Raw genomic sequence first — 71,761 nt, forward strand, 5'->3', positions numbered from 1 at the left:
CAAAGCACCATCCAAGCCCACTCCACACCAAGCCTGTGAGCCTGGGGCAACTCCACTCCAAGAATCAGGGTCCCCAGTGCACCGGGACTCAGCTCCAAGGGAGAATGCAACCAGTTCCAGGATGCAGGGGGGGGGCAAGATTTTTGGGAACAATGTTGGGGTCTCCTTACACCTACACTCTGGGCAGGGGACTTGCCAAGGGGAGTGGCCAGTGTGTTGCCTGGTGAATGTGCTCAAGCTCCCGTGGAGTATGGGTTTGCTCATCAGTGGGGGGCACAGGGTCACAGAGGCACTGCATGGAGAGGCAGGACTGGGACTGAATCTACAAACTCTCAGATGCTGGCACTGCTGCCTCAGTCACCACAGTCCACGGCCCTGGGCTGCTGGGCTCACGGTGCACTCAGAGCCATCACTGGAGCCCATGGCTTTGGGGAGTGCTGTCCTAGATGGCCTAGTTCTGATAATGATAGCAACAGGGACAGTAATCATAACTGCTATCATATAATGTGTCACAGGATGTGCCGGGCACTGTGCTGCGTGTGTCATGCCAGAGCTCAAGTCACCTCTTCACCATTTTCTGAATGAAACATCGTTGTCCCTTTTTCTAGGAGGGATCGAGGGTGAAGCTGCAAATACCTGCCCAGCATGGACCTTAGCGCAGGGCCCAAGACCATCCCCTGTGCAGGCTCCACCACCACTGTGCCAGCAAGACCTCGGCAGAACAGTGGGCGTGTGCCAGGTTCCTGCAGCTCCCACCCCCAGCCCCATGTGATGTGCCCCTGGCCTTCACCACTCAGGTCAAGGGGAGGCACTGGGGCGTACTCAAAGACCTAAACCCAACCCATGGCTCATGTTGGACCGGGAACCCTCTCTGACCTGGGTGTTCTGTAAACATTGTCATGAGATTGATTGAAAGTAAGGATTGGCTGGACTCATGGGACAGTGAGGGGCAGGTGACATGAGGCCCCTGAGAGTCTGTCCTGAGTGGCAGCCAGATTAATGTTGCTGAAACTGTGCTCTTCCATAGCTCAACCCATCGCCTTCAACACCGCCCTGCAAGCTCCCCTGAACAGCGTGACCTCCCGTCCATCCAGCAGCCTCTTTGTGGGTGAGTTGCAGGATGAGCTCCGGTGCCCCGAGGACACTCACATGAAGAAACAGGAGAGCGCTTCCGTGTCCGGACTTTAGGGAAGGTGCCTCCGGGCCAGGGGCTTGTAGCGCTGCCAGAGTTGGAAGTTCTCATACAGGCTCTTGGGGTTGCAGGAGTTGTCCGGTTGGGCCTTGGCCTGGGAGGGAGCCTGGCTGCCCTCTCCATGAGCCCCTTGTGGCCATGGACAAGAATTCCCTGGGACCAGCATGGGGGCTGGCTGGGGAGCTGGTGGTGCTGGAGGAGGAAGACCCTGGGACCAGCCTCCCTCGCAGGCCTGGGTGCCCCCAAAGACCTGGGCAGCCATAGCGGGCACCACAGGGGCAGCTGCCAGGGGTTGGGGAGGTGGACATGCGGCGCCCTTGCAGAGGGTGCCTGGAGCCTGCTAGATGAAGAGGGCCTGAGTTAGGACCAAGGTCTGTGCCTGAGGAGCCTTCACAGGCCCCACTTCTGTCCCCATCTGGACAAGGACGTTGGAAGCCCCAGCCCAATTCGGGCCTTGGCCATCCTGTCCTGCCACCAGAGGCGTCCCGTGGAAGGCAGACAGCACCAGAGGGCCACCTGGAGGAACCACTGCAGTCATGAGGGGTGGTCCGTGTGCTGGACCAGGAGCAGGTGTAGCGAAGGACAGAGCCGTGAACACTGGCATGGAGGCACCAGGGTTCTCGGTCACACCCGGTTCCAGCACTGGGCATGCTGTGGAGACAAGGGAAAGAGGTGAATGAGCTGGGGTCTGCAGGTCCGCGGTAGTCACTGGGAATCAGAGGGGTGTCCCAACAGCTGAGGGCATGTGACGGGGAAACTCTGCAGCTTGCAAATGTCTCTGTGTGTGCATCAGATGCTCTGTTACTCCACGGAGGGTTGCTTCCCTAGAGAGCCTGGCCCTGGCTCCTCTAGAATCCCTGACCCCTGTCTGCCAAGAAGCAAGAGCCAAGGCTTTGCTGCATCTGAGGGTCTCCCTCGGTTGTCCCTGGCAGACCCTGCCAGCCTTACAGGCATCTCCCAAGCCATGGGTCAGGGATGAATCTCTCGCCAGCTTGGAGGCCCTCAGCATGTTCAGCAGCAGGTGAGGGGCCTCCCCCAGGGCAGTGCTCTGCACTCCGAAGGCCTACAGGAAGTTCTGAATATTATGGCCCCATCTCCTCTTCGGTCTTCCTTTTCCTGAAGCTCTTGTAAAGCCCTTTCTTCCCTAACTCAACACAACAAAAGAAAGCCACTGGATAGACCAGGCATGGTGGTTCACACCTGTAATCCCAGCACTTTGGGAGGCTGAGGTGGGCCGATCACCTGATGTCAGGAGTTCAAGACCAGCTTGGTCAACATGGTGAAACCATGTCTCTACTAAAATACAAAACCTAGCTGAGTGTGGTGGTGCACGCCTGTAATCCCAGCTACTCAGGAACCTGAGGCAGGAGTATTGCTTGAACCAGAAGGCAAAGACAGCAGTGAGCCAAGATTGCACCACTGCATTCTAGCCTGGGTGACAGAAGAAGAATCTGTCTCAAAAAAGAACCAATAAAAGAAAACCACTGGATGGAAATCTCTCCTAAGCCAGCACCCTGTGAACCCTGAAGATAACCCACACATGTCATGCGCAGCCTGCAAGTGATTGTCCCGGTACCATGCACAGCAAGTGCTACACAAGGGTCAGATTTGGGTCACCCTTTCCTCAGTGCTCGGTGGTCCTGGCTGCCACTCAAGAAGCTCTGTTCCCAGGGAGCAGATCTGAGAAGCAGTGGTGGAGTTCCCTGAGATGCTGTCATTGCTCAGCCAGCAACAGCAGCACATGATTAGAGCACAGCCAGCAAGCGGTGAGCAGTGGGGCTGTCAGGGGAGGTGTCTGGGGATTTCCACAGCTGCTGGTCATGTTACAGTAGTTCGTGGGACAACGAGCCCACCTCTGGTCCTTTTCCTTTGACCTCCCAATAACTGAATATAGTGACCAACCAAGAACCAGAGGTTCTTGGGCCACAGGCCAGGTGTGGCAAAGTTGTCTGGAGCTCATCCCTGTTCACTAGGACCTCATGCAGTCTCCAGTCAAGGGGGATAGGGATACAGCACATGCACCTCATCAGTCAGGACACACGTCCTAATTTAATAATAATAATAATAATAATAATAATAATAACAATAAGAGGACCGTCTTCCTATTTGTGTGTTACCCTCCTTCCTCTACTGAATAGGAAACCAGTCTTTCCAGACCCTTCCACTGAGAACCAGCAAGAGTCCACACCTATCCCCTGTTCATGGGGTAGTAGACATGGAATAGAAGCAAATCCTTCATCTCCACAGTAATATAAAGTGCAGAGGACAGGCCATGAGCTAGCAGATAAGAGGGAGTGGGTCTGAAGACCTGAGCTTAGACCTGAGCTTCCACAAAAGGAAGAACAATTCAGAACAACCTGGGAAGCCCAGGCCGTGTTGCCTGAACTGCCTCAACTGCCCCCACCCCTGTTAAATCAAAGCCAACAGTCACCTGAACTGATGAAGAAGCCACCTCTGGGGAGGGAGCTAAGAGGCTGTGGCAGTTACAGTAGCTCCCAGCCTCACCCACCCAGAGGCTGTCACTGCATGCTCTGTCACAGCCAACATACCCAACAGTTTTCTGGCTGAGACCACATCTCCCCACTCCTCCCTAAGATCCAGAAAACTCCAGTCCAAATCCCTCTGAACACTATGGAAGGGCACCTTCCAGGACCCTGAAGACACAACACAGGGCTCAGGCTTGCCTGCCATCCTCCCTGGGCCACCAGCACAACACGATCCCACCACTCCCTACAAACACATGGTGATGTGACCTGTCCCCCTCTAGAAAGAATCAATACATCCACTCCATCCTTTCCCCTACGTGGTGTATTCCCCCAGGCATCTTGGTCCACCTCTAAGGAGCCATCCTCAGACTCCTAAGGAGCCAACCCCAGACTCAGGGTGCCATGGCCCTCCCCAGGTGTGATGTCTCTGGGGACATCCAGTGCTCCCTCCCTCCTCGACATCAGCCCTATCAACTGTCCCCTAGGGCAGTGTCAAATTTGAATTCCCAAGGATTTGAAACACAGCAGAGAATTAGATAATGCCCCTGTCCCTACAGACTCACCTCCATTTGAAGTCATCCCCTTAGGCTGGGTGCTGATCACCACTGTCTGGCAGTTTCCGTGATGAGAAAAGTCAAGAACAGGACCCAGAGAGTGACCTGCCTCAACAGATTCTCCTGAGTTCAGGTAGATCAGGGAAAATTAGAAAATAAATAGGTTTAGAACATAGGACCCCAGACATTCTGCAGAGGGGGAGGGGCAGTGCAGCAGGTACTGGTAGGGGTGGGGGACATTCTGTGAAGGGCTCCAGCCAATAGGCAAGAACTGAGGTTCATTTCCAGCTGGAGGGCAGCAACACAGACGGCATGTGCCTCTTTAGGCAACTTTTAAGTTGTCCTTCTGACCCACAGCACAAAGCTTCAACCTGATGTCCCCTTTACTTCCATTCTTTATCAACAGACCTACTTTTGTGCTCCTCAACCCATGCTCTTTCCCATTTGGGCTATTTCCCGCTCTTGATGAGTTTCAACAGGGGCTGCACTTCCTAAACAAAATTTAGAATCCTTCCTAAGAACCCCTGTGTTTGTCAGATGATTGGCGTCTGGACCCTCTGCCTGGTTCAGACAATCCAGGCTATTAGGTGGCTGTGTGCTCATCATTGTTATGGAAGCCGTCCTTGTGCCACCAGGTCGTGTATGTTGCTGGAATCTGTCCACACCAGCAGGCCAGCCTTACTTCCCAACTCCTTTTCTGGAAAGCCTCAGGCTGGGAAAGAGTGGCTGTGCGGCCAGAAAGCCTTTCATTTTGTTTCCCAGCGTGCTGTGCTGGTATTAAATGTTTATTTTTTATCTTTTAAATGATTTTAATTTAACCAAGCAATACTTTTGCATGGTTCCAAATTCAAATTGTGCACAGTGGAATAGGCAGTGACCAGTCTTCCTTCCACCTCTTTCCCTGTCCACAACATTTTCTTTCCTGGAGCAACAGGTGTTTGCTCCAGGAAAAGGTGAGAATGGTGTTTTGAGAGATGAGAATCTTGGCCAGTGATTTTAGAAGAAAATGCAAACAAAAGAAAAATGAGGTTTTCAATGGAAGGTACATCTCTTCTTCAATATGAAGACGTTAATTGAATCGGTTGGATCCCCATGCAGCTGTCAGCGAAGTCCTTTGGCAGCTGACAGAACAACATCTGGAGACTCAGGAGCTGGGTTTTGTTTGAAGAAACTTCCCTACAGGACTCATAAGCAGAGGGAAACGAGTGTGGGAGAAAGGAGGGGACTCTCAGGGAGGAGTACAAAAGGAGAACAGAATGTCCTTGGTGAGGAGGAAAATGGAACACTGCTTCTGTTTCTTCCCTCTACCTCCTTCCTTTCTTCCTGTGGATGGACAACTCCAGCCCACTGAGGGCAGAGCTGAGTTTACTCTTGTTCTCCCGATGCATATTGTTTTCTCTTCACTTCTGTTGAACATCACCTTTTTATATTTTTATTATTATATATTTGGTTTCCCATAGCATCTCAAGCATGCTTCTGTCACTGAGAAATGAAGGCTGCCTATTTGCAAAAAAAAGAAAAAAAAAAAAGAAAAAAGAAAAAAAAGGAGGAGGTTGGGGAAGGGAAGATGCTTTCAGACAGATGAGTGCACACTGTGTTCATTTTCTGAAACACTCCCTGTTGGCACTTACGAAGCATTTGCCCCTTCTGGACTCCAGAAGGCAGAGTTGCAGGAAAACATAACCCGGGCCACACTGCAGGGAGGGCAGCGGATTGCAAGTCTCAAGCCCAGGGTTCCCCCCTCCTTGCTCCAGTTGTGTGAGAAACTCATTTCCTAACTCCTGTCCAATATTCCTCATGGGTTCTCCATTTGGTCCCAACTCTAAACCTGAATGGTCCTTGAGCATTTCTATGAAATGCCTCCAAAGTGGCCACTGGGAGAGGAGCAACCTCCACACAGTGCCTGCCTGTCTGGGTGCCCCCAGGCCTTTTGTCCTCTGAGACAGAGCTGCCTTCTTACATGCAGCCCTCTTCCACCATGCAGCTCACCTAGATCTTAGTTGAGATCAACGGAGAGCAATTCAAGCAAAACCATGGTAAACTTACCAAAATAAAACAATAACAAAATAAACACTTTGGAGACCTTTCTGAGGACTTGCTCTTTTATCATAGGGTAAACTTGAATAATTTTCAATCAATTGCTTCATCTCAGAGGGATGTTGATGGAAAACCTCCTACTCAGGTACTGAAGAAGGGCAGAATTGTTGGTTGCTTCCTCCCCTTGTCAAGTCAGTCAGCGGACAGTTTCTCAAGATTCTCATGCACAGCTTTGATACTGGATTTGAACGAGCCTTTTTCTGAGCCACTGATAGAAAAAGTATACTGTGGAACAGTATCTTGTCTGAATTCTGCAATCCCCTCTGTATGTGTTTGACGTCCTAGATCCCAGGAGGAGAGACAATCAAATTAGCCAAAGGTAATTTGTGAAGACTGGCCGGGGGAGGTGGTGGCTTCCTGAGCATGACCACAGGAAGTCCTGGGCCACACTGACTGCTGAGAAAGAACATCTCAGAGCATGGATCTCATTTCACTAGACAGATCTATTCCACCTGATAACAGAAGGTAGGTAGAGGAATGGCAGGTCCATGCTGTGTCCTACAGAGCTCTCAGTTTCTGCACTTGAGGCTCTGGCAACGTAGATGTGAAGACTCTTCACTTTTATCAAGAGGAGCCAAGAACAATAGGAATCTGCAAATGAGCAGAAAGGATCTGATGATTCAAGTTTCTTCTGAAGCTATTAGAAATTTAAGTCAGTGAGTTACTTCACTACCAGTTTTTTATTGCCAACTCTAATTCTGCACTATGTTGCAGAGTGGGGTTGCGGGGGTGGGGGGTGGGGGGCGGGGGGCGTGGAATTATTCTCTTACTATCTGCTACTTTGTCTACTGAAATTGATCAAAGCTGTAACAAAAACATTTCTAGAAATCATTTGAATGCGGTAGGAAAACTGTGGGCATGGAGTCAGAACAAAGTATCTTTTGGAGTGCTTTTTCAGGTCTAAAATTCTTTGCCAGAAATGTTCTTTAATGGAACCTCTGGACTGGGTAGGAAAACAGGGCATAGTATTTTTTTAAAAGGCATGAGTAGGAATGAAATAAATGCAGTCCAAAGGGGGAATGCAAGACAACGCAATCTGAGGAAACTCTGATTTAGGGTAAACCCTCCAAAGGTAAACCTTTCAGCGAGGCTATTAGCTAAGCGCATGGACTGCAGATTCGTATTACTGAAAATTAGGAGCGGTGGTTTGGGACGTGCTGGTTTCTCAGAGGGATGGTCACAGAGGTTCCAACGAGGAGGTGTCGCCTGGCCACAGGAAGCGCCCAGGTTCCGCGTCTCTCCATTTGCGCAGCTCCTGCGGGGCCCTCCCACTGCGGACTCCAGGTCCGCCCCACGCACAGGTGCACCAGCCTCGAGGCGGGCGGGGTTCCAGCATGCCCTCAATGGTGCCTAGTGTCCCTTGCAGGTGGTTGGGGCAGGGAGAAGCGCAGCACGCGCAGAAATGGCCGTTACCCAACGGCCTTTCTCTTATGGCGTCCTCCGTGGTGTTACCTAAAAATAAAGCTATGTAGGCCGGGCACGGTGGCTCAAGCCTGTAATCCCAGCACTTTGGGAGGCCGAGGGGAGTGGATCACGAGGTCAAGAGATTGAGACCATCCTGGTCAATTTGGTGAAACCCCGTCTCTACTAAAAATACAAAAAATTAGCTGGGCATGGTGGCGGGCGCCTGTAATCCCAGCTACTCAGGAGACTGAGGCAGGAGAATTGCCTGAACCCAGGAGGCGGAGGTTGTGGTGAGCCGGGATGGCGCCATTGCACTCCAGCCTGGGTAACAAGAGCGAAACTCTGTCTCAAAAATAAATAAATAAATAAAAATAAAAAATAAAGCTATGTATGATTAGAAGGTAATTACCTCCTGGTCATGCTCCTGCTGGTCATCAGTGTCCGCTAAGCGACCTCGCCCTTGTGGCCACAGCCGGCCTATGGCTGCGCTTAAGGCGGGAGTGTGCCCAGCGGGGACCCTGCAGCACTCCCAGACCTCGCTTCTTTCTCTTGCTGGCCTGGCCCTGAAATGAGGGAGAAGGTGTTTTTTTTTCTTTTTTTTTGAGACGGAGTTTCACTCTTGTTACCCAGGCTGGAGTGCAACGGCGCGATCTCCGCCCACCGCAACCTGAGGGAGGAGGTTTAACAATGCAGTGGGAACCTCAAAGTATGTCTCCTCAGTGCCTCTCATATTTTGAACAATACAAGAGCTTGAGGAAAACCTCAGCAGTTGAAACTATGTTGCAGTTCCTCAAAGAAGGAGCTCCTGTCCTGCTAAAATCAGTGATGTTCTCTCGGATATCCTCATTGAAGCTTGCTGACTTAATCAGAATGATCACCCAGCATGCATGTTCCAATACGCTCATTTGTCAATGATAATGAGCGGCTGCAAAGTAGAAGAACAGGCCTTTAGCCGTAGTCTGTTCACTTGGTAGCACAAGTTGGTGTGGATGTAAGAGTGTGGCCAAAGTCAGGAAAAGCTTCTATGAGAATCACTTACGTGGAATTTATAATAAAAAGTAGGGTATATTATTTGTAAATTGTAGGCTACACATGTATTATATCTAAAATTTACTGCAGACGTGTGTGTGTCTTCTTGGGCAGTTGGGTCAGTGTGTGTACTTGAGAATGTAAGAAAGATTTGTTTTGGACTTTGGGGTATGAGATACGTGGGGTGGTTGTGTGTCTGTGAACAGTGTGTTTATATGACTTCTTAGTTTGCAATTTGATATGTATTTAACTGGTGAGAGTCTAATATATATTCACGTGTGTGGGTTGGTGGTGTCTGTGTGGATACTGCAGATTAAAGAAGGTCATAACTGGGCTGGGTGTGGTGGCTCATGCCTGTAATCCCAGCACTCTGGGAGGCTGAGGTGGGCAGATCACCTGAGGTAAGGAGTTCAAGACCAGATTGGCCAACATGATAAAACCCTGTCTCTACTAAAAATACAAAAATTAGCTAGGCGTGGGGGTGTACGCCTGTAGTCCAAGCTACCTGGGAGGCTGAGGCAGGAGAATCACTTGAGCCGGAGAGGCAGAGGTTGCAGTGAACCTAGATTGAGCCACTGCACTCCAGCCTGAGGAACAGAGCAAGACTCTGTCTCAAAAAAATAAAACAAATAAATAATTATTGAACGTAGGAATCAAAGAATGGGGTTTCAGGTTGGGTGCCCTTAGTTCAGTCCCTGAGAGTTTATAAGCAATAATGTTTTGTTTTTTAAAGGAAGTGAAAAAAGGGAGCATAGTTGTATTGACGAAGTTGAACTATGACTCGAGCCCCCAAACAGTCTCACCTGAGCCCTTATGTTGCTATGGGGCTAAAGTGTCTCATTAGAACTGTCCTTAGCCACTTTACACCTGCCTCTATTAGCTACTGGATATGAAGCTTCACCATAACGAGGCAAGAACTCAGCACGGGCGCTCTCCATAGCTGAGGCAACCCTGGGAAGGCCTGAGAGCCAGGTCTATCTTCCAGCAGCACTCCCAGCAAATGGGAAAACCAGTCCTTCATCAAGGAGGGATCTAGGTGGCTGATGCCCACATCCACCACAGTCTGCTCCTTTTCAGCTTGAATCCATTTCTTCATTTGTATTCTGAGGGTGGAAGACAAATGCGTGTGTCTTGTGTTCAGGATTGTAGGAGGTGCAGGTATGTTTAGGGTAGTGTGTCTTTATGTATACAAAGTTGAGTTTGTGTGTATGAATTTAGGGAGTGTGAGAGGCTGTGTATGTATTGGGGGGAAGCCACCACATATGTTTATGGTAGAGTTGGAGTTTTGTGTATAATGTGAGGATTCTTTTGGATTATATGGGTTCAAGACTGTGGGTAGTTTATGTGGATAGAGTATGTGTAGGGAGTGTGTACATGTATTTGAAGGAGGGTAAGGTTATGTGAAGTATGTGTTGAATTCTGGTGGGATGAGGCATGTGTGAACAGCTGACCTGAGAAGGCTAGAGTGTCTAACGTATGTATTTGGGGATTGGGAGCTGGTGTCTGTGCATGTATTTGGGTCATGGAAGGTTGTAGATGTGTATTTCTAACTGTAGATGATTGAGGATGCATATTTAAGGAGTTTTGAGAGGATGTGTGTGTGTTCAGTGTGTGTTTTGGTGGGTGGGGCATGCATCCATCAGAATATCCCTGATTATCTGATGTAACACATAATTCTGCATCTCAGTGACTTCCAACAACGTAGGCTTCTCACATAAGTTACATGTCCTCCATTGGTTGGCTTTGATCAATTACTGCTCCTCTGCCTTGGATCCAGATGGATGGAGCAACCTCATCTGGGGCAGGACTAGAAGGACTTTTCCTGCTCAGAGTCATACATGGCATTTCTGCTCACATTTCATTTTCCATAACAAGTCATGTGGCCATACTCAAGTTAAACAAACTGGGGATGTGTAATCTCTCAGACAGAGACACCACAGAGAAGGACCATGAATACTCTTCATAGTGATACATCTGCCCCATTGTGTATACATTCAGAACGTGTTCCATTGCTGGGTTTATATTTCATTAAGGGGTACGGGGAGTTGATGAGAGAGTGTGTTTAGGTGTGTGAAGGCTGCTGTATGACAAGGGATGCATTGGTAGGTGTGGGATGTTTTTATACTAACATGTTTTGGGGATTTGTGTCTGTTTTGGGTATTTGTATTCTGTGTCCTGTATATGTTTTATATATTTAACATATATATTTATGTAGGTAGGTTGAATAAGTATTCAGTGGTGTTGGAAATGTGTTTTTAGGGGAATATGGGTGAGTTTTTAGTATATTACAGAAGCATAGTGAGTTTTGGGTTTATCCTGAGGGTGCTAGATAATTATGTGTTCATATTTGAATGGTGTGTGTGTGTGTGTGTTTGTGTATTTTTGTGGTGGGGGTGGTTCTGTGTATTTTGATGGTACTGTGAGATATTGTGAATATGTGTGCATACATTTGAAAAGACAGGTAACGTTAATGTTTTACTGTTTTGTGTGTATTCAGAGTAGAGGAGTTTTATGTATGCTCATGGTGTCTAGATGAGAATTTAGGTGTACATTTTTGGTATGAGGAATTTGGAGGCAGAGGGATGGCTGGGTGTATTTGGTGTTACGAGCTATATGTATGTAATGTGAGAATATGGACAGAATATAGTTTTCATGATGGAGGCTTGTGTATGTTTGTATTTGGATCTGTGAGTACATTGTGGATGTATTATTCAGGCATCTGGATGTTTGAGTTTGTGTAATCTGGACAGTGTGAATTTATTCAGGAAATGTGATAGTTGTGTGTCCATTCTAGAGCGGTGAGTGTGTGGTCTGTGCTTCTACCAGGGGAGTAGAGGATAATTTCCTTTTATTTCCTATTTTTATAGCATTTTATGTAACTCATAAAACTGTCTGCCTAAAAATTCATACAGAGTTGCTAGAGAGCATACGATTTCCAAAAATGTCCTGGGTTTTTTGTTTCATTAAGTTTTTCTAAGGATGCACTCAAGTCAGTGGTAAAATGCAGACATTATGCAATACTTCATTGTCTTTAACAAATTATTCTCATTATTTTATCTCCACAGTTTCAACCCTGATACCCACTTTGTGCAGGGTTTGCTAGAACTAGGATGTCAGAAAACCATTAAGGCAGGATCGATCTACAAGAGGTAAATATTTCCAAAGAGCAGTGATAGCCCCTTGACCCTCACGCTCACTTTATATATCCATTCAGTCCCTCTACACAACCTGGCAGGGTGCCACGTCATGACTTCCACTTGGGAGTCTCAAGATCTCCTCTCGATTGGGCAAGAAGCAAACATCTGGGGGGAATTTTGCAAACTGAGGCCATCTCTACAGGAACCCATGTGGCCGTGCTGTAGTGTACTCACGCTGGTGACTCTTACCAATTAAACAGCCAGTCCACTCACTAAGTAGATCCCACTGGTTGGTTGATGATTGCTGCTGATGTGGTCCCCTCTCCCCCACAAAACTTGCACATGGTCGCAAAGGACTTCACACTATTTCTTCCCCTCTACTGCCATCCAAGGGGCATCTTGATTCTTCCAGAATCAGATGTAAAAGACAAGGTTGGTAAAATCAGTATCCATCCCACCTGAAGCTATAATTAGCCATTGTGCACAAACATGGCACTTTTATTTATTTTTTATTATTTTATTTTATTTTTTTGAGACAGAATATTGCTTTTGTTGCCCAGGCTGGAGTGCAGTGGCGTGATGTCGGCTTGCTGCAACCTCTGCCTCCCGGGTTTAAGCAATTCTGTGTCGGTCTCCTGAGTAGCTGGGATTACAGGTGCCTGCCACCATGCCCAGCTAATTTTTGTATTTTTTAGTAGAGACAGGGTTTCATCATGTTGGCCAGGCTGGTCCTGAACTCCTGACCTCAAGTAGTCTACCTGCCTCAGCCTCCTCTGCGCCTGGCCTGAACATGGCACTTTAAAAAAGTTTTTGTTTCAGCAGGGAGCATTGGCTCACGCCTGTAATCCCAGCACTTTGGGAGGCCAAGGCAGGTGGATCACCTGGGTCAGGGGTTCAAGACCAGCATTACCAATATGTCTCTACTAAAAGTACAAAAATTAGCCAGGTGTGGTGGTGGACACCTGTAGTCCCAGCTACTTGAGAGGCTGAGGCAGGAGAATCACTTGAACCCAGGAGGTGGAGGTTGCAGTGAGATGAGATTCCACACTGCACTCCAGCCTGGGTGACAGAGCAAGACTGTCTCAAAAAAAAAAAAAAAAAAGATTCTTTTTCCTTTTTTTTTTTTCCCACCACTAAGAGTCGTACGAGTTCGATTTGGCGAGGGCCAAGATTTTTTTTTTTTCTGAGTAAAATGGACCTCAAAGAGCCCAATGATTTCTTTTTAATTTTTTCCAAAGGATATAAATGGAAGCTAGGGCTCCCACAATTGGTGCTCTGTGAATATTAAACTATTCCTGATGATGTTACCTTCCCAGGGCAAGGCCAGTATTTCCCAGACTGGGCTCATATGTCTGTTCTTTGGAGCTGTGGGTAAAGAGCCTATCTCTTCAGGGGATGTAAGCAGGTAGAGATGTTCACTGGGGATCGGGAAATTGAATGAGCAGAGCCACATGAGTGAGTGGTCAGTGACAGCTGATCTTTGGCTGTTTCCCAGAACATTTCCACTTGTTGTGAAAGCAATCATTGGTGCTTGGAGAATGACTGTTGCCATGGATACGTGGTTATTCTAATCAGTCCCACAAACTACCTCTTTATAGGAACAGCTTTTCTCTTGCCCCAGCCATGTGGCTCTGCTGGCCCTGCCCACCTGGACACACCTGATTATCCCAGCATAAGCAGCTGACAAGGCTGAACCAAGGCGTCTGTGTCTGGGCGTCTTCCGACTTTGCACCAGGACAATGTTTGGCAGTGTCTCTCTTCAGTGCTGAGGTGGTCAGATGGAAAGCCCAGAAGCTGTTGGCAGTCACCTTCTATGGAAAAAGCCTGGCGCAGCAAGAAGGATGCACACACAGAGAACTTGCTTGGCTTCATGGGGCCAGATCCTAGTCCTCTTGAGACCCAGACACATTTTTTTGTCTTACATTTCTTTCTTTTAAAATTATACTTGGGCTGGGCACGGTGGCTCAAGCCTGTAATCCCAGCACTTTGGGAGGCCGAGGTGGGTGGATCAAGAGGTCAAGAGATCGAGACCATCCTGATCAACATGGTGAAATCCCGTCTTTACTAAAAATACAAAAAATTAGCTGGACATGGTGGTGCGTACCTGTAATCCCAGCTGTTCAGGAGGCCGAGGCAGGAGAATTGCCTGAACCCAGGAGGCAGAGGTTGCAGTGAGCTGAGATCACACCATTGCACTCCAGCCTGGGTAACAAGAACTAAACGCCGTCTCAAAAAAAAAAAAAAAAAAAAAAAAAAAAAAAAAAAATTATACTTTAAGTTCTGGGATACATGTGCAGAACTTGCAGGTTTGTTACATGGGTATACACGTGCCATGGTGGTTTGCTGCACCCATCAAGCCATCATCTACATTAGGTATTTCTCCTAATGCTATCCTTCCCCTAGCCTCCAACCCCCTGACAGGCCATGGTGTGTGATGTTCCCCTCCCTGTGTCCATGTGTTCTCATTGTTCAACTCCCACTTATGAATGAGAAATGCAGTGTTTTGTTTTCTGTTCCTGTGTTAGTTTGCTTACTGGTTTCCAACTTCATCCATGTCCCTGCAAAGGACATGAACTCATCCTTTTTTATGGCTGCATAGTATTCCATGGTGTATATGTGCCACATTTTCTTTATCCAGTCTATCATTGATAGGCATGTGGGTTGGTTTCAAGTCTTTGCTATTGTGAATCGTGCTGCAATAAACATACATGTGCATGTGTCAAATTGCTGGATCAAATGATATTTCTGGTTCTAGATCCATGAGGAATTACCACACTGTCTTCCACAATGGTTGAACTAATCTACCCTCCCACCAACAGTGTAAAAGCATTCCTATTTCTCCACACCCTCTCCAGCAGCTGTTGTTTCCTGATTTTTTAACGATCGCCATTCTAACTGGCATGAGATAGTATCTCACTGTGGTTTTGATTTGCATTTTGCTAATAACCAGTGATGATGAGCTTTTATTCATATGTTTGTTGGCTGCATAAATGTCTTCTTTAGAAAAGTGTCTGTTCATATTCTTTGCCCACTTTTTGATGGGGTTCTTTGTTTTTTTTCTTGTAAATTTGTATAAGTTCTTTGTAGACTCTGGATATTAGCCCTTTGTCAGATAAATAGATTGCAGAATTTTTCTCCCATTCTCTAGGTTGCCTGTTCACTTTGATGATAGTTTCTTTTGCTGCGCCGAAGCTCTTTAGTTTAATTAGATTCCATTTGTCTATTTTGGCTTTTGTTGCCATTGCTTTTGCCCATGTCTGTGTCCTGAATGGTGTTGCCTAGGTTTTCTCCTAGGATTTTTATGGTTTTAGGTCTTCCATTTAAGTCTTAAATCCATCTTGAGTTAATTTTTGTATAAGGTGTAAGGAAGGGGTCCAGTTTCAGTTTTCTGCATATAGCTAGCCAGTTTTCCCAACATAATTTATTAAATAGGTAATCCTTTCCCCATTGCTTTTCTTTTTGTCAGATTTGTCAAAGATCAGGTGGTTGTAGATGTGTGGTGTTATTTCTGAGGCCTCTGTTTTGTTGCATTAGTCTCTATGTCTGTTTTAGTACCTGTACTATGCTGTTTTGGTTACTGTAGCCTTGTAGTATAGTTAGTATAGTTTGAAGTCAGGTAGCATGATGCCTCCAGCTTTGTTCTTTTTGCTTAGGATTGTCTTGGCTATATGGGCTCTTTTATGGTTCCATATGAAATTTAAAGTAGTTTTTTCTAATTCTGTGAAGAAAGTCAGTGGTAGCTTGATGGAGATTGCACTGAATCTATGAATTACCTTGGGCAGTATGGCCATTTTTATGTTATTGATTCTTCCTATCCATGAGTACGGATTTTTTCCCCCATTTGTTTGTGTCCTTTCTTATTTCGTTGAGCAGTGGTGTGTAGTTCTCCTTGAGGAGGTCCTTCATATTTGGCAATACACTTGTAAGTTGTATTCCTGGGTATTTTATTCTCTTTGTAACAATTGTGAATGGGAGTTCGCTCATGATTTGGCTCTCTTTTGTCTTTTATTGGTGCATAGGAATGCTTGTGATTTTTGCACACTGATTTTGTATCCTGAGACTTTACTGAAGTTGCTTATCAGCTTAAGGAGATTTTGGGCTAAGATGATGGGGTTTTCTAAATATACAATCATGTCATCTGTAAATAGGGACAATTTGACTTCCTCTCTTCCTATTTGAATACTTTTATTTCTTTTTCTTTCCTGATTGCCCTGGCCAGAACTTCCAATACTGTGTTGAACAGGAGGGGTGAGAGACAGCATCCTTGTCTTGTGCTGGTTTTCAAAGGGAATGCATCCAGCTTTCGCCCATTCAGTATGATTACTGGCTGTGGGTTTGTCATAAATAGCTCTTATCATGTTTAGATACATTCCACCAATACCTAGTTTATTGAGAGTTTTTAGCATGAAGGGGTGTTTGAATTTTATATATTGAGATAACCATGTGGTTTTGTCTTTGGTTTTGTTTATGCGATTGATTATGTTTATTGATTTGTGTATGTTGAACCAGCCTTGCAACCCAGGGATGAAGGTGACTTGATCATGGTGGATAGGCTTTTTGCTGTGCTGTTGAATTTGATTTACCAGTATTTTATTGAGGATTTTTGCGACGATGTTCATCAGGGATACTGGCCTGAAATTTTATTTTTTTTGTTGTGTCTTTGCCAGGTTTGGTATCAGGATGATGCTGACCTCTTAAAATGAGTTAGGGAGGAGTCTCTCTTTTTCTATTCTTTGGAATAGTTTCACAAGGAATGGTGCCAGCTCCTCTTTGTATCTCTGGTAGGATTCAGCTGTGAATCCATCTGATCCTGAGCTTTTTTTGGTTGATAGGCTATTAATTACTGCCTCAATTTTAGAACTTGTTATTGATCTATTTAGGGATTCAATTTCTTCCTGGTTTTGTCTTGGGAGAGTGTATGTGTCCAGGCATTTATCCATTGCTTCTAGATTTTCTAGTTTATTTGTGTAGAAATATTTATAGTATTCTCTGATGTAGTTTGTATTTTTGTGGGATCAGTAGTGATATCCCCTTGATCATTTTTTATTGTGTATATTTGATTCTCTTATCTTTTTTTCCTTATTAGTCTGGTTAGCAGTCTATCTAATTTGTTGATCTTTTCAGAAAACCAGCACCTGGATTAACTGATTATTTGAAGGGTTTTTCATCTCCTTCAGTTCTGCTCTGTAGTTATTTCTTGTCTTCCTCTAGCTTTTGAATTTGTTTGCTCTTGCTTCTCTAGTTCTTTTAATAGTGATGTTAGGGGGTCGATTTTAGATCTTTCCTGCTTTCTCCTGCGGGCATTTAGTGGTATAAATATCCCTCTAAATATTGCTTTAGCTGTGTCCCAGAGTTTCTGGTGTGCTATATCTTTGTTCTAATTGGTTTCAAAGAACTTATTATTTCTGCCTTAATTTCATTATTTATTCAGTAATCATTCAGGGGCAGGTTGTTCAGTTTTCATGTAGTTGTGCAGTTTCAAGTGAGTTTCTTAATCCCGAGTTCTAATTTGATTGCACTATGGTTTGAAAGACTGTTTGTTATAATTTCTGTTCTTTTGCATTTTCTGAGGAGTATTTTACTTCTAGTTATGTGGTCAGTTTTACACTAAGTGTGATATGGTGCTGAGAAGAATGTATATTCTGTTGATTTGGTGTGGAGAGTTCTGTAGATGTCTATTAGGATCGTTTGGTCCAGAGCTGAGTCTCCAATATCCTTGTTAATTTTCTATTTCTTTGATCTGTGTAATGTTGACAGTGGGGTGTTAAAGCCTCCCAGTATTGTTTTTCACTAGTCATACCACTTTTATTTATATTGTATCTATGTTACATTGTTTATTCAATAACAGAACAAATATGAATACATTCATAGTATTCTCTTTTAATTGGGTAATTCCACGTTGTCAAATATTGACTGTGTTTATATTGGGTGTCCTACCCAATTAAAAAAAAAAAAGGTAGAATGACCTGGCAGACAGTTCTTGTTGTACCATGTTATTGATATAACAGTAATATTGTATATGTCTCTCTCATTTTTTTAAAAAAGCAACCAAATTTTGAAAAGATGGATGATTAAACTACTGCTTACTGGCTCAGGGAAATGTTTTAAAAAATAGAAATTAATCCATTCTTTCCCCAAGAAAAATGTTGAGGTGAACCTCTTAAAACATTTAAGTCATCAAGGAGGAAATGTTTATTTCTTAAAAAGGGGTCAGTGCCGAAAGAAAATCACATGGCAGACCCCACTGCACAACCGCTCTGCACCAAAACAGAAATGGGGACCATAGCAACATAATCATGCTGGAGAGAGGAAAAACCCACACTGAGGAGTCAGGTTTCTTTTAAAACTCCCTGTTACAAATAGAATCAATGACTATATCTCAAGACACAATATTTTCATTAAATAGGTCTAACTCACAAATCGATGCTACAAAATACAGTATTTTTCCATCATTTTAGTTGTAATTTACACTATGTACAGAAAGATAACATTACCTATTTTAAACTAAATACAGATGAACAAATAGCTTGTTAAAAACCAGAATCAGGGCTTATAAATAATGCAGAAAATGCAAACGCCAAAAACACGATGCCTCCAATGATTGTCATAGTTCTGACAGAGATTTTCTGTGCTATCATTCTTCCTCCAATTACTGCCAGTCCCGTGCACAGGGAGTGCCCCATGGTTCACCCACGGCTACACCATAGGGGTCCTCTCTTGCTGCCAATACAATTGTAGTTGAGAGCGATCACCCCATTCTGCTAAGAATGTTAATGTAAGAGCTTGAACAAAAATGGGTGAAATAAAATGCAACCACTTTTTCTGAGGTACTATTGTGCTTGTTCCTGTTTCGACATCTCCTGGTCCATTTAAAAGTTTGGTTTGTTGAAATTCTTCATGTTTTTTCTTTAATTCAGCCTGAACTTCTTCCAGTTTCTCTTGACTTTCCTCAGGGCTCATCCTCAAGCCTTCCCGCAGCATTCTAATGCCAAAAATGGCAAATAACACAGTTGAAACATAGTATGTATAGACCCTGGGGATGACTGTGGTGGCATAGCCAAACAAAACTGACAAGAACGTCATTAGTCCCAAGGCAAGCATTGCACCAGCCAGAACGGTTAGGCGGTTATAGCGCATTGCCATGATGGTTGCTGTAAAAAATGTCTTATCACCCAATTCAGATACAATGACAACTGATATGGCAGCGACAAATGCATGCATAAAGCCCAAATCAGTTTGGGCAGCAGGATCTTCCTTATTGGTATGAACTGGAGCTGCTGGTGTAAATGCTTTCTCAACCCGGGCCGGCTCGGGGCCCTGCACGGCCACCGGCTGCTACTGCAGCTGCTGGGCAGGCGCCAGCGGTTCTTTGTTCCGGTGGCTAAGGTCTTCATCCGGACCCGCCCGGACCCCAGCCGGGGCCCACAGTAGCTGAACCAGCAAGAGCAGAAGCGGCCTGGGCGCCGATGCGCGGCTGTTGCCCGGGGCCGCGGCCGCCATCCCCCCAGCCAGGCCGGCCGCGCACCGGCGCCGCAGGAGGAAGTGCTGGCGAAGCGAAGCCTCGACCCGGAACAGCGTCCGCCGGGCGGCCTGATGCCTCGCAGCCGCCGCTGCTCAGGGAGCAGTCAGCACCATCCGGGAGGTGCCAGCGGCTGGTGAAGCCTCCCAGTATTATTGTGTGGGAGTCTAAGTCTCTTTGTAGGTCTCTAAGAACTTGTTTTATGAATCTGGGTGCTCTTGTATTGGGTGCATATATATTTAGGATCGTTAGCTCTTGTTGTTGCATTTATCTTTGACCATTACGTAATGCCCTTCTCTTTGTCTTTTGTTCTTTGTTGGTTTAAAGTCTGTTTTATCAAGAGACTAGGATTGCAATTCCTCTTTTTTTTTCCTTGCCGTTTGCTTGGTAAATATTCCTACATCCCTTTATTTTGAGCCTACCTGTGTCTTTGCACATGAGATGGATCTCCTGAATACAGCACACCAGTGGGTCTTGACTCTTTATTCAACTTGCCAGTCTGTCTTTTAATTCAGGCATTTAGCCCATTTACATTTAAGGTTAATATTGCTATGTGTGAATTTGATTCTGTCATTTTGATGCTAGTTGGTTATTTTGTCCATTATTTGATGCAGTTTATTCATAATGTCGATGGTCTTTACAATTTGGTATGTTTTTGCAGTGGCTGGCACTGGTTTCTCTTTTCCATATTCAATGCTTCCTTCAGGAGTTCTTGTAAGGCAGGCCTGGTGGTGACAAAATCACTCAGCATTTGCTTGTAAAGGATTTTATTTCTCCTTCACTTATGAAACTTAGTTTGGCTGGATATGACATTATGTGTTGAATATTCTTTACTTTAAGAATGTTGAATATTGACCTCCACCTTCTTCTGGATTGTAGGGTTTCTGCAGAGAAATCCACTATTAGTCTGAAGGGCTTCTCTTTGTGGGTAACCTGAGCTTTCTTTTTGGCTTCCCTTAACATTTTTTTCTTCATTTTAACCTTGGTGAATCTGATGATTATGTTTCTTGGAGTTGCTCTTCTCAAAGAGTATCTTTGTAGTGTTCTCTGTATTTCCAGAATTTGAATGTTGTCCTGTCTTGCTAGGTTGGGGAAGTAATCCTGAATCACTCCCTGAAGAGTGTTTTCCAACTCGGTTCTATTCTCCCCATGACTTTCAGGTACACCAATCAAAAGTAGCTTTTGTCTTTTCACATAGCCCCATATTTCTTGGAGGCTTTGTTTGTTTCTTTTCATTTTTTTTTTCTCTAATCTTGTCTTCATGCTTTGTTTCATTAAGTTGATCTTCAATTTCTGATATCCCTTCTTCCTTGTGATAGATTCAGCTATTGATACTTGTGTATGCTTCATGAAGTTCTCATGCTGTGTTTTTCAGCTCCATCAGGTCATTTATGTTCTTCTCTAAACTGGTTATTCTAGTTAGCAAATTCCTCTAACCTTTTTTCAGTGTTCTTAGCTTCCTTGCATTGGGTTACAGCATGCTCCTTTACCTCAGAGCAGTTTGTTATTACCCACCTTCTGAAGCCTACTTCTGTCAATTCGTCAAACTCATTCTCCATCCGGTTTTGTTCCCTTGCTGGTGAGGAGTTGTGATCCTTTGGAGAAGAGTCATTCTGGTTTTTGGATTTTCAGTCTTTTTGTGCTGGTTTTTCCTCATTTTCCTCAATTTGTCTACCTCTGCTTTTCCATGTTGGTGACCTTCAGATGGGGTTTCTGGGTGAATGTCCTTTTTGTGGATGTTGATGCTATTCCTTTCTGTTTGTTAGTTTTCCTTCTAATAGGCCCTTCTGCTGCAGATCTGCTGGAGTTTGCTGGAGGTCCACTCCAGAACTTTTGCCTGGATATCACCAACAGAGGCCTCAGAACATCAAAGATTGCTGCCTGTTCCTTTCTCTAGAAGCTTTGTCTCAGAGGGGCACCTGTCAGATGTCAGCTGGAGCTCTCCTATATGAGGTATCTGTTGACCCCTGCTGGGAGGTGTCTGCCAGTCAGGAGGCATGGGGGTCAGGGACCCACTTGAGGAGGCAGTCTGACCCTTAGCAGAGCTTGAGCACTGTGCTGGGAGATCTACTGCTCTCTTCAGAGCTAGGAGGCAGGAATGTTTAAGTCTACTGAAGCTGCACCCACAGCTGCCCCTTCCCCAAAGTGCTCTGTTTCAGGGAGATGGATTTTTATCTATAAGCCCCTGACTGGTGCTGCTGCCTTTCTTTCAGAGATGTCTTACCCAGAGAGGAGGAATCTAGAGAGGCAGTCTGGCTACAGCAGCTTTGCTGAGGTGTGGTTGGCTCTGCCCAGTTTGAACTTCTTGTTGGCTTTGTGTACACTGTGAGGGGAAAACTACCTACTCAAGCCTCAGTAATGGCATCCCTCCCCCCACCAAGCTTGAGCATCCCAAGTCAACTTCAGAGTGCTAGTCTGGCAGTGAGAATTTCAAGCCAATGGATCTTGGCTTGCTGTGCTCTGTGGGATTGAGATTCTCTGAGCTAGACCACTTGGCTCCCTGGCTTCAGCCCCCTTTCCAGGGGAGTAAACGGTTCTGTCTCACTGGCATTCCAGACACCACTGGGGTATGAAAAAACTCCTTAAGCTAGCTCAGTGTCTGTCCAAATGGCTGCCCAGTTTTGTGCTTGAAACCCAGGGCCCTGGTGGTGTAGATACCTGAGGGAATATCCTGGTCTGCAGGTTGTGAAGACTGTGGGAAAAGCATAGTGTCTGGGCCAAAATGCACCGCTGCTCATGGCACAGTCCCTCAAGGCTTCCTTTGGATAGGGGAGGGAGTTCCCTGACCCCATGTGCTTCCCAGGTAAGGTGACGCCCACTCTTCTTTGGCTTGGCATCCATGGGCTGCACCCACTGTCTAACCAGTCCCAGTGGGGTGAGCCAAGTACCTCAGTTGGAAATGCAGATATCACCCACCTTCTGCATTGATCTCACTGGGAGCTGCAGACCAGAGCTGTTCCTATTTGGCCATCTTGCTAGCCATTCCTTTTGTCTTACAGTTATAAGACAACCCTTTACGTTTCTAGTGAGTCCCTCTTTTTGGCCTAGTTCCTCTTTTTGTTTGGGTTGAGTTCTGGCTGTTGTCAGCCCTGAGGTTTGAACTGCTGGTATCTTCTCATGAGAAATTGAGAGAACCATAGGAGGTCAACTCCTTGAGGTTAGGGGTGGGGTTCTAATTACTCTGTCATTCCCATAACACTGCTGTCTGTTCCATGGAAGTGAGGTGGTGTTTTTTTTGGGTAACACAGTCCATGGTCTTCAGAATAGCTCAGGCCACGGAGGAACTTTCTGGTTCCATGTAGTTGAACCAAGGCTTGGAGATGATCTCATTTGTGTCACCTGGCAAAAAGGGAGGTGAAAGCAAAGCCAAAGTACAAAAGATATGGGAGGAGACTGCCAGTTGCCCCCTAGTTTGCAATTTATCTTCTTCTAGAACCCCTGACTTTAAGCTGGGAACATGGTTGCCCATTATAAAGACTTCACTATTGCTAAAGTGGTTATGTTACTAAGTTCTGGTCCATAGGATATGAGCAGAATTGTATGGAAGCTCCTAAGAGCATTCTTTAAAAGGCAGGAAGCTTGCACTCTTCACCGTCCCCTTCCCCTTGCTTTTGTCCTCTATCTTACTTGCTAGAATGTAGTTGTGAGAGCCCACGCTCTAGCTGCTATGGTGGACCGTGAGGTTGAGTCCAGGCCGTGAAGGTGTCGGAGTGATGCTGTCTACCTCTGGAATGTTACTTGATAGAGAAATACATTTTAATTTCAGTTTAACCATTGGTTTTTCAGGTTTCTATTGCAGCCATACCTAATCCTGACTGACAGCAGACACTGAGCACAGAACACTCTCCTGCTTCCAGAAGCTATGGGCATTCCAAGGAAGCTGTAGAATGAATTTACAGATAATATTCTTCCCCAGATGTGTCTTTGGCTTTAAAGATTATTAACTCTGGACAACAGGTTGACTATGGTCATGGATTAAAGAAAACATTCTCTATTCTTCTCACTCATTTCCTGCTTTTAAAAGGCAACTGGATGAACTCTTCAGATATTTGAATAGCTTTGATGATTTTGTTGACTCATTGCCCTTAACATACACGACCACATGCTGCTGGGCTTCAGTTTTAATAATCATGACTCATTTTAAAAAGGGAAAGCTCTTGAGAAAAGAGGCTTCCCAAACTGCCTGGGCTTCCTTATAAGTGAGTCAACACAGAAAGGGCTCAGTCCATCAAAACAACCTACAACTGCAATAAAATGCAGTGAAAACACTGTAAATTTCTACAAATGAAAGATAGTATTATTGTTGTTATTATTATAATAATGACAGGGCATTCCTGTTATTTTTAATGTCTACTATGGGATTACTGATAAAATCACTCAACCTGAGAATGGGTGGTTTGATTTTTAAAAGAAGGGTGTTTTCTCCCAAAGTTAGTTTGGCTCAGTTCATCAGATAGTCCAGCTGTGTGCAACAACTTTACAGTTTGCCAAACACGTTCCCTTCATCTTTATTATTTTGTTTCATCCTCACAGCAATCTTTAATCACAAGAGAACGAGGTTCAGAAAGCTTAAGGAACCTGCTCCAGGTCCTGTGGCTGAGATGGCTGGGATTCCACCCAGACTTTGAGTCTGGGTATGTTGGGGAGGGAAGGTGAGGGATGGAGGAGACCTTGCAAATTTCCCTGAGGTTGGGTACTTGTACAGCCCACCTCGGATGATGGGTTCAGTCCCTCGGGTGCTGGGAAACGAGAAGGAGCCCATTTCAGTCTGAAGCTATGCTTGTACCTTGCTTGCCTGGACACACCCTCCCCACCAGGGTCGCAGTCCTGACCCACCTCTGACATCCTGGCACATCTGCAGATCTTGCAGGAACAGCCCCTTCAAGCAGCTGAAGTGCAGCCGCCTCTTAGCAGATGGTGGTTAATAATAGGCTTTGTTCTCTAGGTTCTTCTATTTTCAGCTACCGAATACAATTTATAAAGAAAAAAAATACACACCACCATCCCCCCACCCCTTATCAGATCTCTTATAATTATAGAATAAGGTGACTGCGAACTCCCAGGGAGCTGGTTTCCATGGCAATGACAAGCTATTATATTCTAAAGGCCAAGCTAGAACTCCACCCCCTCGTCCTTGCCACTGCTGTGCGTCTTGTTATTGCAGTGTTCCAAAATAAACTTGCTGCCTAATCGTAAATCCCATATAATTAGAGATGAGCTAATCGTTACCCTGCTACCTTTGTGTGGCCCACTCATCATGCTAGCAGTTTCTAGAACAGCGATGCTGACGGACTGTTTGATGTCAGAATAGACCTTTCTTCTCCAGGAACTGGGTGCAGCATCAATCCATGTATGGCTCAGGACCCTCCAACCGGAAAGGACCTGAGTTATGAGACCTGCCCAGGGTGCTTCATCAAATGAAAGGGTCAGCTTAGGTAGCAACTGACTGTCAGATCTGTGGCTTTCTCCAGCTCTCCATTAAGGACGGGCAGAGAAGTCTCCCTGGAGTCACATAGAGCTCTCTCTCTCACACTTTGTGGTTACCTGTTGGGACCAGCATCAGGGCAGCACATGTGACACTCTTCCTCCCATTCCGTATTATTTATTGAGATGGACTTTCACTCTGTCGCCCAGGTTGGAGTGCAGTGGCGTGATCTTGGCTCACTGTGACTCTGCCCCTGGGCCCAAAGTGATTCTCCTGCCCCAGCCTCCTGAGTATCTGGGATTACAGGCACCCACCACCATGCCCAGTTTTTGTATTTTTAGTAGAGATGGGATTTCACCATGTTGGCCAGGCTGGTCTTGAACTCCTGATCTCGTGATTCACCTGCCTCAGTCTCCTAAAGTGCTGAGTTTACAGGCATATGCCACTGCACCCAGCCTCTTCCTCCCATTTCTTGCTCAGCTCCTCCAATCCTCCTCTGTAGACTGGAGGTGGGTTTTAGCACATGTTATGTCTGGCTTGTGTAGTTTTCATCTATGAGGAATCATTGTCTAGTTTTCAGCAGGTGGAGACCCCAGCAGGGTTGCATTCAGTGCAGAGGTCCTTAGGAAATTCCATCCTCCTGGAAACAGATGATCTACCAAAAAAAGGAACTGGGTAATGATAATTTCAGGTAAGTGATGGAGGGAAACTCAAACAGGGTTGATGTTTGGAATGTGTTTGGCATTTGAAGGGCTTGCTCCCTCTAATACCTGAGCACAGAACTAGGAGATGAAAAGACTGATTAAAGCTTACCTGTTCAGGGGTCCCGTTTGCTTCATTTCCCTGAAATGCCCCTCATGTGCAACCAGGTTTGCAATGGCATTTAAATGGTGCCCTGGCTCTGGTTAATTTCATCTGTGCTGGGTCCCTTCCATTGGCTCCTCCAGGTCCACGCTGGGCCATTCTCCTCCTGGGTCTATACCTCATACCTTTAGAAGCATCAGCAGGTCTTCTGCTATCTACTTGGTTTTAGCTGGTGCAAGGCACTAGCGGGAGACTGGAGAATGGTGGCAGGTGGCAATTGGTCAGCTTATGCCTTTCCTTGGCTTCCTTCCTGCAGGCTCTCTGTGGAGTGGCTGCTGCCCTCTACAAAGGCCACAGGGGCTCTCAGGGGCCCTCTCCAGAGACCTGCCCTCTCTGAGTCCTGGTAGTCACTCTTCCCATTGTCTCTTTAGGCTTAAGAGGGACAACAGCTTCTGACTATTGCTAGCCATCTCATGTGGGTGTGGTTTCGTTACAGACTGCTGTCTGCTGTCACTCCTGCAGACAGCACCTTTATTAAACCCTGCGCTCACCCCAGGTTGAGTGCACTCTCCTCTTCTTTCCCAGGCCCTGACTGAGTCAGTACCTCTCCCACCGACACCAGCTTCCTCTGTGCCTTTTCTTTCTCTGTGCACCCTCCTTGCTTTCCTTTCTTTCCTCTGCCTCATTTAACCCTCCTTATTCAAGACCCAGCTTCAGTCTCATGTCCTTTCACCCACCTTTCTCCTTCTCCACACTCCTGCTTTCCTAAGAATCAGCCCCCTATAGCTTAGCAGTCACTTCCCTGTTATCCTATAGGTTCCTGTCTGTTGATTTAATTTCCCCAGCTAGACTTTAACCTTCTGTGAGGATGAGGACCACAGCAAGGTGCTTATCTGTCTGTGACTCAAGAAGCGCTCGGGGCATCTTACCTGCTGGAGAAGGTCTCCCTGGTCAGCTGTGTGTCTAGTGCTGTCTGGGCCCAGACTCAGACCGCACGGGTTGCCAGGCTGTGAATATCAGGACAGGGGAACACACTGAATTGTTTTATCTAGGTGTCCTGATGGATGGGATCTTGGCAAAATAACACTACATGGGGATCATATATGTGTATTTCCCATTTCCTTAGTCATGGTAGGTAATTCCAAAGACCTCATTCACTCTCCTTCTCAGAGTAGTAGTTGTAACAAAAACATAAAAGCTGTTTAGGAAAATACATGGCAAATCCTGTCCACACAGAAAGGAGCAATTCATAGAGAGGAAAATGGGGGGCCTGGAAATCCCCATGATGAAAGTTTGTTTAGGAGCTGGATACTAAGTCCAACAGGGGCATGAAAGTGAGTAAATGCTTCCAAGGATCCTAGTCACCAGCAGCGGGATCACAGGAAGGGCTGATAGCCTAGATTTTTAGAATCCCAGGATTCTATAACTTTATAATTCTATAATTTATAATTTATAAATCAAATAAACAGATTTGTTGCTTCTTTCAACTGAGAAAAAAAAGCATGGCTGATTTTTTAAAGTGCTGCTAGAGAATAATATATCAAAAAAGCAAGACTCAGAGTGTTTCCCAGGAGATTAAAATCAGGGGAAGAAAAAAAAAGGCAAAACCCCCCAAATCCAACCAGATCAACAAGGAGTATAGCTTCCCAGCCTGCAAATACAGACCAATTTTAAAAAATTCATTGGCACAATTGTCTGTTAATTGTACCTTTGCCAGTTGATTACAGTATTTCTTAAACAACATCCCACTACTAAGCAGCTTTGCAACATTCGGCCCTCTTCTGATACCTGCTCTGTGCTCAGGACACCAAACTCGAAGTGGGATTAATTCTGGCCTCTGGCAGCTGGGGTAATTTAAGGCTTCACTGGAGTGGGACAGGTCACCGCAGGTTGAGCTATAAAAGCTGTCTCCAGTGTAACTTTGCTCAGGGTAGCACACTGCAAAGTGCTCAGATGGTTTGTCCATCAAGATTAACAATGATCTTTTGGTGATATTTTCATTTATTACAGGAAGGCAATTTGTTTGGTGGGGTCTCAGTGGAGAAGATGTTCTGATAACATTTCTGGATTTACTTCCATGGGTGGCAGAGAGGAAGGCAGAACTGATTTGGGATTTTCTCGATAGAGTGCAGCAACTCCCCCACTTCAGAGTACACTAGCACTCAGTTCTGGCCTCCAGTGTCTCCCCTGTCCCAACAGAGGTCCTTGGGTGGGAAGCCATGTCCAGTAGCCATGGAAGGAGCCATCAGAAGTGGAACGTGGGCCAGCAAAGGAAGACGCACAGTGGGCTGGTGGTCTTAGTCAAAATGGTGCTTATGTCTCAAAACTGTAGTGTGTCCACTGGAAGGGGTTGGAGCAGTGGAAGAGGTAAAAATGGTGAATACTGTGTGTCAGCCTCAGACAATGAGAGCTGATAGGACATCGTCTCTGGGGTTCCCTGGAAGGACTTCAAATTGGGGTATGTTATGAGTTGGCTGAGGCCTATGTTAGCAGATGGGGCAGGAGCCAGAGAAACATGAGTGGCAAACAGAGTTAGTGATCTTAGAATGTGTGACAACCTGGCTCGCAGGGCAGGGCACGATGTGGTAATAATGAGTTTCAGTTTGCTTGTTGATTTTGAAGTAACTTGGACATCCAAGTGACATATTCTTTGTGTTCCTCATCAGGAAGGGGATGGTTGAATATTTGGAGTTTGGAAATGATGTAATTCTTTTAAAAGGGGAGCGATTTAAACACTAATCAGTCCTTTACACATTAGTATAAATAAAAAGTCTGCAAATAAATTTTGATAGAAGGGGAGAAATAAGGAGCCACTATCAATGCTGATGGGAAAGTGGTTATCACTGAGGAAGGAATATTCAGCCACAGTGAGAGCCTGAGGGGTCTCCAGTCTGCCCATCATACAGCCTGGGCCTGTCCTGGGTGCGTCCTCTCCATCAGATCTATCCTTCATTTCATTCCCAAGCTTCTGAGGAAACAAATCTACCCGAATCTGTCTCCCTTAGACTTATATCTCACTAGAGTTCTTATTCCTTTTATTTAAATATGTTATTTCTTACATTGTATTTTTATTTTCTTTTGTAAGGTATGCTTTACATATCATAAACTTTACCCATTTTAAGTGTATAACTCAAGGATTTCTGGTAACTTTATTGAATTGTACAGGCATTACCACAATCCAGTTTTTTTTTTTGAGACGGAGTTTCACTCTTGTTACCCAGGCTGGAGTGCAATGACGTGATCTCGGCTCACCGCAACCTCCACCTCCTGGGTTCAGGCAATTCTCCTGCCTCAGCCTCCAGAGTAGCTGGGATTACAGGCACGCGCCACCGTGCCCAGCTAATTTTTTGTATTTTTAGTAGAGACGGGGTTTCACCATGTTGACCAGGATGGTCTCGATCTCTTGACCTCGTGATCCACCCGCCTCGGCCTCCCAAAGTGTTTTTTAACTTTTTTTAACCTTTGTTTTTGAGATGGAGTTTCACTCTTGTTGCCCAGGCTGGAGTGCAATGGCACAATCTCGGCTCACTGCAACTTCTGCCTCCTGGGTTCAAGCCATTCTCCTGCCTCAGCCTCCCATGTAGCTGGGGTTACAGGCAGGCACCACCACACCCAGCTAAACCACAGTCTAGTTTTAGAACATTTTTATTACCCCAGTAAGATAACCTCATACCCTTTTAATGTTCCTCATCATTCCTGGCAGTACCTCTGTCGTGGAAAATAAGATTGTAAGACATGTTCCACTTTCTTCAGAGAGTTGAGTATTAGAGAAGATGGTTCTTGACTTCTGGCACTGAGAGAGTATGAGTCCTAATCCCAGCTCAACTTAGTAGTAGTGAGTTTATTCAATCACTCGGGACTTCAGTTGTTCACCTGAAAAATGTGATTAGTAATAGCTACCCTGTGGGGATGTTCAGATGATTAGAGATAAGATATGTGACGAGCCTGCCACATAGTAGATGTTCAGTAAAATCATGAAATTATTTCATTACAAATACGCAGATGCTTGTAAACAATAGGAACTGATTGGATGCAGAGACTGAATGTTGAGGTCTATTATTTTACTATTTTGTAATTTAATCAGCAGAATAGGGTAGGAAGGAGGAGAAAATACAATGTATTTGTAATAGATATTGGCTGCTTTATAAAATAAAATGCATTAAAAAATTCCTTTTGATTTACACTGCTCAATTTTCCCCTCTTAAAGCTACACAGAGATTTTCTTTCTAAAGAGCTTTTCCAAATGGCTTGACTCCCCTGACCTCCCCCCACCCCACCTCAACGCTGTCTTCTACAGTTTTTTTCATGATTTCTTCTGAAAAGGTTTTGAGAAAATATGACCCTGACTTCAGCTTTTCAGAGCCCAGTAGTGATTTTCTCTTCTGGTCTGAAATTTAAGACCCATAAAATGCAGTTGCCATTTCCTGTGATGTTCCACTTCTGTGTTCCGATTTCACATTTATCACCATATGAGTCAAGATCACAATAAGTTGCTCCATTGCCCTGTTATTGATGAAGCACCATCCATTCAGCTGCTGGCCTGGTGCCGGTTGCTAAGTACCTGAAAAACGAAACGTGGCCACTAGGGAGTGCCACTGTCCCAGTACCGACCCGGGTACCCATTTGTGAAGGGAGAGAGCACCAGGAAGGGCTGCCCCAGCAGCCCCCATCTTCCTCCCAAGGAAGGAAGCAGGTGAGGAGCACCATAGGTCCAAGCTTTTCCTTCTTAGCCAGTCCCCACTCTGGGACAGCTTCCCAAGTGGGCAGGGAATGAATGGGAGCTCTCTGCTACTTTGAATTTTGGGATCCCTCCATGGCTTCTTCTGGGGTAGGGTTTTTTAAATGGCTTTACCAGAATCACTAAATGATGCTTGCTAAAGATACAGATTCTTGAATTTCCTTCTCTGGACAAAGTGAACAAGAATCTCTGAGGATGAGGTTCAGAAGTCTCTATTCCCAACACTTGTTCCAGATGACCTCAGTGTACATTAAAGTTAGGACCTTGAAAAGGCAGGCCATTTCTGAAAATGTTCCTTTTATCATCTGTTCCCTTCTAAACCAAATCCAAAATCAACCAGAGGTCTTCAGAGCCACTGGAATATGCCCTCCCTACAGTCTCTGAGTGTGAGTGTGAACCTCTTTCTGGGGAGAGTAGTGGCTCCATCTTTGCCAGCCAGCATTCTGGGACCCTCAAGGAACACTTTAAATTTCAGAAGTGGAACTTCAGAAAAGCAGTGTTGAAAGAATCATTTTTATTAATTAGAAGATGTAAATAATCTCTTAAAAAAATTTTTTTTGAGATGGAGTCTTGCTCTGTTGCCCAGGCTGGAGTGCGATGGCACGATCTCGGCTCACTGCAAACTCCACCTCCCGGGATCAAGTGATTCTCCTGTTTCAGCCTCCCAAGTAGCTGGGATTACAGGTGCCTGCCACCACACCTGGCTAATTTTTGTATCTCTAGACGGGGTTTCACCATGCTGGCCAGGCTGGTCTCAAACTCCTGACCTCAGGCGATCCACCTGCCTCCACCTCCCAAAGTGCTGGGATTACAGGTGTGAGCCCCCATGCCCGGCTGAGAAGATGTAAATAATCTCTTTTGAAGAAATGGACTTTGTGTTGGTTTCCTAGTGCTGCTGTAACAAATGCTGGCAAACTGGGTGGCCTAGAACAGACATTCATTGTCTTGCAGTTATGGAGGCCAGAAGTCAGAAATCAAGGTGACAGTGGGACCATGCTCTCCTGAAGTCACTGGGAAAGAGTCTGTTTCACACTTTCCTCTTAGCTTCTGGGGTTGCCCACAGTCTTGGCCTTTCTTGGTTTATGACCACATTTCTCTAATCTCTGCCTCTGTTGACACATGGCATTCTTCTCCTGGGTGTCATTTTCATCTTCTCTTTTTGTAACACAGCCATCATGACCCTAATAACTCATCTTAGCATCTGCAAATACCTTATTTCCAAATAAGGTGGGTGGTGCATCTTCTCGGGGGACAGCATTGAAGCTGTAACAGCTCTATTGTTTCCTACAGGTGATCTATCATCCTCTAAGTCTCCAAACCCATGGAGTAGCAAGGAAAAACTAAATTTAGTCCAGTCCGGTAAACTCAGTCCAATCCAGTAATTTAGATAGTCTATTCATTCTCTACAGGCATGACTCAGATCCATGCCCAGTCTTTCTTATTTCCTCCCCCATTTCTTTATATCTCCACAAAATGAGAGCTAGATGTTTAGGGGGCTGGGCTTCTATGACCTCATGGTTGTAGAGGAAGGGGCTGACTCACTGGATCCTGGCTGGTCTCTACTGTAGGATGACAGCCCAGTCTGCTCTGGAAATTATTTCCACTGAAAAGAGACTGGTCCCATTTAACATTTTGTGAATATATACAAGTATCTTCCTCTGGAGTCCCTGGATCTTGGCCATTAGTTTCTGAAATTTAGAAATCTTTTTTTCATCCCAAAGACTGGCTTTCAGGTTATTATTTTATAAAAGGAACCAGGAAAATCAGCTTTGAGAGACAACATTGATCAATGACCTCTTGATTTCTGGCAGCAGTCAACCTTTTCTCCTGGAGGAAATGACTCTCATGGCGTAGTTTTCTGTTTGCATGAGAACAAGATATAAGGGCGAATACAAACCATGTGGTGTATTAGTTAGCTTCTGCTATGTAACAAACTGCCTCAGAGCTCAGTGGCTTAATCAGAGAGTGGTGAACTATGACCTGCAGCATGCTTTTGTACCACCCACAGGCTGAGAATGGTTTTACATGTTTAAATCATAAAAAAACAAAATAAGACATACAACAGAGACCATATCAAATATTTAGTAAGTCTAAAATATTTACTATTTGGTCCTTGATATCAAAAGTTTGCTTACCCTGGCTTAAAACAAAAAGCATTTCTTTTTTTTTTTTTTTGAGATGGAGTTTCGCTCATTACCCAGGCTGGAGTGCAATGGTGCGATCTCGGCTCACCACACCTCTGCCTCCTGGGTTCAGGCAATTCTCCTGCCTCAGCCTCCTGAGTAGCTGAGATTACAGGCATGTGCCACCATGCCCAGCTAATTTTTTGTATTTTTAGTAGAGACAGGGTTTCACCATGTTGACCAGGATGGTTTCGATCTCTTGACCTCATGATCCACCCGCCTCGGCCTCCCAAAGTGCAAAAAGCATTTCTTATTGCATGCAAGTCTCTGGGTTTTTAGCTCCTGGATGATCTCCTTCATGCATCTGAGGCCAGCTGTGGATCAGGCAGGGAGCTTGGATGATGTTGGCTGGCTTTTCTCACATGTTTAAAGGTTGGCTGGCTGTAGGTTGATCTAGGATGGCCTTGGCTGAGGTAAATGAGCTCTTGTCTCTGAGCTCTCTCACTAGCTCCCAGGCTAGCCTAGCCTTGTTAACAGAGTGGAGGTAGCATTCCAAAAGAGAGCAGAAATGAGCAAGATCTCTGAGGTCAGACTTGGATTTCACACATGTTCACTTTTGCCACATTGTATTTGCCAGTGATCCTCACCCAGATCTCAGGGTGGGGAAATAGACTCTATCTCTTGATAGGAGGAGCTGCAAAGTCACATGATAAAGAATGTGGGTGTGTGGAGTGGTGAAGAATTGAGGTCATTTTTAGTATCAGTCTGCTTCAGATGGGTAATTTTCTAAACATTACCCCAGTAGCAAAAAGGAAAATTTTATTTATCTGTTAATATTTCCTCTTGTTATCTTAAAACCCACCTGTATAGAAGCAATTTTGATGTGATTTAGAGCACATTAGGAACTTTTGTGCCTTCTTAATAGAACTTTTAGGTTCTAAAACCTTAGGGTTAACATTTTAAAAATTTTACACTAAGGTTGTTTCCTTTTTTTCCTTCAGTAACATTTTCTCTTCTCATTTCCAGATTTCCCCACTGGAAGACATGTTAGCTTTATTTTGTCAGATTTAAAATTAACAATAGTTATCATATTTTCCTGTCCCTTCACTTTATAATTTCTGAAATCTGAGGTGGTTTAGGGAGCCCTTGAGAGGTGATCCCCAATACCCACCTATCTCATCTCCTGTGAAGTTGTTGACACTTCTCAGGAAATTTGTTTTTTTTTTTTTTTTAACTTCCACATTGCTGCCCATGAGAACAATCTCAAATTTCGTCCCAGCCAACTTCAAGATGAGTTTGCCACCAAACTTCCCTTAACCCAGTCTCCAAATCCTGTGACTTATTTTCCCTTTGTTGGGAGCCCCATGACTTTTGCTTGATGCTGTTTTAAGAGAGGGAAATGAAAGCAAACCCCAAAGATCCAAGTCATTGACTCTTGGAGCCCAAAGGAATGTCCAGCATTTCTCTGATACACTGCACTCTATTGTCTTTAAGAAGTGACCGGCCAACCTCTTCCTGGCTGTCTCCCATGTGAAGGAGCTCACTACATATGAAAGAAGACAGTTTTAACCAGTGTAGACTCTGTGTATAGCTCCAAGATACCTTAAGAAATATCTAGGCCATGGTAGCCACAGATTTTTACAGCATGACTTAGGTGCTAGCATCTAGTTGTCAAAATAAGAAAACCAAGCAAACACAGGGCCTGCTGAGGGAATGGTGCCTGGCTCCTACTCTGTTGGAAAAACGCTGTGCCCGTGGGCAGTCTTTTTAAATTCCAGTTGTAAAAATCAAGCCCTTTTCAAAGCTCCAAAATGAGGCCTGGAAAATAAATTCCTTGGTGGTTTTCCTAAAGGGCTGGTGGCTAGTGGAAGGCAAGTGGGTATGCTGAGGATAGGCACCTGTGTTTGTTTAGTCTCCTGTATCCTGTTGCAGGAGGGAGAGGCTGGGGCTGGGGGAAGGAGAAAGCTTGGTTCACTGAGAAGCCTGTGCACATGGAGTGGGCTACCCCAAATTGTGTGGGGCCTGGTGGATGTGAAAACAGTTTTTCAAGGTGGTTATATGTGACAAATTGCAAATTACCAATCCAACTTGCCAATGTACAATCTCCCTTTCTTCTTAATGAACAGAATCCCATTTTGTTGGAGGAAGATCTGGGCCTAGCTAAGCATGATCGCTGTTTCAGACTTCTTCGCAGCTGTTGGTGGCCTTGTAATACAACTCAGACTGATGAGATGGGAGAGGACATCTGCTGGGAATTTGGGGGAAACCTTTTGTTTTCCTGTTACAGGTTCTGCCCCCTTTTCCTTTCCTCTGACTTCTTCTTTCTGCCTGTCATGTGGATGTGAGACTAGGGGATGTAGCCTCTCTATGGCAACTGCAAGGCAACAAGCATGGATGGAAGTCCACACCATTGGGATTTACCTGCTCGGAAGCTACACCAGCTCGGGACTGCATTCCCGAGTGTATAAGAAAATAAGCCCCCAGTGTATAAGAAACATTGGTTAGGTTTTTTTGTTACTTTTGGCCCAGTTCTTACTGATTGTCCTAGTCCGTTTGTGCTGCTAGAACAGACTACCTGAGACTGGGTAATTTATATTAAATATAAATCTGTTTTCTCACAGTTTTAGAGGCTGGGAAGTTCAACATCAAGGTGCTGGCATCTGGCAAGGGTTTTCTGGCTGCCTTGTCTTATCGCAGAGGAGAGCAAAGAGAGAGCCACTCTAAAAAGCCTTTTAATTAAGGCATTAAACCCACCCTGAGGGTGGAACCCTCATGGCCTAATCACTTCTTAAAGAGCCCACTTCCCAGTACTTTTATACTGGCAGTTAAATTTCAACATGAGTTTTGGAGGAGACAAACATTCAAACCATAACACATAGTGTATGTAGAGCATCCATTATGCAACATGGCTGATGCTGCTTTTTTTTTTTTTTTTTGAGTTAGAGTCTCACTGTGTTGCCCAGGCTGGAGTGTAGTGGTGCAGTCATCAATAACTGCAGCCTCAGTCTCCAAGGCTGATCCTCCCCACTAAGCCTCCTATGTAGCTGGGACTACAGGCAAGTGCCATAATATCCAGCTATTTTTTTTGTTGTTGTAGAGACAGTGCCTCTGTGTGTTGCCCAGGCTGATCTCAAATTCCTGGGCCCAAGTGATTCTCCCACCTTGGCCTCCCAAAGTGCTGGGATTACAGACATGAGCCACTACATCTGACCCAACCTGGCTTCTTTAATGCTCTTGGCTCTTTGCTTGATACCCAAGCCTAAAGTGTTGACATCAGGTCTGAGTGACTTGAGAGGTAGACTTTTTTTTTTTTTTTTCCTGTGCAAGTGGTAGTTAAAACAAATGAGGGATGTTGTGTCTGTGAAATCTCAGACCTGGGAAACTTCATCTGGACTGAGTGAGCTATGAGTTGGCATGTGGGTCTGGGGCCTGCTGATCAGCATGGTGTGAAAGATTGGTGGGAAATTGGGGTGCTCTGTGCTACTCTGTGTCAGGTGACCCCCACCCCTTGTCTCTCATCCACACCAGCAGTTCATGTCCCATGTGGGTGAGAAGGTAGAAGCAGCTGCATCCTTGGGTAGCTGCTGGGTTTCTCATGAGCTGGGAATGCTGCACCTGCTGTATCTCCGGTTCTGTGGCCTTCCATAAGGCTAAGGCAACATGGGAGTAGATGAAAACTTATTTGTGTCTTGTGAGCCTGCTTGCCTACCCAGACCCATAGCAACTTCTGTGCCAGACCCAAAAGATTTTATCCACACTACTTAGCGACATTTTATTCTCCCATCTACAATAATTATTTCCTAACCCTTGTGTATGATATCTTTGTATTGCCTCAAATACGTATATATTTTATATACACATATGTTATGGATTCAGCTATAAATAATTTCAATAAATACAACTAAATTTTTTATCAATGGCAATGGTTGCCTCTTAGAACCTCAAATTTCAGTCTCCAGGAGGAGTTGATGGTCACTCTCTCTGCAGTGGGCTGAGAGGTAGCTCTGAGGAATGAAAAGAGCATGGGCTTTGAAATCAGAGAAACCTGACGTGAAATCCAGATGCTACCACTAGGCTGAGAGGTCTTGGGGGATTTGTTTTCCTTCCTGAGCCTCAGTTACCTATTTTTACATTGAGAATAAGTCTCTGTGCAGAATACATGAGATAAGATAGATACAATGTCAAACCTCATCCCGATCCAGGCCCAGCTACAACCTCCCTACATTGTTAGTTTCCATCCTTCTTTCGAGTCTGTAACAACAGCAATAACAACATCTGTGTCATGCTTTTCCTTTTACAGTGCAGTGGGGTTGAATGCATGAAGTCAGAGCACTAGGTTTGAAACCTTCTTCTGGAACTCAGGAGCTGAGTGACTGAAATCAGACCACTAGGTTCAAAGCCTTCTTCTGGAACTCAGGAGCTGAGTGACTTTGGGCAATGGCTTGACCTTCTTCATGGCTCATTGGCTTCGTCTGTAAATTGCCATGGTAACGGAGATGCTTCAGAGGATTGTTGTGAAGGTTACAGAAGGTGAAGGTAGAGTGTTTTGCACAGCACCTGGCACATAATTAGGGCTCAGGTTTTGTTCCCTGGTGAGTAGCATCCATGGTTGACAGAGCTGGGGCTCAGAGCTAGGCCTGCTGACATGGAGCTGTTTCTGTGCTTGGCACTAGGACTATGAAGCATGAGTGAGATGCAGCTTCCACTAATGAGTTCAAGAAGCTCAGGGTCTGCAATGGGTGTTCAGGAATTGAGAATACTGAGGTAGAAATGCAGTTCATTAACCAGCCACCCTTCTCCCCAAGCCGCTTGGATATTACTCTCCCTAAGATCAGGGATGGTGCCCCTGAACATGAGTAGGTGGATGCCCATGGCCAGGCAGTAAAAGCCAGAGGCAAATCCCGCAGATTCGACTTTCTGTTTCCTATCTCTGTCGCATCCATTGTGTTCTTGTGAGGTTCTTTCTCTCACAGAATTATGTAACTTGTCACCACAGTCACGTCTGTGTGTTTTGTTGATGCCATTTAAATTCTGTTACTATTTAATATCAAGAACATCGAAAAAGAACATTTTGAGGGACTTGAAAAATCCAATTGGTCTCTTGGTAATTTGATTTGTAGGAAATAGGAGAAGATAGTATTCTGAATAGAGTGCTTTTAAATGAATCATCATTGCTTTCTTGTACAGGCAATGGATGGGCTGAGATTGGGAGCCCTGTTAATCTTTTATTAGGTGGGAGATGCAGTCTGTACTGGTTAGGAAAGGCTCAGCTGTGTGGCAGAAAATCCAAAATAACAGTGGCTTAGACAAGATGGATGCTGTTTGTTTTTCAGGGGAAAGAAATGTAGAGGAGACAGTTTGTAGCTGCCAGGTGGCTTTGCAGAATCCCCAGGAGCCAGACTTCTTCCATCTCCTTATTCTGCCATCCTTAAAACATAGTTTCCTCCTTATGGGCCACCCAGATGTCACTGTACACCTGCATCACAACCACAAGAAGGAGGGGGTGATAAGGAGAGCATTCTTCTTTCAAGGCATTTCCCAGGAGTCCCACATCACAAGTTTGCTTTCATACTATTGGCCGGCACTTACTCACATGGCCACATTAGCTGCAAGGAAGGCTGGGAAATTTGTTCTTTATTCCAGGTACCTCGGTACTCAGTTCAAACAGGGTTCTATTAGCAGGGAAGGAGGCGATAATGGATATTGGGGCATTATTGTGTGTTGCAGGCTTTGCAACACATTTTTTGGAGACCCAAGCACATCCCCTTCTCTGCCAGGGAAAGTTGATTAGTTTGGAGGTTACGTCAGGAGCATCCCCACTGTAGATGGGACTGCACAATAAGACACATGAGACTAGTGAAAAAACCCAGAGGATTGTGAAATACGCTTAAAGACAGAGTTGAAGAACCCTTGGAAATCATCTGTAGGTCAACTCTCATTCTACGTAAGAAGCTACTGCGGACTGACTACCTTGCTGTCAAGATAGTCAAATCCACACTTAGGGTTGATGATTCAATAGAATGATTCACAGAACTCAGAAAAAAGTTATACTCCCAGTTACAGTTTACTGGAGTGAAAGGATGCAGATTAAAATCAGCCCAAGAAAAGTGCTCACGGGGCAGAGTGCAGAAAAAAACAAGTCTGGGCTTTTAGTTGTCCTATCTTTGTGCAGTCAGTTGACAGTGTCGAATTTGCCCAGCTACAATGTGTGACAACACTCACCAACCAGGGAACTTCACCAAAACCTTGGTGTCCAGGGCTTTCTTGGAGGTCGGGGGCAGTCACATAACCATAAAGTGCCTAGTGTCTCTCTCATTTGTCCCCCAGAGGTCAAACTGATATAGTGTGGCCCAAGAGTCCATCCATAAATCACATTGTTAGCATAAACTATCTGGTGCAGCCCAAGGCCCCAGGTATACAGAGACACTCTTATTAAGCAGGATATTACAAGGGCTCAGAGATGATCTCCCAGGAGCTGGTCAAGGGCCAGTCCTGAAGACCTTCAGAATGTGTGGGGTTTGGGCAATGCAGGTCTGCTGAGGCAACCCTTTACTGCACACTTGTCCAAAGCCACAATTCTGTGGCAGAGCAGGTCCAGAATGGCCATCACCCCATCTCCCTGGAAGCCATTGAGAACAACTGGAATGAATTACCTCACCATGGCAGAGTAAGCTCATCTCCTGACCCTCATCCAGTACAGCAACGGGGGTAAAAGCATGACTTGGGACACACTCCTCCATTCAAATGGGCTCTAACACCTAGGGCTGGCTGCCCGACTTAAAAAAGGCTTCATAACCTTTCAACGTCTCGGGTCACTCCTCTGTTACTATGAAGAAGATAGTATTATCACTACTCACAGCATTGCTGTGAGGGCTAAAGAAGTTATAAACATAAGGCTGTTAGAACAGTGCATGGTATATTATATGTGCTCAGTAAGTGAAAATATCATTAATGTTATCCTTCACATGATGTTGCTGTTCCTCAAAGCCTCTTCTTATGGGGAAAGTCAGCTCCCAGCAGCAAGCTGCTGAGGAAATTCTAGGATCCTCTGCATCACTGAACACTGAAGTCTGATCTATACTTGGCATTGCCCATATGCAAAATTCCCTCAATCATTCGCTCTAAGCTGCTTTTCTGTAAGGTAAAGCTGCTCTGTGTAAATTTCTTTTCATCTGCTTTTAAAGTGGGTGCTCTCTTGTCTTTTCTCATCTGCCTTTCCTCTGGAGTGATTCTCTGTGATGCTTCAGAGTTCTGTTGTTCCTCCAGAGAAAGAATTCCCAATTAGTTCTGTTGCTTGTTTGGTCAAATTCAGCCCTAAAAGGAGTGAAGGATTCTAGGATTCCTTTCCCTTATTTGTCACTATCAAGCTGTGCAGTTTTGGAAAAGTCACTTAACTTCTCGGGGCTTCAGTCTTCATCTCTAAATTGAGAGGAAAAGAAGAGAAAGCTGCTGAGATTCTTCCCATCTCTATGCTCACATGCTGAGTGTGGATATTTAATCTGTGTCTCAGGCCATTAAGTTGTTGCAATTACACATCCATAGTGTGTGTGTGTGTGTGTTCCCATGTGTGGGCTTGGGGGAGCTGGAAGATGGGGAAGCAGCAACATAAAACCTGAGGGAAAATGCATTAACTGAATGTGTTTTTCCCCCCAGGTTTTATGTTGCTGAGCAATCCTGAATCATAAGGCTGTCAAAGAGGAGGCTGTTTGTGTTTGAGGTAAAAAACCTTTAGCTTCCGCTCTGCCACCTCTCACCATGCTATAAATGCCAAAGCACTTGGAAGGGCTGAAGGAGAGAAGATCTAACATTTTGGAAGCTTTGGAGTTGCCTTGGGACAAAGATCTTAAAGTTGATCTCTACCCATCTACTCTTCTGAGAATGCAAGATTGAGCAAGGGCCAGGACTCTGGACTTCTAAAGAATGTGCTGGGTGGTGTTTATGAAGAGGCAGACTCCTGAAAGGGGGAGACGTTACCCCGGTTGGTCCCTTTCCTTCTCCTTCCCTTCTCTAGAGGCTGTTCTCTTTGGAACTTTGCCCGCTACCTTCACCCTGATGGCTTCCTGCTGTCTCTAGTCCTAACGTTCTAGAGGCAGTGTCACCCAGCACTACTGAGCGGGCAAGAAGAGCCAGCAAAAGAATTTGCTGTCTTAGTCATCCTGCTCAGCCTGTCAAGCAGGTATCTTCTCTCAATCTTCTTTTTAAAGCTATTTAAAAAAGGAAACAGACGCTCCCTGTGAAGCCTGAATAGCAGCATTTCTATCATCTGTCGTCATGACATGGGCTGACAGGAGAGCAGCCCCGGCAATGGGGCTGACAGTTTGATGGGCTTAATTTCAGTGCAAGGAGACTCTGCAAAGCGGCAGCTGCCAGGAGTACACCACTGGTGGCTGAGGAGGGAGAAGGGAAACAGGCAGGTAGAAGGGACCTAACGATGCAGCTGATCATGACAACAGCCCAACGTGGCTGTCATGGTGAGTGCTTTGCCTGGCATTATTGTCGCTGAGCTCAGGTTCTCAATGGACTTACTCAGCATCCGCCCAGCTCATTCTTCGTCCTCTGGAGGAGGCCAGTCTTTGGTCTCTGTCTGAAAAACAGAGGCAGAGATCAAATAAATTGCAGTGAGATGAGAAAGTTGATTAGGTGGGTAAAGGATCCTACAATCGCTGTTCTTGGTCCTGGGTGCAAATCACTCTGTGAATCAGAGTGAGATGGACATTCTTTTGCATCATTTTCCCCTCCACTCTTAATCCTGTTAGAGGTTCTCATGTGAGGTTCCAATGCACACAACAGAGAATTATTGCCGAGAGAAATAAAATACAAAAACAAGGCACGAGTCCTTCCTCCAGGTTCTGTGTTTCTGTGCCCCTGCACCTCTCCCCAGAGTGGTATGTTAGATCTAACTTGCAAGAGATGGGATCAACCAACACCCCACTGCTCTTCTCTGCTTCCACAGGCAGGCTTCCTATTTTGTTCCCTTTGGAGCCTTGTGGATTGGGAGGCCTATGAACAGGCATCGTTTTTCATTCCACCAACATTAGGTGGTGCTGCATGCTAGACATGTGCTGTGTGTGTGTGTGTATTCCCATGTGTGGGCTTGAGGTAGCTGGAAGATGGAGAAGTGGCAGGGATTCAGCTAATGCATTTTCCCAGGTTTTATGTTGCTGAGCAATCCTGAATCATAAGCCCTTCAGGACTGGAACATGTGATAAGGAAGACTAATATGCGAAGAGGTGATCTTTGGAAAGGCAGATTAAAGACCACCTTTTGATGCCATTTTGCACATCCACGATTGGTCTTAAAAAGACCAACCATATTAAGTGGTCTTGAGGATGTAAAGCAACCAGATCTCTTATATACTGCTGGTGGAAGGGAAAATTGATATAAGTACTTAGAAAATAATTTTGCATTACTTAATAAAGAGGAATACACATATATGCCATGGCAGGGCAATTCTGTCATTAGATTTACACCTAGGAGTCCTTCTTTCACAAGGACTCACAAAAACAATGTTTAAACAGTAAAACACTGGAAATAATATAAATGTTCATTAGGAATAGAATGAACGTTTTAGAATACTATACAGCAGCAAGAATGAATGCACTATGATTACTACTACCCACGTTGGCATGCATGAATATCACTAACAAACTGTAGAACAAGAGAAGCAAGCCACAGAAGAATATGTTGAACATGACTTTGTTTATATAAAGATCAGAACTGACAAAGTTAAGCTACTTATATTGTAAACTTTCTGTGAGTGCATGTGTGTGTGTGCATGTAAGATGGAGTCTCGCTCTGTCGCCTAGGCTGGAGTCCCCAAGTAGATGGGATTACAGACACACACCACCATTCCTGGCTAATTTTTGTATTTTTAGTAGAGGCAGGATTTTACCATGCTGGCCAGGCAGGTCTTAAATTCCTGGCCTCAAGTGATCCTCCCGTCTCAGCCTCCCAAAGTGCTGGGATTACAGGCATGAGCCACTGTGCCCATCCAGTAAACATATTTTTAAAAACAGTGAGAAAATGTCAACCACAAAACACAGGTAGTGCTTACTTCTAGGGTCAGGAGAGCTTCAGGAGGAGCACACTCAGAAAGGATCTATGGCTTAGCCTTGCACCTGCTGTTTCCAGCTTATGGAAGTTTCATGATATTCTGATTTTTTCCCCTTAATTAAAAATTATTGATATATAATTGAAATAAAGTAAGCTGCATATACTTAGAGTACAATTTGGGAAGTTTTATCATAGGCACATAAGATACTGTACAGGTCATCCACAAAAATTTCTTCCTGCCTTTTGTAATCTCTTCTCTCATCCCCTCCTTGTCACCTGCGCCCTTCCCGAAGGTGCCCAGTACATTGATCTAACTTCCGTCTCTATCTATAAGTTTGCATTTTCAGGAATTGTATCTAAATGGCAACATACAATATTTCTTTTTATCTGTTTCTTTTCATTCAGCATAATTATTGTGAGAATTATTCATGTTACAGCATGTATCAATAGTTCGTTTTATGTTTGAGTAGTATTCTAGTGTACATTATAACACAATTTGTTTACCCATTCACTTGCCGATGGACATATGGGTTGTTTCTGGTTTGTGGCTATTACAATAAAGCTGCTGTGAATATCACATACAAGGCTTTGCACTGACATATGCTTCCATTTCTCCTGGGTAAATACATAGAAATGGAATGGCTGGATCCTATGTTGACATTTTTAAGCTACTGCTTAACTTTTCCAAAATGATTGTACCATTTTTGTATTCCTACAAATGGTGTATGAGAATTCTGGTTCTTTCTACATCCTCCTCAATACTTGATATGGTCAGATGTGTTATTTTTTAGCTATTATAGTAGGTGTGTAGTGGTATTTCATTATAGTTTTGATTTGCATTTCCTAAATGACGATTGATCTTGAGCATCTTTTCTGCCTGTCTCCTTTTTTTTTTCTTTTGAGACAAGGTCTCACTCTGTTACTCTGTCACCCAGGCGAGAGTGCAATGGCGTGATCTCAGCTCACTGCAACCTCTGCCTCCCGGGTTCAAGTGGCTCTTGTGCCTCAGCCTCCTGAGGAGCTGAGATTACAGGAGTGCGCCACTCTACTGGTAATTTTTATAATTTTAGTAGAGAGGGGGTTTCATCATGTTGGCCAGGCTGGTCCTGAATCCCTGACCTCAGGTGATCCACCTGCCTCGGCCTCCCAAATTGTCTGTCTTCTTTAATTAAGCATATATTCAAATCTTCACTCAATTTTTAATATATTTGTTGTTTTATTATTACTGAGTTTTGAGAGTTCTTAAATACTCTGAATTTTTATGTACTGCGACTCGCAAATATTTTCTCTTCACAGTGTTTTATGAAGAACAGCAATTTTAAATTATGATGATGACCAATTTATCAATTTGTTTTTTATAGAGCACGTTTTTAGACCCTTATCTAAGAAAAATTAACCGGAAAATGCATTACAGGTCTATGTAAAATTTAAATATGATGGTTTTAATATATATATATTTTAGATTAGGAGCCGATTTATTCATCTGGTGTATTGAAAAAGAGTCCAAGTTTAGAGCATTAAATAAGAGGCGACCGTTCAGGAGGGAACAATGGCTTAAAAATGAAAATGGGCCGGGCTTGGTGGCTCACGCCTGTAATCCCAGCACTTTGGGAGGCCGAGGTGGGTGGATCACGAGGTTAAGAGATCGAGACCATCCTGGTCAACAAGGTGAAACCTCCTCTCTACTAAAAATACAAAAAAAATTAGCTGGGCTTGGTGATTACAGGGTGCGTGCCTGTAATCCCAGCTACTCGGGAGGCTGAGGCAAGAGAATTGCCTGAACCCAGAAGGCGGAGGTTGCGGTGAGCCGAGATCGTGCCATTGCACTCCAGCCTGGGTAACAAGAGGGAAAACTCCGTCTCAAAAAAAAAAAAAAAAAAAAAAAAAGAAAAGAAAAGAAAAGAAAAGAAAATGAAGACAGAGCCGAAGCAGCGAGCATCTTCCCGTGAGCGATGAGAAGCGAATGATTTGAAAAATGTGAAGGGGAGGTTGGTGATTCTACGGAATAGAGCTCCCCCGCACCACGGGGGCGGCGGCTGCCCGCTGCTGTGTCCAGCTTCGGGGCACAGGAGAAGCCAACCCAAAGCCGGCCGCACTGTGAGCTTCCAGTGCCCTTCTGCTGAGAATACCCAGAGCAGAGGGCGGCAGGTTCGCAGGGGAACTGCTTCCCATAACAAGCAAGCCAGGTTACCTGGGTTTCCCCCGAACTTAACTTCCTGCAGGCTTACACCCGCCCATGACTTCAGGATTAAATGCCGCGGCCCTGAGAAGACGCTAGGGGTGAAAACGCAGGGACTTCCTGCTTCACCTTCTGAGGCCCAGGGCTCTTGGGGTATCAGCAGAACACGGGCTGGAGCTGACTGGGGTCATCCCTCCTACACCCCGACCTCCTCAGCCCCAGCTTGTTGTCACAGAGGCAGAGAACCCACGGCCCGTGGAATCCAAGCAACACACGAAGCTTCGTGGCGTAACAGGCCGGTTACTCCGTGGAAGTATCCCCCACCACCCCACCCCCCGGTTAAACAGTAGTTGTCAGTCTTGGAAAATGTCTGTCTTTCCCTGAATAAGTGAAAGCCACTTAGAATAGTCCAGCCACAGAGCAACTCTGAGGTGGCAATATTTCAAAATCCATTTCCCGGAGGGGAGTGAGTTTAAAGGAGAAACTTCAACAGCCTGCTCCAGGAATAAAATCAGAAACACCGCTGTCTGTGTGGAAAACCTGGCTGCATGGGAGGACCGGACTCTTAGGGCTGAGACACAGAAGATACAACCTCAGGACCGATCGGCCAGACAGTTTTTTTTTTTTTTAGACAGAGTTTCACTCTTGTCACCCAGGCTGGAGTGCAGTGGTGCAATCTTGGCTCAGTGCAACCTCCGCCTCCCAGGTTCAAGCGATTCTTCCACCTCAGCCTCCCGAGTAGCTGGGATGTCAGGCACCCACCACCATGCCCAGCTAATTTTTGTATTTTTTAGTAGAGATGGCGTTTCACGGTGTCGGCCAGGCTGGTCTCGAACTCCTGACCTCAGCGTGAGCCACCATGCCAGACGTGTTTTCAAGGACCAACTCCGCAAGGTGAGTTTTGGCAGAGAAGGAACAGACTGTCTGCCAGCAACCGGTGCAACATACAAGGTGTTCCACACCTCCTATTATTTATTTATTTGCTGTTTGTTTGCTTCCTGATAAGTGACTGCATTCTTGTGATCATCTGTGATGGCTTTAACCGAACGTTAAAAAAAGATCTCTTTTCAAGAAGGGCATTTTGGCTAAAAGATCTCCTCCCAGTTTCTCAGAAGGGAGAGGCCCGGCTTCCATGAGGATGTAAACATGAATGCGCTGATGCGGAGGAGCTGGCAGAAGTCTCTTTGGAAAGGCTCCTTCCACACCTCCCAGGATGTTCCCGCATATCTTAGAAACCCTCGCAGGGAGGAGCTGAAAGGGAAATGGTGTGCGATGCCTTGAGTGTCTGTGAAGGAACCCCTCCTCCTGACTCTGCGGCAAGCCAGGAGTAGCGCTGCAATTCCCAAGCAGAAGTCGGGAGGGACCCGGGAACAGGTGAGGAAAGCAAACAGTTGCAAAGCCACCTCTCCCATGTTTTTTTCTTTTTGAGACAGAGTCTTGCTCTTGTCGCCTAGGCTGGAGTGTAGTGGAGCGATCCCGGCTCACCGCAACCTCCGCCTCCCGGGTTCAAGTGATTCTCTGGTCTCCAACTGCTGACCTCGGGTGATCCGCCCGCTTTGGCCTCCCAAAGTGCTGGGATTACAGGCGTGAGCCACTGCGCCCGGCCCTCTCTTTCTGGCATCTCTTTCCTTTTTCTGCCTTCCCAACTAGGCGTCAAAGACGGTGGATGGTCTCTGAGGTTCAAAACCGAGCCAACCGGTTGGGTATGTACAGCAAAGCATCCAGCGGGCTCCCGAGGGGGTGACCTGTAAGACGAGAGGGTTCGTGGCTACAGAAAGCTGCTGTCCCTGATGCCAAAGAAGCTGCCACTGACGCGGTCCCCCACCTGCTCCTGGTCCAGGCCCCACTCCCCCTCATCCTGGTCCTCAGGCTCCGCCTCCGCCCTGCCATGGGAGTTCTCATACAGAAACACCTGCTTGTCCACTGTGCGACAGCCAGCCGGTTCCTCTTGGCGCTAACCACGTTGGCGGCGGAGCCAAAGAGACGCTCAGATGGCCACGCGCGTGGCCGCCAAGCACCAGTACTTCTGCAGCACCTTGGGGAGCAGGGGGAACAGGGCCAGGCGATCGGACCACCACTTGAGAGGGTCCTCGTTGAGGCCCAGCACCTTCTGCTACTTGAAGTTGCTGAGCTCCTCCAGCACCTGCGCGTGCCACTCCTCCTGGTCCTCCACACCGCCCATCTGGCAGAAGATCTCCGCCAGCATGCTGTTGATGACCCTGGTGGGCGGCGGCGTGGATGCACGCATGAGCTTCTTCACCGGTGGCTCCTCGGGGGCTGCGGCTGGGAGGATCTTGTTCTCCGCTGGGCGGTAGCCACCCTGGCCGCGGTCCTTGATCTTGTCCAGCAGGCCCTTGGCCTCCTCCAGCACTCGGTTCTCCACCTGCTGCCGCTCGAAGGCAGAGAGGAAGGGCAGCCGCTTGTAGCGCGGGTCCAGGAAGGTGGCCATGTTGAGGAACATGTCGATCTCGGGGGCCTCCTGGTAGGTCTTGGAGAGCTCCTTGGCGATGACCTCCTTGGCCATGCTGAACTCCTTGGCGTCCGTATCCTTGACGCTGAGTGTGGTGTTCAGGAGCATGTGCAGCAGCGGCTTGACCATGCTGATGGTCGGGTACCGGGAGGCTGACAGCATCTCTGCCACCTGCTTGAAGGGCTGCAGGAGCTGCACCAGCGCGTCAGTGGTGGCCCACTCGCCTGCCTCCAGCATGAGGTGATGGCTGTTGCTGTCCTCCACCAGCATGCCCGCGATGGCGAACTGCTGCTCCTTGAGGTGCTGCAGCTTGGCCAGCGTGCTGCCCCACCAGGACACGCGGTTGCCGACCAGCATGCAGTGCGGCGTGTTCTGCTGCTTCTGCTTCTCCTACAGTATGTACATGGCCATGGCCGACTGCTGGAAGTACTCCACCAGCCTGCGGCAGCACACCGGCAGCGCGCCCGGCTTCGGGAGCCAGAAGGCTTGCTGGATGGTGGCGTGGAAGGCCTGGCCCAGGCAGGGCATGTGCACCACAAAGTCCAGCAGTGAGCAGGCCTTCATGATGTCCTTGCCGTAATCGGTAGTGGGCCGAACACCTTGGCGCCGATGGCCCAGTCGATGAAGACCTCGTAGAGCACGCAAGTGATGCTCTCCACCGTGTTCTTCTCGGGCATGTCGAAGGCCTTGAGGCAGCGCGAGCCCAAGAAGAGGCAGCCGGGGGCGCCCGCGCCCAGGAAGTGGGTGCCCAGCATCACGTAGGTGAGGTTCTGGTTCTCGCTCCTCCACATGTCTGTGGGGATGCCACACCAGGTGGCCTCGGCTAGCTCCTTGAGGACCGCCTCGCGGACGGCGCCGTTCTTCTCAGGGATGGCCTTGGTGGAGATGTACTTGCGGCTGCGGAGCTAGTAGCAGGGGTCAGCCGTCTTGAGCAGCACCTTGAAGGTGGGCTCGTCCACGATGGAGGCTGGGTACAGCCCCTCGCAGACAAGGCCCAGCACGGAGGCCGTCAGCTCCTGCAGCTTCTTGCTGTCGTGGCCGTGGGTGGCCTTGGCGGCCAGCGCGTTGGGCCCTGGTGGCTGGGACGCCTTGGGCTTGAGCTTGGAGAAGGCGATGGTGAAGGCCTTGCGCATCTGCTTGTGTTGCTCCTGACGAACTTGCAGAATTCCTCGGGGTGGTTCTTCTCCAGGTGGTAGGACAGGTTGGAGGTGTTCCCGGAGTAGGAGAGCTGGGCCATGCAGATACGGCAGTAGATCTTCTTCCACTGCAGGGTGCATCTCTCCGCGTTGGTGTAGAAGCTGAAGTACTTCCACACCTTGCTCTTGGCGCGCGGGCGCGCCACCAGCTTCAGGTCTGCCTGCGAGCTCTCCAGCCCTTTATTATTCTCCATCGCTTCTCCGCCCGCTGGAGCCTGCCGCCCGGACTGCCACGCATTCGTGGGGACCTGGCTCCGGGAAGCCCCCGCAGCAGCGTCTCAGCAGCTGCTCCAGGATCACTGTGGCGCAGGCCGCAGACAGTGGCGACATGGCTACCCCACTGGCCCTGCCGCCGCCCAATTTATTTATATTTTGTTCTGTTTGATTTTGCTCATATGCATCCAATTTTGGATTTTCTAGGACCATTTGTTGAAGAGATTAATTTTTTTTTCACTTTTGCAACTTTGCTGCAAATCAATTGTCCATAAAGGTGTGAGTTTACTTCTGGACTCTATTCTATTCCATTGATTTCTTTGTCTATCATTAAGTAAATACCACATTATGTTGTTATCTGTGGCTGTAATAAGTCTTGAAATCAGGCAGTGTTATCCCTCCAACTTGGTTGTTCTTTTTCAAGCTTGTTTTAGCTATTCTAGATCCTTTGCATTCCCATATGAATTTTAGGTTTAATTTCTTAAGGGTTGAGTACAAAATGCCAAAGTTTCTTTTACAGTAGTCTTCTAATGATACTGGTTAGGGAGTGAGGAATTCGAGCGAAGAACAGTGATGGGGACAGAAAGATTTCCAGCGCAAGTAGGTATGAGGTACAATGGCATCAGCATCTGGGACAGCCTGATGCTGTCAACTTTTGATTAATTGGAGGAAGGCCAAACCTACTTCCAACCTGGGCCAGCACAGTCAGTGGCATTCACCCATGAAATGCTGGGAAGTTCTCCATGCATCCAGTAACCCAGGCACTGAATGGCACCTTGTCCTGAATACTGTCCTGAATATTTTCTCTGCTGGGTGGTGACAAAATACTGACAGTCAGATAGAGCCAGAAATCGGATCCCAATCTCCACCTCCAGATTCTTGAGGGCCTGCTTCCTGGCCATATCTCATGTGAGAATATTATGAAAAGCAAAGTGGAAAGGAATCTGTCCCCAAAGCATGAGAGACTCCTCAGGCCCACCTTCTCTCTTCCTCTATCAGTCTCCTTAGAGAGCTGGATGAAATTTAAAGCTCCTTGTGTTCCCTCAAGTGCACAGGTGTAGTCACACATTGGCACTGAGTGTCAGAGAGCTCAAGGAGGCATATGTGGATGATAGGTGTCCTCTTTTGGCTGTCTCACATCCAAATCCCCCTCCTTTTTGTGTGGCTTCATGTCCTGTTGGAGCAATTTGCTATTGTGCATCATCTTGGTGGGTGGACAGTTCCTGGTGATAGCCACCCCTGCTGCTCGCCACCAGGAAAGCTGATGGAGGCCAGATCCTTTGTCCATCTATTTTGTTGGACATGTAGGCACATGTCCTAAGCTTGGCTGGGTGGACACTGGCTCCTGGGACATTAAACCTGAAGTGAATGAAGTCAAGATGAAAGGAATAGTGGAGGTGAGAATCACGGCAGTGGCAGAGCCTGGACCAGGCCTATCCATTCATGCATGGTGACATTATGGTGTCCCTTGTGCAGTGCTTGCTACATAGAAGATGCTTAGGGAATGCTTGGTGAATCAGTGCATGGACTATAATACTATCAACAGATCTCCTTTCTGCTAAATAAAACATTATCTAGAATCACAGACTTGCCTTCCTTTCTTATCTAATTCAAACACTTTATTTGGCTGATAAGTAAACAGAGTCCCAGGAAGTCTGAGGAACTTGACCAAAGTTGCCACCCTGAGTCTCGCCACTCCCCTGGTACAGGTCTAAATATGCAGACCTCCAGTTCATTTTCTTTCAGCTGCTCCAATCTCATGCTTCTATGAATATATTTAGATATTAGCCTGTTTAAGTAGACACACATAGATGTATTTATAGCAGAACCATTGAAAATGGTGACAGTAGAGCGCTGCCTTGCCAGTAGCCAAAATTGAGGGAAGAGTGATTCAAGGTATTAATTAATAGGTCTGCGGTTGGTTAGTAGTCTAGATGGGTTGTATGTACAGTATTTGTGGGATGCAAAACCCACATTGAAAGGGGGCTGGCTTTTCCTATATAAGGGCTCCACAGGGTTGACTGTAGGACTTGAGTATGTGTGGCTTTTGGTATACGAGGGGGTCCTGGAACCAATTTCCCACATGCACCTAAAGATGACTGTATTTAGAATTTTTTTCAGATCTCAAAACATTCTTGTTTTTTCTTCATTTTTCTGATGAGAGTTTGCTTTAAGTTGCCTTTCCCAAGTCACTTAGCTGGCATCTTGAAAGCCAGCCAATACCTCAGCTCTCTGGATGGGACTGCTGGGTTTGTAGGTCCAGGATGGACTGCATCTAGAAACTAGAACTGAAACACAAGTGTGTCAGTTTTCTAAAAATGTGGACACTGAATGCAGATTTGCTTCAGCGAATGGAAAGTGTTAGAAAAAGTCTTTTTTTTTTTTTTTTTTTTTTGAGACAGAGTCTTACTCTGTTGCCAGGCTGGAATTTAGTGGCCCAATCTTGGCTCATGGCAACCTTTGCCTCCCAGGCTCAAGTAATTCTCCTGCTTCAGCCTCCCAAGTAGCTAGGATTACAGGCTCACACTACGATGCCCAGCTAATTTTTGTATCTTTAATAGAGACGGGGTTTCACCATGTTGACTAGGCTGGTCTCAATCTCTTGACCTCACGATCCACCCACCTAGGCCTTTAGTGCTGGGATTACAGGCCACTGTACCCAGCCCAGAAAAAAGTATTTATAGATAGTTATTAAACAAACAGTCCAATGGCCAATGTCCATGTTTGCTACAGTTAAATAGAGACCCTTCAGAAAAGCCGAAGCCTATATTTACCCGAGGGCATCGTCGTCAGTGTTAAATAAACAAACCCCATTTTGTTACATCTCCATGAGGTTTGTTGCAGTTTCTCTGTGTTTTGTCATTGATTAGGATGAGAGAAGCTCAATTGTTAAAGATCAGGACCTTGGAATTGGTACCTATGAATCTTCAGTGCATAGGTCCTTCCAAGAGCAGACCTTGAGACAAGGAATTGGGTTTAAGTGGTTTGTTTGAGAGATGAAATGGGGGAGAGGGTGACAGGTAGAAAGAAGAGGTGTGATTGTGGGCAGTAACCTGGGGAGAGCAGCCGGGGTTAAACCCCGTCAGGGACCTTTGAGAGATGGTGGAGAGCATACCTTGATCCACTCCTTGGTGGGGGAGGAAGATGCAGCATTGCTCACCAACCCTTGTTTATCGTTGCTTGAGGGTTGCTCCTGAAGTGTCAACTCACTGGCATTTTTGTCTGCAGGTGACTGCTGAGGTGGGCCAAGCCAATGGCAGATGCTACGCTAAGGAAATGCTATTCCAGCTCTCTGGAGAAAATAGGATCCTTTGTATAGCACTTTACAGTTCTCCCTCTTTAAAGATCACCATGACAACCACCACAAAATAGAACACCTAAAGTTAGGAATAATGTAAAATTTCAGGAAATGTGGACTGCAGAAGATTTGCGTTTTCATTTGATAAGAACATTTTACAGGAAAAATTCAATACTAAGGTTCATTCTCTAGCTCTTCACTGTCCATATATTTGTTGTTAGTATCGCTCTCTTCCGTCTTCCTCTCTCTCTCACTATCTTGCATAATTATAGCATAATATCAAAACCAGAACATTCAGATTGATACAGTCTAGTGGCCTTATTTGGATTTTACTGATTTTACACATGCTTATTTGTGTGTATATGTATATTTAGTTCTAATAATTTTGAACCTGTGTGGACTTCTGTGACCACCACTTCAGTGAAGATACAGAACATTTTCATAAGGATCCCTTCCGCTACACTTTTATAGCCACAGACATTCTCTTCCTTCATGCCCACTCCCAGCAACCATTAATCTATTGTCTATTATAATTTTGCCATTTCAAGAATGTTATGTAAATGCAATCTTACAGCTGCCACCTTTTGGGTTTTTTCTCTACTCAGCATAACCCTTTGAGATCTATTGAAGTTATTGTGTGTAATCAATAGTTTGTTACTTTTTGCTGTTGAGTAGTATTTCATGGTTTGAATGTAACACAGTTTGTTTAACCATTCACTCACTGAAGGACATTTTAGTTGGTTCTTTTTTTTTTCCTTTATTTTATTTTTGAGACAAGGTCTTGCTGCGTCACCTGGGCTGGAGTGCAGTGGTGCAATTAGGGCTCACTGCAGCCTCGATCGCTGGGTCAGGCAATCTTTTTGCCTCAGCCTTCCAAGTAGCTGGGATCACATTTATGTGTCACCACACCCATCTAATTTTCATATTTTTCATAGCGATGGGGTTTCACTTTGTTGTCAAGTCTGGTCTTGAACTCCTGGGCTTAAGAAATCTTTCCACTTTGACCTTCCAAAGTGCTTGGATTAGACGTATAAGCCACTGTGTCCATCTGGTTTCTGTTTGGGGTTATTATGAATAAAGCTGTGATGAACACCTGTGTACAGCTTTTTGTGTGGATACAAGTTTCCATTTCTCTGGCATAAATGTCCAAGAGTGTAATTGTTAGGTCATATGTTAAGTGTATATTTAGTTTTCTAAGAAATTGTTATACTCTTTTTTGGAGTGGCTGTGCCATTGTATTTTCCCACTAGTAAAGTAATGTAAGAGTGATCCTTTTTCTCTGTACCCTTATCAGCATTTTTAGATAGCAATGACCTCTTTTGTTTTGGATGAGGGAGTCAGGAAAATTGTCTTTGCTTTGGATTGAGAATAGTTCTTTTGTTTGTAAACTTTACAGAAAGCTAGCCCCATTCTGGGCCACCTAAAGGATAACTTTTATAATCCTTGCTCTTCTGTTTCCTGACTGTCTCTCTTTTTAACTTGAAATAACAATATATATGATAAGTTTTGATAGATCAAAAAATTTCCCATGATGAACTTCTCTCAGGTTAAAAAATAAAGGGCCAGTCCCCAATCTGTAGAGATAAATAAATGACTCACATGTAGTCTGAATCAATGCGGGAAAATAGAATAGGGGAGAAAATGAAGGATGGAAGAAATCCGAGTACAACGATCAAAGAAGCCCACTATTCATAAGATGTGATGAACACTGGAACAATTTGTGAAATTGATGAAATACCCTCAGAATACACGATAGCAAAAGGAAATGCATTTGTAATGATACTGAGCTATGACCTGCTTCAAGAGACCTGTTAGAGTAACATAATTTGGGTTGAAAAGGACATAAGCTACCATCAGTTTAGATGTCCTTCACAGCTTTAGAAATGAGGTAACTGATGCCCAGATTAATTAAACTGCTTGTCCAAAGCCACTCTAGGGTCTGACTGCAGACAGGGGCCAGAGCCCCATGCATTGCACAATCTGGACATTAAACAAAAGGATTTCCAGCTTTACCTGTGCCAGGCATTCTCATGTCACACCATGCCTTGCTCTCCTAGATGTGTCACCTGTTCTAAGTTGGAAGCTTCTACGTTGCTCCACTTTGCTGTCTACGCCTATGAATCTTTAGAGTGGGCACCGGAACATGAGTGAGGCATCTTTGTGCAGTCCCACCAGTTCCTTGCTTCCAAATGTCCTCTTGTGTTCAGATACATACGAAGACTCAGAGGTAAAAAGAAGAGCTAGCAGTTTAAAAAACAGATTAACCAGAGAAGCTTTAAAAATAGCAAGACTTAAAGGGATTCAATGTTAATTGAATATTGAGTAAGGAAGAGGTAGGGAGTTAATTGAATGAATGAGCTTGGGGTTTCAAATAATTTTTTCATGATGTGAAGGAAATTATTACAGAGTTGGACACAGATCAGGGGAGAGAGCGGCTGCATAATCTTTCGAAGCAGTTAATGAAAGCCATTTAGTTTGGTGGGAAAAACATAAGTCTGTCGGTTTGTTTGTTTTTCTAGTAGCCTTGTAAAATTCTGTTTAAAAACCCCCAGCATTTGAAAAAATTGTTACAGAAGTTGCATGTTATTAAAAAATTTAGAAACTATTGATAAGCAATAAGAATAAAATAAATACCATCCATGATCTTATTATAGATACTGCTGACATTTGAGCTTACATCTTTTTTGTTCTTTTCTGAGAATAGTCATGCATCACTTAATAACAGGAATCCATTCTGAGAAGAGCATTGTTAGGCCATGTCATCACTGTGTGAACATTGTAGAGTGGACTTGCACCAACCTAGATGGAAGAGCCTGCTACCCATCTAGGCCGTCTGGGACAGCCTAGTGCCCCTAGGCTGCAAACTTGTGCAGCACGTTACATACTGAATACTGTAGGCAAGTGGAACACAATGGTGAGTATTTGTGTGTTTAGACATATCTAAACATAGAAAAGGTATAGTAAAAATGTGGTACAAGATACAAAAAATGGTCCACCTGTATAGTTCACTGACACTGAATGGAGCTTGCAGGATTGGAAGTTGCTCTGGGTGAGTCAGTGAGTGGGTGGGGAGTGAATGTGAAGGCCGAGGGCATGACTGTATGCTACTGTAGACTTCATAAACACTGGACACTGAGACTACACTAAATTTATTAAAATACATTTTTAATAATAAGTGAACCTTAGCTTACTGCAACTTTTTAGCTTTATAAATGTTTTAATTTTTTAGAAAACTTTTGGCTATTTTGGAATAACACTTAGCTTAAAACACAAACACATTGTACAGCTGTACAGTAATTTTTTTCTTTATATCCTTATTCTAGAAAGCTTTTTTCCTATTTAAAAAACATTTTATTTTCAGAACTTTTTTGTTAAAAACTAAAACACAAACATATTAGTAGCCTAGGTGAAGATCATGAATGTCACCGTCTTCCACTTGGATGTCTTATCCTAGTGGAAGTTCTCCAAGGGCAGTAACATGTATGGAACCATTGTCTCCCATGATTTCAGTGCCTTCTTCTGGAATACCTCCTGGAGACCTGCCTGAGGCAGTTTTATAGTGAACATTTTCTTTTTATAAGTACCAGTAGGCTCTGAAACAATAAAAAATCTAGTATAGTAAATACATAAACCAGTAACATAGTTGTTTATTATCATCATCAAGTATTATGTAGGGTACATGAATTGCATGTTCTAGAATTTTATGACTGACAGTGCAGTAGGTTTGCTTACATCAGCATCACCACAAACACATGAGTAATGTGATGTGTAATGACATTAGGAAGGCTGTGCCATTGCTAGGTGATGGGGATTTTTAAGCTCCATTATAATCTTATGGCACCACGGTTAAATGTGTGGTCCATACTTGGCTAAAACATCATTAACGTGGTGCATGAGTATATATGTCTTTCATATAGATATATATATATGCAGTGTGTGATATATATGCGGTGTGTGCTCATATGTATACAATGTCTATAAATATAGGATCATATTGTTTTGTAACCAACCTTAAAATTTAACAGTCCATGAATGCCTTTCCAATGTAATTTTAACCTGTCTAGTATTCTATTTTATCAATGTTCTTTAGTTGACTTGCCCCATATGATTTCCCATTTTATAAATGCTCTGTGATAAATGTTATAGTTTCATTGTTGTGCTTATACACAATTGTTTCATTAGATTAAATTTGAAATTCCAATGTCAAATGAAATGTAAATTTTAGGGCTTCTGATACCTCCTGGGACCGTAGGATCAACCCAGGGAAGTTCGTCTCAATTGCCATTCCCGGCTGCAGTCGGCAGGGTTTCCCGTGACCTTCCCAACAACGGCCTCCAGTATTTCTTTTTAAAAATCGCCAGTTGGACAAATGAAAAAAAAATCTATATTTAACATTTTAATTTTTTGATGATTGAGGACATTATATTTAAAGAAATAATTATCTGGGTTTCTGTATTTGTAAATGGCTGGACAGCGTCCTTTGACTGTTTTTTTTCCTATGAGGTGCTCATCTTCTTCTTAATGATTTTTAATTGCTTTGTATGTATTAAGTTTACTCACTCTTTGTTTTCTATGTTGTCAATTTTTTTTCCTGTTGATTGTAGGCTTTCATTTTATGTTCTTTTCTATGTCAGTAATTTTTATTGCTGTTACTGTTTTTTGGATTGTTTTTTCTTTTATTTGTCTGACTGCTTTTGGTTTTTAGACAGTCACATATATCACTGTTGTGATTTCTGTCATCGGTCTCATACTTAGAAGGACAAACCGACTCTTAGATTACAGAACTACTTGTCCACATTTTCTTCTTGTTCTTTTATCATTTTATCCCAAATCTGCAGTTTATTTTGGCCATAGTTTTTATTTCAGGAAACAATTGCAAAATGTTATGTTCTAATTTAATTTGTAAAACAACTATTAAGATGGTTAATGACCAATTCTGCTGTGTTTCTATAGTGAGCACATTTGCAGTCATCCTGTCTATAGCAGCTAAACACTGTTTTCCACACGTGGGCCTGGACCCTCCATAATCACCACTATTTAATTGCTTAAAAATAGAGTAGGCCTTAGGGTTCACGTATATTAAGAATGAGGACCATCACTGTAATGCTGGCTGGCACACTCGGATTTCTTTCTTTTTCGGTTTGGATTATCAAACACTTAAAAGTATATTCATGTTTGTGTTCCTGGAGTCCTGTGAGAGTAAGTATATGTACTCCAGTCACTGGTCAAAGTCTGTAGTTTGTGAGAAAAGCTGTCCTGGGGAGTGGTGAGTGACTCTCTCTCTAGACAGTATCTTTCAATCTCTATCCCAAGCTCACAGCTGGGTGGATTGCTGAGTCCAGTACACCTCAGAGCACAAACTGCACTTCCTGCACACGGACTATTTTGGGATGCCATCAGCTGCACAACAGGTTTCTTCCTACTTTCGAGTTACACGTCAACTTTTCTTTTTCTTTCTTTTGCAGAGCTTCAAGTGTGAGAACACATTCCAGTTGCAGGATCAGAAAACTTTTCCTACAGCACATAAATTCATGCAGCTCTATCGTATATGCAAATCTACAAGAGAGAGCACGTCATATTGTTCCTGGTTTTGAGTTTTCTTTAATAGTATGTCTTGTAAAATGCTGGTTGCTGGTGGACAGGGGTGTTTTACAGATAGGTGTGACTCAGGAGGGGAAATGGGTGGGCAGAAACAGCCACAAGGAATTCCACACATGGAGGAAATGCTCCCACTTGTGTTTTCTATTTGTGTTTTTAATTTGAGGAGCGACTCACAGGCACTGACAAAAGTAACTAATTATATTAACCTTATCAGTAATGAGGTTTCCTGGCCTCTCATCAGACACTCAGCTCACTGGATGGCATTTAATTGGGAGCCTGGTGGCCAGTGAAAACAACGTGGGATGAGTCACACGTTAACAAGTTTTTATAGCACACCAACCTTGCTGTATTGTACACAGATGTTATTAAAATTCAGATATGGTACACTGACTTGTTTGTTTTCCTTATTCACATGAAACAGATGCTCAGGACTCACGTTACTCAGACACAGTAAATGAGGGTCAGCTGTGTTGAGTGAAGTGAGCACTTTGCCTGTTCTGGAAGGATAGATGTTGCAGCATTTGTCTTCCTCTGATTGTATCTGAAAACAATAAATGATATTCTTAGTACAATTTAATGGTCTTCCAATGCTGAGTTGGAGTTCAAGGGGTACAAAACTTGGCTCTTGAGGAGTGGGATGGAAAAGGATGGAGAGAGAAGGTCAAATATGGTTTTGAAAGGGACCAGCAGAAGCCAGACTGCAGTGGTGAGCACTCTTTGTGAATGGCCCTTTGCACCCATAGCTTGGTGGACCCAGCATGGACCATGGAGAGAGGACCTGCCTAAAACTCTGAGACTGGGTTTGCCTCTCTGCATTGCCACTACTTGCTGCATCATCTTATTCTGTCTCTCAGATTCTTCACCTGTAACAAGGTGACTGGGATAGCTGGTTTTTTTTTTTAGTCCATTCTAGCACTTCGAAAAGTCCAAGGGGGTGTTGTATTGTAATTCTTGGAATTATACAGTGAACATCAGATGCTTTGAAATTTTCCCATGGGGTGGATTTCTGGGATTCTTTTCTGAGTGAGTGATACTAGCCAACAAGAAGCTATCATCTCATGCTTCAATCTCAAACTCAAAGGTTATTTTGGGGATGGGAAATGGTAAGATTGGGGAAAATCCTTCTACCTCTGCCCCTGTGAATTAGTACACATAATTAAATAATGAGACTTAGGGCATCAACCTGTGTGACCTGTGACAGCTGAGTATCAAAACACATCTTTATCTGCATCTCCACTTCGCAGTTTTTTCAGCGGGGCTGTGCAGCAATGACAACTGTTATCATCCTTTCTCCAAAAGGTAGTAAATGTCAGTAAAGTTTTTCACATATTGCTTTTATTCGAATCCTTCTGCCTATCTCTCACTGCTATAGCATCAGGGACCCATATAGATTTTTTAAATCACCTCATGGGCAAATATGGACGCTCCTGTATGCTATCCATGAGTTGTGAGGTTGTTGGTGGTGAGGATGTGAGGCTGGGTCCAGGAACGTAGGATTGTCTCCACACACGGTACGGTGCCATGTGAAGGAAGGGAGCCAGTGGAGGAGAGGATGTAGTTTCACAGTGTGGCCCTTGGGAGAACTGCTTTCTTCATCAGCAGTGTAATTACAACCAGAAATTTCAAAAAGCGGGAAGGCATTTCTGTGGCAATGTTAAACAAAGGATCCTGTACTCCTGAGCTGAGTCATGGAAAAGTTCTCTGAGGCTGAGGACCCAAGACTGTCTTCTGAATGAAGAAGAAGAGCTGACCAGGAGTCAGCCAGCAAAGGGTAGGGATGAGTAAGAGCTTTCCGGCCAGAGGGAGCAGTCTGTGCAAAGACCTTATGGAGGGAAGAAGTAAGGTGCTTTCTTAGAAATGAAGGTGGGGGCAGCTGAAACTCAGAGGAAAACTAGTGCAAACTAAGGCTGGATAGGGCCTGGGGATGGGCCCCCTGGGCCTTTTAGGCCATGTTAAATATTTAGATCATGATCACAGAGCATATGGACAGCCACAGAAGGCTTTTAAGCAGGAGGGTGTGTGTGTGTGTGTGTGTGTGTGTGTGTGTGTGTGTGTGTGTGTGTGTTGAGGGGATAATGATTAGATTTGAAAAGGAAACCAGCTGCAATAAGGACCTCACCTGGTTAGCAAGACAAGCGAGGAAGCTGTCATAATCCCCCTGATGAGGAGCAGTGACATCTGGAATGAGGAGTTAGGATGACAGCTAGCAGGGAGACATTTAGGCACTGGTGAGTTGGATGTGGAATTGAAAGAGGGGACAGGGTCAAGGATAATTCCCAGACTCTGGCCTGTATGCTTGGAAGAATAGAGATGTCATTTGTTAAGATGGGGAACTGGAAGAGGGCAGGTGAGAGGAGGTTTCATGAGTTCAATCTTTGTCTATATATTAGTGGTCAGCTGCAAAGAACAGAGAACCCTACAGAGTAGCTGAAACAGTTATGGGTGTCTGTGATTTATAACACAGGAAGTCCAGGGCTATGCAATTTGGGCCTTGCAGGGCAGCTTAACAATTCAGGGATGCTGAAGGCTCTTTTCAGCCTACTGGTCTACCTACCTTAGTGTGCAGACCTTCACAATTTTGCTTATCTCCTTTTGGTTCAAGATGGTTGCTGTGTGCCTAGCACCTGTACTCCAAAATTGGAGGGAGGGCCAAGGGGTGAAGGACTTCATCCTTGCTAACATTTTTCTTTTTATTTAAGAAGAGACCTTTCCTCAGGAACTTTGCCTATGTAATATAGGCCTGAACTAAGTTTTACGGCCACCCCTGGCTAAATGGAGGCTTGGAAATACAGCTTTTTAGCTTTCTTCCCTCTACAGGTGGAGAACAGCAAAGGAGAGGGGACATGTGAATAGCTTTTAGGACTAGACTATGTCTACCACAGCCATGTGGAATCTGAAATGCTCTCTGTTATCCAAGTAGAGATGTCAGGAGACAGATATATTGGCCAAGGGCTACTCTTCCTCTTGAAGGAAAAAGGGTAATTTGGCAGTAATTTAAAAACACTACAACTAAGACATACATCCCAAGTCTTCTCTATCTCCTCAAATGAGAGGAAAGCAGAGACACTTCAGCCAAAAGAATGACTTCTTAACTGCTGGATTATTGAAGGTGGGTGACCAAGGGGTCTTTAAAATAAGGACACAATAACTCTGTGTAAGTTGTGCTTGAAAGTGGCAAGGAATGGGCTTCCTGACCTTGCAACGACCCAGCCAGCCTCTCTGATGGTACATGAACCTGTAGCATCAGCTCTTAATAATGTGACCACTCTGGAGCACATCATGAACTTTAATGCACCAATTATAATGATGGTAATAACTTTCTTGCTTCATGGGCTGAATCCCATTCCTCCCTGTCCATTCTCTCCTTGAGAGGAGGCAGTGCGAACAAGGGAGCTGCCAAGTCAGAGGAGGTTGTCACTGGTGAGTTGACAGCTAAGCCGAGACTCAACGGAGGTGAGGCAGATGCCAGAAGGGCCTGTGCCCAGAAAGACCAGTGGTGGAGCAGTTCAGGCAGAGGCAAGAGCAGCCCTAAAGCCGGAAACTGTGCTGAGCAGTCTGGCGCTGCACAGGGTGGGTTTATAGGGAAGAGAACCTAGACGTTTAGGAGAAAATAAAATATTCACTCCAGACTCTTTCATTTTAAAAGTTTTAGGTGCATTATAAAAATAATACCCACTTGAAATATAATCTCATCTAATCTCTAAAACCTTATCCTCTGGGAAACAAGCAGTGATTCCAGAAAAAGACTATAAGAAAAAAACCTAAGCAAGTGGTAACTTATGTCATGTAGATAATGATAGACAGCGCAGTGATTAAGGGCACATACTCTGGAGCATTTGAAATCCTAGTTTCCCAGTTTCACCACTTAGCAGCTGGGTGAGTTTGGGTAAGTTACTCAATCTCTCTGGGCTTCAAATGAGGATAGTCTAGTACCTACTTTCTAGAATTTTGTGGAGCTTGAATGATCAACAGATGAGTTAATATGTGTAAGGTACTCAGCATGGTGCAGATAAAACATGCTATGTGTGTTAGCCATTATCGTGCTTGTAAGAAAATTTCGAGGAGTCAGAAGTCAGACAGTCTTCGATGTTGGGGTTTTGAAGGAAAAGCAGGTTGAATAGGCCAGAAGGCATTTCAGGTCTTGGGCCAGGGCTTTGATTTTTAAAGAAGAGGCTAAATGCTCATGATAAGTTTGATTAAGTATAGCTAAGAGTTCTTGACTTTTTCAGGCTACCACTCTTCTATTTTCATGTACTCATTGATTTGTTTTTCCCCCTCATCTCTTATTTTGTCCACTATCACTGTTCAAAGATATCAGCATTATCTCCATTATCCAAGCCAGAAGCCTTGGCGTGACCATTGTCTTCAACAGGTGTGGTTGGTCAGGCAGCCACTTCTTTCTCCTTCCCTCATTTTTCTACCCCCACATTTTCTTCCTTTGGGTGTTATCTCTGAGGAATCCTTCAGTCTGACTAGAGCACACCTACAGTCTCCTTCGCAGCCATTTCTGGAGGTCTCATTAACCTCTCCCCATTTCCCGATCACTCTGTAATCTATAGCTAAGAGCATTCCTTTTTTTTTTTTTTTTTGAGACGAAGTGTCACTCTGTTGCCCAGGCTGGAGTGCATCTTGGCTCACCGCAACCTCCGCCTCCCAGGTTCAGGCAATTCTCCTGCCTCAGCCTCCCGAGTAGCTGGGATTACAGTCATGTGCCACCACGCCCAGCTAATTTTTGTGTTTTTGGTAGAGACGAGGTTTCACCATGTTGGTCAGGCTGGGCTCGAACTCCTGACCTCATGATTCACCCGCCTTGGCCTCCCAAAATGCTGGGATTACAGGTGTGAGCCACTGCTCCCGGCCAAGCTTTCCGTAATTCTTCTCAGCACTTCTTCATCAGGCCTCACATCATCCATCTCTCCATCTGAGGCCATATCTTGAGGCACACTCTCAGTTATTCTCTAGTGCATTTGTTCATTTATGTAACAAGCATGTGTCTGGCAACATGGGAGGTAGTGAGAAAAAAGTGTCGCCTCCACCCACAAGCTTTCATCTCTATCTCTGTCCTCATGGAGCTTACACATTGGTAGGGAAAGAAATTTAACCATAAGAACACAAGTAAATTTATAGTCATCACTGTGATGGACATTCTGAAGGAAAAGTATAGAAGATATATGATGGAACATTCTCTTTCCACTGCCACACTTGAGCCCTGTTCTCTGCACACCATCCCTCCTCATTCAGCTGGTTTCTAGAATTACATCTGTATCAATCAGGATAAATTGAGTGCAGGTAACAGAAACCTTGACTAATGTTTATCTCATATGAAATGAGGTCTGGAGAAGGAGGGATCTGGGTTGCTTGAAGAACTCAATGACCTTTCCTTCATGGTGAGGACTACAGCAGCCCCAAACACCACTCAGTGGTGCCCCAAGCAGGCAGGAAGTGGGAGGCCAGAAAAGATACCTTTTACTTTTCCAGCTATCTTTGTTTATCCATGAGAAAAGGAGCTCCTCAGCTTCTCCACTTATGCCTCATGGGCTGGTGCCCAGTCACATGCCCAATCCTAATGATTACCAGCGAATGGGAATGGGGTGGTTATGCTTGACTTGCATATACTTTATTCATTGCAGGGCCTGCAGGAGGAGCTTAGCTACCCTGACCATGTTGCAGCCAAACCAAATGGGTTTCCATTGATTATGGAAGGAGGAACAATTGCTTTGAGATTGGTGAGCAACAGTGCCAGCCCCATGAGCATATATCGATGAGTCCTCCCAATACTGGTCCTAGAAGAGATGACTATTTTCCTCTATTTTGTCTGGACATGAGTCATCAGTGATGCATTTCCTAATCACATCTAGAGTATGATTTGCCCTGTCCTAATTTGGGTTTCTTCATAAGCTGACCCTGAGGCAAAGATTCATGTGTAAGGAGTTTCTTTGGGAGGATTGGGGAACATTGGTGGGGATGGGAAGGCAGTCAATACAGGTGAATTAGTAAACCAGGTCCTGCAGTGAGTGGCTGGAGCTTAAGTGTGGGGGAAACTGGGAAGTAGTAGAAAGCACATGCCTCAGAATTATTCTGCTCAAGAGATGAAAGAGCTGGAGTGTTTATATACTAACTCCTGTGGGCCATTGAATGAGGGCTGCTCCCCAGGTGTGTGGATTCCCAGCACTCCTGGGCTGCACATGTGGACAGAGGGCCTTCCATGGCTTTGGCAATGTTCTCAAGCCCAGAGATGCAGATAATCCTAGTGGAAGTCATCCAAATCACAAAAAGATGATGAGAGGGGCACTGACCACATTTGCTACACATTCTGCCTCTAACATGCATGAGCCCTTCTTTGATGGAATGCTTCTAACTCAAATGTATAACTTCATCAGTGTTCACCATAAACCGTATGCTTCTCAAAATAAGGGCAGATCAGACTTGTGTAATTTAATTGGCATAGAATCCTGCACAGTACGGTGTATAAATAACCACTTTCTCACATGCATTTGATGGTGTCACATTGAGAATAAGAATAACTTCTTCCATGCCACAACATTTGGGCCAGTAGTTATCATCACGACAAATTTATAACTTGGATACAGCTTTCCTAGTCAAGCCAGTGGGTTAAGTGGTAAGTCCGTATGGAGCATAGCTCTTGTAACACAGGGTCAACCTGCATCACACCAAAGGAAGTAGAGATTTGGCGAATCCCTATGAACTTGATTTGAGTAGTCAACCCAGGAAAAAGTTCAATACTTCAAATTCTAGAAACTAATCACATGTTAGGTCTAGATATTTTCTTCTGTCTCCTTTGAATCTAAGTGGAAAGAAGCATAACAATTTTTAGTCTTTATAATTGAGCATAAGCTGTTTTTATAAATGTGGAATAATTCATTGAGTATATAAGTAATGTTGAGGAAGCATCCTGAGAAAACCCTGCTTTTGATGTAATGTAGTCAAATGGATTATTTTTTTTCTTCCTGCTCCTCCGCGCCCCCCACCCCGCCACCCCATTCATTTTTGTCAAAGTGAGTTTCCATATGTTTCATCTAAATGAGTCACATTCAGAGAAATCATTCAAATTATCTGTGGGCACAGATACTTTTCTTTCATTTGTGGCTGTAAGGTGGGTGGTTATAAGGAGTGGAAACGATGGTGGGCTCTTCTCCAAACCCCAAATCCTTTGGCTTGCTCTGATTCTCTGAGCTCTCTGCATCTCCAGCTTTATTCTATACCAGAGGGAAATAGCCATAGTAAATTGCAGAGATTATTCAATTTCAGTCCACTTAAAGTGCCCTTAAAGGGAAACTGCACTCATGGCTTCTCAGGGGATAGGCTATGCGTCTTGCCACAGATAAAGTGCTGGTTGAGAGGTTTTAAATCACATTTGTAGCTTGGGAGAATAATATTGGAGGCAGTCCTCTTCCTAAAAAGTAATGTCATCTGTGTCCCTGACTGTACAGGGCACAAGCTGGGGAACCAGAGCCAACTTGTTTAAAGAATGATAGAACCATTTAAAGGGTATCTTTCAAGGGATGGAAACACCTTCCCCAGGTTAATAAAGACTGCATTTCACACTCTCAGCATGAGGGATGCAGTTGCTCTTCCCATCTCTCCAGGCTACCTTCTATTGTTCAACCTGAAATATACACAAACCTGAATTCAAATGAGGCAACGCACTTGATCCACACCAGAAAGAGAGATCTCTATTGACTGAGTTTAATGGTCTATTTGATCTTCACCCTTCTAATCAAAGGCTATGTTTGTAAGTGAACATTTACAGAACACTCACATCTGAATGGTCTAGTTATGGAAGGTTTACTATTGACTTTTCTCCCCATTTGGCTGTTTTCAAATGAATGGGTACATTGTAGATTTTTTTGTGGATGTTATTGTTACTTGGGTTTAATAATCTCTATTTACTGGAAAAGACCCACTCAATTGATTTCCACACACCCTTATTGAGCACCAGTGCTGGCCTGAGGCTGGGATAATGAACTCTCCAGCCTGTTTGGAATCCTGAACAACTGCTGGGGTCTCATGCTCAGACCACCCACGCTGCATCTCACTGATATCTGGCTCTATCTTAAGAAAGGGAGCGAGGGAGAAAGGAAGGAAGGAAAGAAAAAAGAAAAGAAGAAAAAAGAAGAAGAAGGAAGGCAGCAGGGCTTTAAAATTTTCAGATCATTTCAAGAAGAAAATATGTCTCTGAAAGGAATGTAATTGAAGTGGAAAATATCATTCCTTATTGCATCTGTGAACATCACTGTGCTGGACACATTCCCTGTTGTGGGCAGCGTGATACACCCAGACTCCATCAACCTCAGCTCTTTAAATATTTCTAAAATTGGTGACTCTGAAGTCCTTCTATGCAGATGAGGTGGCTCGTGTCCAACCCTGGCTGTTGCCTTTCTGCTTAAACAACCACGTGGGCTCGGGTGGGAGTCTGTGTCTTTCTCCCACTTCCTTCTCACTCATTTCCCTTGGCTCTGGGCAGGATTCCCACAGCAACAACCAGCTAGACCATTAGGTTGACTTATTACATGGGACCAGGTGTGTGGAAGCTGATTATGATTTGCATAAACAACAGAGCTGGGAAATAATTGGGGGTCAATGTGTTTGCCATGATTTGTTTTTTAAAAATGTATTTATGACTTAGTTTCTACCTATTTCTAAGGCATCTTTGAAACAGCTTATAATAAAAGAAACGTAAGTAATTAGACGACTTATGGGATAAAATGTTAAAACTCATCGAATGTATGAAATGATAAGCCTAGGCTAATAAGAGCTAGTATAGTTTCACACTAATTTTAGTAGTGGGTTCCTAGGCAATCAAGATTTAAAAACATGGTGAGGGACTTCACTTTGGTTACCTGATGAAAGGAGATGTACTTGGTCATCCATAAGTGAGATTTCTTAGCTCACTAACTGTTAATTGAATATTATTACATAAATCCTGTATGCAGGCAAAGAGTAATGAATACATTTAATGATACTTGTAAAAATATTCTTCATGTGTCTGTTTTTCATAGTGTGAAAAGAAGTTGGCTGCTTTGTATGGAAGAAATAAAGTACTTTTTGGCTTTTCAGTTTTTCTTTATCTGAACACCATCTTATCTGTGTCAGAAACACAGACATGAGCTTTTTGGCAGGAAGTGTGATCACTGGCCACTCTGTCTTTCGCCAAGGAGATTTACATCACAGGTTCTTAAATGGTTCACCACGTGCTTTTTCCTCAAGGATGTGTTGTCAAGCTTCCATAGCTCTGTGGTTCCAGGGTTCGGCCTTTATTAGGAATTCTTAAAATTCTTCTCTTGGCACACCCTCAGAAGTGCTTTGAATAGGAACTGGTATATCCTTTTAGTGCCTAGTTCTGTCCCTAAAAATCTTGGATTATTTTCAGGGAAGATTCCAAGCCTGCTGAACATCTTTTGCATTCTGTTAAGAGCCTGGTGCTCTTGTCTGAGAGATCTTTTGTGATGTATACTAAGGCTGAGCTCTGGTGCTATAGTTGCTCAGAGGATGAGACCCAAGCTTTTGGAGAGCCCCTCAGAACTAGGCATCATCTTATTTCAGCAGTCAGCACCACAATTAATTTTGGTGATCTTCAGTGTTTGACAAAAGTGCTTCTCATTATTAATTTTTAGGGCATTTTATTTCTAAAATTCTGCCTAGTGCAATGACATCATACATGAGTAATACTGTATATCCCAACTTAAAAGGCTGACAAATAGTCTGATGAAAGCAGCAAATAGAGTCTGGCTCAGAGCTATCCATGCAGCAGGCATAGAACCCAGATGTCAAATGTCAAATATCATTTAAGACTAGCAGAGCACTAAAGCAATGGAACATTTTACCTAGATAGGCAATACTGTCCCAGTCAACGGGCAACACAAGAGGGAAATGATATCAGGGATAAAAACACATGAGAAACATTTAATAACCCTAAGAACATATGGAAATTAATGATATTCAGAGCTTGTAGAATACCAAAATTTTTCAGCTTAAAATAATCTTCCTGCTGATGCACAGTTACTGGAGGGCTCCCAAAATGCCACAGAGAAAATTAGATGCAAGCAAAAAAAAGCAAAGCTCTGAGATTCAGGACATGGGGTAGAAATGAAGTGCAATTATTTGTGAAGAATTGAAGAGATGGGTAACGTGGAGACAGCCCAAGATTGAGACTTGGGCTCATGCCCTAGTTTTCTCCTTAACCAACTTAATTGGACACAATTCTTGTTCTTAATGTATTTCTAAGGAGGAGTATTACTTTCTCATCTTTAAGGGTATTTTACAATGAAAAATGGTATATTCTATGCATATGACAAAGGCCTGGTAGCCAGAATGACTTCTATCAGAAGAATCTCTACTGAAGTTAGTAGAGCTGCATCCCAGAACCCCCAGCGTTGGTAAATCATTTGATAAGAACTCATAGCAGAAAGAAGTTCTCGTCAACTCCCATCCTCCACTACGGTGACACCATACTGCCGCAAACACAGCGTATGGTGTGGGGAAGGATGGAAGAAGAAAACAGATAGTCAATCCATTGCAGTCTATATCTGACCACATTACTCATTTATTCTCACCTGTTTCTGCTTGAAATGGGGGTTAAATCGGGTAAAAGAATTTAGTGCAACTCAAAACCCCAGGGGTGATATTTTTCCAATGACAGAGTTCTCTAGTTTTTTTTTTTTTTTAAAGAAAAAGAAAAAAGAAAAGCGACTTCTCTGAGGTCTGGGCAGATGCACTCAGCAGTGACATATCTGATTCTCCTATACTCATTTACTATAATTGAATCAGAGCTTCAAAATCCTTGAACTCTGTCTTCCATTTAACCCCAAGACCTTGCTGGCAAGCTGATGTCTTCTAGAGAGAGGACAAAACCAGAAAGCTTTTAGTCAATGTTAGACTCCAGAGTGAAGACTTTCTTCAAAGAGCTCTGAGGCCTGCAAAAATCACAGGAGTGTTGGGAGGTCACCAGTAGATTTTTGAATTATTAACACATGTTTAACAATTAAAGAAAGGAATATTGATAGGCTATCTAGGCAATTAATTATTTAGCTGTACAAAGTAAAGAGTGGAAAAAAAAGATTAAGTGCAGTGGGTATGAATCTTAGGCCACAAAGACAGGTCTATGTGGAAAGCCTGTTCGTAAAACGTTGTTTACCTGAAATCCAATCACATCTAGCTTCAAGCCCCATTCTACGAGGCTGGTGAGATGTAATCTCGGGCTTTTTCAGCATTCTTTTTTCTCTCTTTTCCAGAGTCATGCAAAAGTCCTTAAGGAGAAGGGGTAGGTCTTTCGTAAACTGTTGCTTGGGATATCTTTCTCTGATGATACTCGAGATCAAGTTGTGGGTCTAGGGTCTCTGCAATTCTGAGATGTGTTTGGGCGCAGGAAAAATTGTATTTAAAGACTGGATTTCTTGGGTGTATTCCTGCCCTCAATAGTCTCCAAAGGCATGTGAAGAAGCCAGTTGTGGTGGAGACCCAGCAATCCTCTCCTGCTTTAGCAAACCCAGGTCATCACATTCCCCCTCTGCTGCCCCTCTTTTCTGGCAAAGGCATTAAATTCCTCACCATTCCCTTTGGAATGCCTGCCACTGTCCCCTCTGAACTGCCTGTGTCAATCTTCTCAAGGACTCAAAATTTCATAAAAGAGACGAGGAGAGGCTATCTTCAGGAAGCTTCTTTTTTTCTGCTTGGAAATATAAAATTCTCTCAACACAGGAATCACAAACCCCAGCCACCTGCATGGATATGGACGTGGGAGCTGGAGAGCGAGTGAATGGATGTTGCAAGTACAAACCCCAGCTAACACCTCCACTCATTCCATCCATCCCGTTTTTCCATTCTCCCCTGAGTGAATCTTTGGTTCCTCTAGCTGAGATATCTGGGGCTTTATTCTAAGTAATTCCCACACACAAAGCTAGCTGAGTGGATGATAGTTGCCCCCGACGTCTCAAGGTCTGGGTGTGTACGCCCCGGTGCAAAGCAGTGTTTTTGCTTTCTGGAGTGAAGAGGCAGGTCTGTGTAACAACTCCGAACAGAAGTGTTGATCGGGTTTCAGTACAGTTAGGTACTAATGTATACAATGTGTTGAGAAGAAGGGAGATTATAGTTTAGGCTGTCATTGGTAAGCAGGACTTCTCTTTACCTTCATAAAAGAATTTGGAAATAGTGCACAGTATGAATTGATGTACAATAATGCGGTGCCATGGTGGCCGTCTTGGAAGTAACCAGTGGCTCCCACGGCAATTGCATTACTGAAAAGTCTGAAGAAAGCTTCAGAAAGTCCACGTGGTTATGGTAATTGAAGTACAAGAAAAACTGCTTACCTAAATTCCTATGCTAGGAAACCTCCTCTCTCTTCATCGCTCTAATAGAATTCTCCAGGTCTTGGAGATTTTTTGTTTTTAATGAGTAGCCCACAGCAAAATAGTAATTTCAAAATTCTTGCAATTATTTATTCAAGGTTTGCCTTCCCTGCTGTCTCTATGAGTAAAAGGACCAGTATTTGACTTTTTCATCCCTGTACCCCCAGAATCCAGTACAGAGCCTAGTGCATAGTAGATGCTCAATAAATAGTTTGGTTGAATGGATGATGATCCAGTTAAAGTTGAATTTTTATTCTGAAGATATTCCTAGCCATGCAACCCTAAGAACACCCGCTTTCCTCCTTTGAATGCCCAGAGCACTGGTCACACACATCTCCCAGAGTCACTGGACATAAAATGTGTCATACTGCCCAGTTTTTTAGGATAAGTATTCCGCATGCCTGCATTGGTAATTTGTAAAGTCCAAGAAAGGAGAGGTGGAACTCACAGTCCCATTCTCTGTAGCAGCAGCACCAGTTTCGGTCTCAGTAGGGACCTGATATATTTATAGACAACTGCTTTGTTTAGAAATAAATGTTTAGCACTCAGCCTTCTCTTGCAGATGATGTGCTATTCATGTAATGAAAATCCCTTAGCTGGAAAACAGCTGTAGGCACTTCTGCTATTAAAACACTATGTGCATTTCTGAAAAAAGAGCATTTTGTTAAACTGTGCATCAAACATAACAGGGCTTATGGAAAAATTAGGATTAGGGGCGGATCACTCAAAATCTCCAAAACTCTTATAACTACAGCCCCTACGAAAAAATAATTGTGCCTGGGGAGAGCACTGAGGCAGAGAGGTGACTGTAAATGGCCTCAGGTGATACCAAAATGCATAAAATCAATAAAGATGCTGGTCGGTGAACACTGAGGCCATGCAGATGGAAGAGCAGGTGTAAACTGTCACCAGCAGAGAGCGCTGCAAGGCTTAGTGGTGGTGGTGGGGCGTGGGGTTGGCCAATTGTAGCCACTGATTTTGTTAATAAATTTTCTTAAAATTGAACTAAAAGGGCTCCTGCTACTCAGCAGCCAAGATGAGGGCTCTTTTCTTTGCTGCTGGAGGTTCTTTCTGTTCTGTTCCCCTTGTCTGGGAAAAACTCACCTAGGAGCCAATAGAACTGGCTCATCACATGGACAGTATTCCCTCTTTCAACAGTCGTGTGGGAGCTACCCATTGGTGGATGGGTGGTGGCAGCTAGATTGTACTTGTTTCAATCTCAATTTACTTGTCTTCCAACATTCCAGAATGTAGTTCCACTCAGAACGACTGGCTTAGGTGTTTTATTCTCATATCCTTTACTAAAAATAATAGCAATGGGAGAGGACTCAAGATGGCGCTGTGAGAACAACCCAGGATTGGAGCTCTCATTGTGTCCGCGGAGAGGTGAGTCTGAGCTGCATTTCCAGACTGATCTTTGTTGCCCACGGAATGGGGAAATTCCCAAGTGAAGAGGAGACGCGGGACGCCAGGCAGAACCTCCGCCCGGCAAAGCCGGCAGCCGGGGTGGCGGCGGCCGGCACTACCCAGCGCTCCCCACAGGGCGCGCTTGTCCGGGTGCCCCGTTGAACCGGCAACCGGAGACGTGAGAGGGCTGGACTTGAGACTGAGCTAGACTTGGACAGTGGGCCAGCCCAGGGGATTGCAGGGACAGAGCGTTAGGGGTGGCCCAGTGGGACGAACAAAACCGCGATTTCAAACAAGCCCCGTGCAGACAGCCCAAGACGCTCTGAGGGGGAGGGGCGTCCACCATTACCGAGGCAACCCGCCCCAACTGAGATACACGCCCATTGCTGACGCAGCCAGCCATTGCCGAGGCAACCCGTCCCTACTGAGATACACGCCCACTGCTGACACAGCCTGCCGTTGCCGAGGCAA

General features: G+C 44.7%; 1 long non-coding RNA gene and 3 pseudogenes across 2 annotated transcripts in view; all 4 read right to left on the bottom strand.

Annotated features, from left to right (window-relative positions):
• Nucleotides 1-8,552, bottom strand: part of LOC100387302 (NUT family member 2G-like) — a 13,315-nt pseudogene extending 4,763 nt beyond the window's left edge. Inside the window, exons 1-4 of the transcript XR_013526437.1 lie at nucleotides 8,143-8,552; nucleotides 4,242-6,920; nucleotides 1,150-1,843; nucleotides 83-87 (exon numbers count right to left, since the gene is read on the bottom strand). The product of XR_013526437.1 is annotated as an NUT family member 2G-like (transcript). The remainder of the gene's footprint in view (nucleotides 1-82; nucleotides 88-1,149; nucleotides 1,844-4,241; nucleotides 6,921-8,142) is intronic.
• A 9,156-nt stretch (nucleotides 8,553-17,708) lies between these two features.
• LOC100387672 (putative divalent cation/proton antiporter TMEM165 pseudogene) lies at nucleotides 17,709-19,475 on the bottom strand (annotated as a pseudogene).
• Nucleotides 19,476-29,858: 10,383 nt separating this feature from the next.
• Nucleotides 29,859-44,923, bottom strand: LOC118154208 (uncharacterized). The gene is made up of 3 exons (XR_004744104.3): nucleotides 44,753-44,923; nucleotides 41,035-41,092; nucleotides 29,859-37,984 (listed from the first exon to the last, which is right to left on the bottom strand). It is a non-coding gene; the product is annotated as an uncharacterized LOC118154208 (long non-coding RNA).
• A 785-nt stretch (nucleotides 44,924-45,708) lies between these two features.
• Nucleotides 45,709-48,670, bottom strand: LOC100404826 (E3 SUMO-protein ligase ZBED1-like; annotated as a pseudogene).
• Between the last annotated feature and the right edge of the window lie 23,091 nt (nucleotides 48,671-71,761).

The sequence above is a fragment of the Callithrix jacchus genome, chromosome 1, assembly GCF_049354715.1.
Source record: "Callithrix jacchus isolate 240 chromosome 1, calJac240_pri, whole genome shotgun sequence".
Taxonomy (NCBI): Eukaryota; Metazoa; Chordata; class Mammalia; order Primates; family Cebidae; genus Callithrix; species Callithrix jacchus.